This window comes from Sipha flava, unplaced genomic scaffold, assembly GCF_003268045.1.
Source record: "Sipha flava isolate LNK unplaced genomic scaffold, YSA_version1 48_pilon_pilon, whole genome shotgun sequence".
NCBI lineage: Eukaryota > Metazoa > Arthropoda > Insecta > Hemiptera > Aphididae > Sipha > Sipha flava.
The window spans coordinates 1,933,712-2,005,800 of NW_020273306.1; the positions used below are offsets into that span (position 1 = coordinate 1,933,712).

Below are 72,089 nucleotides of genomic sequence, written 5' to 3' on the forward strand. Positions count from 1 at the left end.
TTAATTTCAAAATACACATAAGTAGTTGTTGAAAATTGTGTTTCGCGCACAGCAAATGAACTGCGAGGGTCTCTGAAACGTTTGTCGAGATCTTTAGAAATATATTTTCCGGTACTGGATTTTAATTTCAAATGCCAAACCGTGACGGGGGTCGAGGAGTTCCACTACAGGTACACGACAATGGGAGGGGGTGTTCAACCAGTTTCCGGTATTTACCCTCGCCTAGCGATGGGATAATTATCGCGCAACCATTGCACGCTAAACCGCTCGAAAGTTTATTCATTACTTCGCACGAAGTACGTAAAAGTACGATTCTCTCCCTCGTTGCCTTCCACCGCCACTAGTTTGATCATTTTGTTGATACGGAACCGTGCAGCATAACAATAAACAGTGGCGCGTGCATTCGCGTCGCTCTAGCACAGCGGTTCTTAATCTTTTGTACATCACGGACCCCTGATTTTTATAAATTGCCAACCCCCTAACCAATATTTTTTTCGAATAAATATCTTTTGCAAAACATCTCATGTTATTAAAACCACATTTATTATAGTTCTTTTATGTAATAAATTATATTAATACAGTAACAAAACATACATATTTATAATTATTTTTGTAACACTTAACTGTTTTCAGTTAATTTTAATTTAATTATTTTAGTTTTCATTTTTTTTTTTTTAATATTTTTAAAATTTAATCTTTATTAACTTAATTTGATTGTTGGTGTTATACTTGAGCCAGACATTTCTAAACATCGTATAAAGAAAATATCTATCTATTATATAATAAGAAATTATGTGAAAAAAAAAATAATAATAATCCAACGTTAGGTATGTAGTAGTTTTCAATAGTGCACTCATGTCACGTATTGACATATGTTATGAGTTGGGGCTGCCGCGGACCCTCGACATGAGTAATACCGACCACAGGTAAAGAACCGCTGCTATAGCAAACTACCGTTATTTTTATTACCACCAGAAAAATACTTACTAGACCTCTTTCGGTGGAACTTGTGCGAAGGCCCAGGGTTACCTTGGCTTGCAAATATTCTTAACGTCATCGCCTTGATGTACCTTACATACAATACCATATATATCTAAATGTTGACCGTAACAACGATTCAATGCTTTCCCCGCACTACTATTGTAATTGCCTCTTACTTTTGTAAAAGGTTGTCCACTTCAACGGTATTTTTCTCGTACAATAAAACCCTCCACTGGCGTTATCGTTAATTTTTGGATTTATTTTTTTTCCATCCGCACCACGACAGATCTCAAGTCCTTTTATACAACAATATATCAAATACAAACAAACCAATATTACGGATTCCACTCCAAGTTGTATATGTATATGTATATGTATATGCATCATTATAAAATATTATGCAAAAGTCGGAGGTATTCTATACGAATTCGAAACCCTGGCGAGTTTTCATGAACTTTGAATCGAAAACAAAAAAAATAAATAAAAATATGCAATAAAATAATGCGATTTAATTACTTATTAGTTTTATAAAACAATAAATGTATATTTTTATAGTATTGGTTTTTTTTTAATGTATATTCTAAACGAAAATCAAAAGACAGCAGAATTTATATATTGATTTTATTTCAATCAAGTCCAAATTTATGAGTACGTGAAATGAGTATAATTATATTACTAGCAATATGGATATCGCTGAATTATACAAAATGCTTTTAATTACTAGGCAGTGTAAATATTTCTTACATTTTCTAGACGTTATAAATTAACACATAATACAAAAAAAAGTAGCAGGCAATATATTATAAGTTGTTAAGTAAATAAGTAAATTTCATAATTGTTTAAAATTATAATTTACATCTCAACTCATTATGTGATATAATAAAATATTTTATAATGGATACAAAGTAAAAATATTACAAACAATAGTCAAAGTTTGATAGAAAAATACTCGAAGTTTAATTATAACTATACTAGATTTTTATTTAATGAAAAATATGACAAGTAATAGAAACTATTTTAAAAGATCTAGCAAGAAATCGATAGAAATATTATTATATTATGTTATATCATTATAGAATTCAGAAATACCTGAAACATTTTCGGTCGGTCAAAAAGTAATTATTTTAAAAATGATTTTTTTTTAGTAATTTTTCACATAATATAAAAATTTTACATTTTGCTAATGTATATATGATCATATATACAATTCGTGAAATGAAAAAGTAATAAAATAAGAACTCATGTATTATTAATTTCATATTAAATAAATTATCTTTAGTGCGAAAAAAATAGTTAAAATATATATCTATGTAAGGCGACAACAACTTGGCTTAAAAAAGGGAAATACGTAGGTTGTTATTTGCAAATAATTCATTTTGTTCAATATAACCAAGAAATATTAGGCAGGAATAATAAACACTAAATTAAATGTTATAATATGAAATGTATGTTATATCATAATTGAGATAGTACTTATTGCTTAATGAAATAAGAACGGTTTAGTATTTAGTATAATATTTAAAACAATAATTAAACAACTTAAGACTGATTATAAACAACTTTTTAAAAAAAAAAAAGAATGGAAAAGTAACTTTATTTACGAAGAAATACCGTGGATGGTTCAAAAATAAATTGATTATAAAATCATAACTTATATAAATTATCAATATCAGTAAGGCCTACGTTTTTAGCATTTTAACAAGCAATAACGGTTAGAAAGTTTTGATTTAATTAAATTAATTTGGGTTATACGCCCATTCGCATTATGACCGAAACGAACGTAAATTATTCAAACTCGTTTTAATTAAAAACATATCACACCAAGTTTAGAAAAGAATACGTGTAAAATTTATAGTTGAATTAGTTTTTATTTAAGGCCACATACATCGTAACGTGCAGCTATGTATCGAAAGAAATACTAATAAATGGAAACACTTTTCAAATTAAACTCAATGGTTTGAACAAACACTAGCAATATTGTATTATTATTATTATTATTATTTGTAATATTTCATTATTAAAAACCAAATTAATTTTTAATATTACGAATAGCTTAATTTTAAATAAAATCTAGTGCTGTTTTTTCATGTAATAGGTACTCTTATTTTATTTTTTTTTTCATACTTGAATGCATTTTATTTTTTTGAATTTTTAGTGTTTTTCAACAAATGTAAAAATTTTACTGCTTAAACAAAAAATTGTAAATAAAATATAAATTACCTGTGATTACAGTAAAAAGATTAATTTATGATCCTCTTTCATTCTCGTACCATAATTGCGTTGGTGTTTTCTTCTTTGTCCCTATTCGTTTGTGCTATGATTGAAAATAAAATAAAAATAAAAACAATGAACGTTAACAATATTTTATTTATAAATCTTTGAATAATATGGGACATTTCAGTGTATACATATCATTGTCATATTGCTTTTGAGCATTTCCACGTTTAGTTAGTTCCGATTTTATCGCTAAATTATAAGTGCTTTTAACTAAATTAATTAAAAAAAAAAAAAAAAAAAAAAAAATGGTAGTTTAGTTTAATTTGAAATAAAAATTTTGTTTAGGAAATAATAATAAGCTTATAACTGTCGAGTTTAAAATAAAAATTATAGCATGGGAAAATTAATGTAGTGAAATAATAAAGTTGTAATAGTTAAATGATTTTCTTTTAAACTCTTTTGAGAACATAAGTCGTGCGAATCGGCTGTTTTAAACTTCAAATTTTAGATTTTGTCAACAGTATAAACGAGAAATTGAAGCTGTGCACTAATTCCGTTAGTAATAAAAAACTACGTGTTCAATAACTATTAATTGAATGGTTGTAGAGAGAAAAAAAATCAAATGGCTTCAAGTATACTAATTTGTCGTGGAAACATTAAGGATGTTGCAAGACCAATGGGTGACACGCATTATACCTACGTTATTATTTTTCACTCGCAAATCCCCACGATCATTGTTTACGAGCATAAGGACCGAAAGCCGCGCTATAAATCCCAAACGGGTAATCACGTGGAATGTTTAAGAGTCATATGTTAAGGGTGTAATGGGCGTGAGTAAAAAGTTCCTACGGCGAAATATAGCGAATAAATATACCTGTGAAAGACTTAAGTGCACCCGGCAACCGAAACGGTTGTATTCAAAATACTGGCAAAGGGAAGCGGCGCGTTCCACGAACGTTCTCCATTCTATTTGTATCGTACTAGCCGTACCCGCCGTCGTATGTAATCCATACGGATTTGGAACGTTGCGCGATCGTTTGCTTATAACAATGCAATACGTTAATGCAATACGTTTCGGGATTGTCCTAGTAACGTTGTTCAACCCAGATCATATTTGTAATAACCCGTTAACTAGTTGAACTCGATCGATCGGATATCGAGGAAAATACGATGGCACGCATTTCAAGGTCAGGAATAACACATTTAACGTCATCGCAACATTTCAATACGCAGACCAGTGGCGGATTTAAGGAAAAAATCCCAGGCGACATACGATTTAAATGACCCAAGAATTAATTATAATTATCGTCGTATATACTAACTCGTGACTTCCCTCTTAAAATACAGTTAAAATAGATAGGTATTGAAACAAAAAAAAATATATACATATATTTAAATTGTCCCAACTGAATATATTTCTAAATAACCTTATCAAAATTATCATTAAATTTAAACAAAAAAAATTATATTGTTAATCACATAGTATATTACTAATGTAAATCGGTAATTCAAGTAAAATTGTAAATTGTCATCTGGCTTAAGCAAATATTTTAATAGTTGTATCTAGATTTATTTTACTTGCCACCGATCTTTTGATAAAAATATACTGAATTCATTGAAAGTTTTTTCACTTAAAGTGGCACAACGATGTTTTTTTTAATTTTTTTTTTTTTTTTAAGAACTCATTACTCATTCAGCGCTTGCTGTACTTACAGGGAGTGTAAAAAATAATCCAAAAAGACTGCTAAACTTTGGAAAACTGTCTATCAAATGTTTATCAATGATAAATTTTAAGTTATTCAGTGGACTGTTGTTAATAAAATCGTTATTTTAAGAAAAATATAAATCAATAAAACTAATTAACTCATATTTCAGATCAGTCGTAAATAAATTAGCGTATTTCTCAATCAAAATACCAACACTGATATCTAAATCACCTTCTATCAGCTTTTGTAAATTTTCAGGCATCAAAAAACCAAAAAATTCTTATTACTGCATATTGTATCGAAAACTTCATTGTTTATGTTTATCAAACGTTTCCAAAGAAGAATCAGTAGCTTTTTCACCAGCCATTTTCTTAATTAGCCGATTTCTCACTGTTGGAAAGTCCACATGATCCAAACCCATTTTTTCCCAATTTGTTTTTGCTTTTGTTATGAAATGATTGTAAAATTTTTCATTTCTAGGATTTTTTAATTTTATTAATGCTGTTGAAATACAATTTTTAGCCATTATCAAATAAATTTCTTTTTTTTTTTTTGTAGTTGTAGTTGCCTAGAATTGATATATCAAAATAAATTATATAAATTTTTTAAATTATTAATCGTTTGATATATCAAGCATTGAATGCCACTATAACAAATTAAAAAAAAGTAATCAATTATTTGATAATATTAATGTCTGAGCAGCCATAATATCATCTCCAGATGCTCCAACTCATAATATCTCATTTTCTAGGCAGTCTAAAATGCACTCGACATTTTGAATTAAGGCTTTCACAGCTTTAAAACGTGCCGCCCCACGAGTTTTACTCAAACTTTTGAACATTTACGATGGGAAATCAATTTAATGATAGTCAAGTAAATTCCAGGATATTCATAATTTTTTAAATTCCCTCGGTGACCACGCTTAAACCGGACAACGTTTTTACAGTATCGAAAAGAATATTCAAAATTGTGGTCCATTTCTGTTCAATTTTAATTTTTTCGTTGAAATGAAAATTAGTGAATTGAAGACTGGGTCTGTGGCCCGAGGGTCTTTACGGGTAGGGGCCCAGGCGGCAAATGTCCATTTTTTTCCCGTTAAATCCACCACTGACGCAGACCTAGGACACGTTTATGCTTTTTTTTTTCCATCCGTTATTAACAATTCAACCAGTTATAATATAACTGATATATATTATATCATCACTTACTATAATTACTTAATACCTTTTTTTATAAAACGCTTTTGATTTTAAAACTCACGCATTCCGAATGGTCATTACGAACGAAATAACTAAAAGAACAAAATCTGTTTTGAGTTCAGGAACAACGGTGATTACGTTGAAGTAACACGCACTTTTACTATTATTCTTAATACTTGAGAATAGTAAAATATTCATGACTTTTGCCAAAAGTCACTCCGTATACTAGTACGTGGTGTGGTGTGAAAATTAGTTGGCAATGAAAAATATAACATTGAAGAAAGAACAATGTTTCACACGCATAACATGTTATGGGAAAAGCTTAAACAACGCTGCATTTTTTTTTTTTTTATAGTATTATAATAATCGAAAAATGTATAATCTTATAATTAACTTTTGTATATTATCTACCATTCCAATTGTTTTGAATTTGTAAGCGACTGTGTAATGTCATAGAAAAAATTAATATTATTCTGATTCAAAATTTGTTTAACCAAAAACAACCTATATTTTAATGGGAAATTAAAACGATTGCATTCATGTACGTTTCTTATTTTCATCGTTTTCATCATACGATCACCTAAAAAAGTACTAAAATGTTTTATTTGTATTCTTTATTACAAAATTAATAAATATTCTATATTCGACTTTCAACCTATAACACTTTCATCATTCAGAATAGTCTAAATTATAATATTAACAAAACTCTGGGCATTATATTATAATAAAAATCGTAGGACAGGCATATAAATCCCTTGCGCCATTTTAATATTTCATGTCAAAACTTATAAAGTTCACACGATGAAGATTAGTAGTTCTTTATGTTATAAATAAACTAGTTGAATTACCCGTCGTTGGCAGGTTTATTTTTATTGTTATCTGGCAAGATAAAATATTGTCTATTAAATAAAATTTAAATAAGATTGTTTAAAAAATATTTTTTATATATTAAATAGGTATTACGCTGCACATGAATTGCGTCCTGAAATACATTTTTCGCATGAATTCTTCTGAACCATATTAACGACTACACGAATTGTGTCCTGACAAGGTTTAATGAAAACACGAATTGCATCTCAACGTAAAAACAATATTTTTCTTCCTTTTTCACACAGACTTACAACTGTCGATAACATTATGATAGGGTGACCATATTTACGGAAAAAAAAAATTAAACAAATATGTTCTCTAAAAAAAAAAAGAACACGTTTTTAAAAAATAACTTCTATATTATATTCAATAAAAATAATTATTAATTAGTTTAATATTATAATAAAACATCGTTTTGCATTCATTTTTTGCTATGAAACTGAAAAAAATTACTTAAAATATTTTTTATTTTTATTGAGTTGATGTCGATTGTTCATAATTTTCTTCGTTACATCTTTTGATATTATATTTTTTTGATGAACTGATGGTATTAATATTTTTGGTTGTGTTAACAAAAAATCATAAAAATCATTACAGTAATTTTTTTAAAATTTATTTTACAAATTGTTATTGCTTTGACAGTTGGTACGAGAAAACAAGTTTTTTCGTTTGTCCATAAAGTATTTGTGATTAAAAATGTATTTCTATTACTGCGTTAGTTAATCTTCAAAGGAACAGCAAAGGTTCAGTGAACGTATATTTCCTTTTAGGCATTTAAAAAAAACAATAAAAGTAATAACATTAACGACTCACAACAATTTAAATAGAAATAATTAATACACAGTGACTATAACATTAATAACAAAGATCGTGGCAATGTACACATGTTAATACACGAGTATATTCGATTTTTCGATTAATATACCTAATATACCCATTACTCGGTAGAGTATCGTTGATTATAAATAGTACTGTATATTAGTTAGCTATTCGTATTTAATATCGATTTCGTCAGAAGTCTCGCAAATGAGTTCGTAGTACATATATATATATATATATATATACTATATTATATTTCTTATTTTTTTTTCTTTTACTCTCGGTTTACAATTTTTATAAAAGTAAAAGAGTTAAAACCGGATCCTATTCTAAAAACAATACAAAATGCGTCCCGTTCAAAGTTTGTTGGGACAACGGGACACAATGATATAAAAGGCACAATCCCATTTTAAACGAATGTATGGTTACCCTAATAATTATGACCATCAGTAGGTTAAATATATTTATTTTTATCGTTGGTATGCTATTAGAAATGAGTAAAATTAAAATTTTTAGGTTTAAATTATAGGAATATAATATAATAATTAAAATTAAAAAAATATAAATATAATATTAAAAAAAACTGGTAAAAACTTATTTGAAATCAAGACGGATTAATTCCCCAATTTTATATTTTGTCATATATAGCCTAAAATAATCTTCTTTTTCACATTCCATCATCCATCTGTTTTTAGTTACATGAATACTTTGATATTATATATAAGTTTCTTTATGAACATTTTTTAAAGCATCTATAAATTGGAATATATTCAGGTGTGCTGATTAAAACATACTATTAAGCTTGGAGTGAAAATATTCACAATTATTCGTAGTTCGAATTATAAAACATGAATACATTGCCCACGCAGAAAGTAGATGGTCACAATCAGACTTAATGTATTTAATATATATTATATATTTAATCAGAAAATGGCTGTACTTTTTCATCTTCGGGTAAAATTAATACAATAATGTCAATAAAATAATTCTCTACTTTATCTGAGTATGTACGCTTCAACCATGTGCCGTTTATTATTTTTTTTTTTGATATTCTATTACAGCTATTAAATTTAATATACATAAATTACAAAATAATAACTTATGACAGCAATTTAACTTTAAAACTTCTCTCTAAACTACATTTAATATATTTCCTGTAGGTGCCAAAATAACTAAACTTGTGGGCGTATTAACTCTGGTACATGTCACATAAAATTGCCCAAAAATAATCTTCACTTATATAGATCCCTGTAATTTTCAATGTTTGTCCTTATGATTTATTTATTGTCATATCAAAATATACTTCGACCAGAAACTGCATAATCATGAATTGGAATGGATAATCTGATGGTATCATTAATGTGCGAAGAATAAATACTGATTCAATTTTTTCAGATCCAATCATAATTTTAGCTCCTGTCAGATTTTCTTGAAAACCAATAGTACGTAGACGTGTTCTATTGCATAATTTTGGTGGGCTAAAATTTCTTAGGAGATTATCAAGAGTACCAATTTTTAACGTTAATAAATGTTGTGGAAATCCAGAATGGTTGAGAGAATTGAAGAGTTCAACTGGATAATTAACTGCATGATCTACTTGCAGTACAGAATTCATTGATCTGTATTCTATATTCTTTGATTGCAAAAAGTCAAATAGAATTTTCTTTATTTCTCCTACTATATCATTTGATTATGTCAAATTGGTCCTTTCACATCACCAGTCTATTGTTATTTATTTAAGGTTTTTTATACTAGGATATATTTTGTCTATACTTAAGTTATTTTAATGTTTTTACATCAGTATCTAATCCTGTCGGAAAAGTAATTTAGTAAATTACTAATTTTTTAAATTAATAAGTAAATCCTTTCTTATAAGTTATTGGACTTTTATCCCAAATTATGAGCTTCAATTTTTTTAGGACTTTCGCTAAATTAGATTGTTTGTTAATATTGCATATTGATGTCTCAATGGTGTAACACACATTGTTATTTATGGTATTGTCACTGAATATCGTCTGCAAATTGTCCTAATACTTATAGTAAAATTGAAAAAAAATTGTAAAAATTGTAAAAAGTTTAAGGATCTGAAAGATGGTAAAATATTAATATTACACTAAAAAGTTCTCGCATGTTATATACTCTTCATTTAAAAATGTATTTTTGCCGATTTCAACTCCTTAAAATCAATATTTTGAATAATCCTTTCTTAGTGCAAGGTGAAATTATAACATAAATCTATCCTCAAAATGTCATGTCAATAACTTTAATAGATTCGGCTCTGCGTTGATTATGAATCAGGGGGACACTTTCGTTTACTATATTTATAGTGAATCGAAAACTACATAAATATGTGTGCGTTTAAAATTGTTTTCAGTTTAAAAATTCACTAATAAATAATAATGTACAAAAACCACTGCAGCAATGTCAAACAAGACGATAAATATTCTTATGGCAAAACAACTTTGAAACACTTATTTATTTATTTTTATTTTTAAAGTTTTAAAACAAAACGGTGTGCCGAAGTTCCGGAAAATTGCTGAAAATCGATAATAAAAGATATCAGCAATAATAAACCACACCTTTGTAATGTCGGTATAGTTGCAGGGAAATGTATATTAAAAATTATAATACAATATACAGTAGACACCGTTTATTATAATAAACCAGATTATTGTATGTACAGATTTCTATCGGATATTATGATGTATTTTGTATAATGACTACGGATGTTATAATGATTATTCTTGGTTATCTTGGAAAAACAATTTTTACAACAACTATCTTTTTTTTTTTTTTTTTTTTTATTATAAAGAACAAGGCCTCGACAACATAGGTCATTGGCCGCGAATGATGATTACACATTAATTAATACATTATAAGTAAATAATTATAAATATATAGTAGGTAACAAAACAATATGAATTAGAAGCGAAAGAACAAAAATACAGAGAATAAAAGTTAAATGGTTTTGTATAAATTGGTGTCTCTTATAAAACTTAGTGTACTGTTGATATTTTGAGGTTCATTGTTGGGACATACGGCAATGCTACTTGGAATGTTGTGTTTAATTCTTTCTTCATTAAATTGGCGGCATTCTAAAAGTAGATGTTTGTTGGAGATATTGGATCCGCAGGTGATGCATGGTTCTGAGTCTGTTTTGTCCATGAGGTGTTTGTGGGTATGCCAGGAGTGTCCAATCCTTAAGCGGGTTAGAATTACTTCTTGTTGTCTAGTTATGTTTGATGGGTTAATCCATCTATCGGTGGTGGGTTTAATCTCTCTTAATTTGTTGTCCGTCAGAAAATGCCATTCCTTACGCCATAAGTTTGATATGATATTTTTGGCTTCTCTTTTAAGATCATTTTTAGAAAGCAAGTTCAATATTTCGATGGTTTGATCACTGGTTGCTTGTTTTGCCATCATGTCTGCTCTTTCGTTACCTTCAATTCCGGTGTGGCTAGGAATCCATGTTAGTGTTATAAGTTTATTAGTATTGTTGAGAAGATTAATAATATTATTGGTAATTTCGTTATTTTTTTGGGGGTTTTGGATACTTAAAAGTGTACTCAGAGAGTCAGTTAGTATGTTAAAGGTGTTGTTAGGCATTTCCTTGATTATATGGATTACTTTTTGGATCGTTAAGGCTTCTGCGGTGAAAATGCTGTTTAGGGTAGGTAATCTAAATTTGTATTCTGAACCATTGATTATTATTGCGAATGCAATATTGTTTTCAGTTTTGGATGCGTCAGTAAAAACTAATACCTGATCTCTGTTTTGTGTTTTTTCTTTAAAAAGATTTCTAAATAACTGGGGGGCGGTGTTTCCTTTGTTGTTTACAGCAAAGCTAAAATCAATTTCAAAATTATTTGGTCTCCAAGGTGGTTTAGTCAGAATTTCGGATTTTATTATATGTTTTGGGTTTATATTATGGGCATTAAAAAAGTTTTCAATCCGTCTGCCAATTGGTTTGTTTATGTTGGTCTGTAGATAATATGCATTATTGTATCTTTTGTTGAATAAGGAATTATATGTCGGGTTGTTTAGATATGAGGCTATTTTGAATGCGTATTGTAATTCGAGTAATTTGCGTCTTTTTTCTAGGGATATCTCCCCAGTAATGCATAGAAGACTTTTGATCGGGCTGCTTTTAAATGCACCTGTTATTAGGCGTAGATTGTTGTTTTGAATTGTTTCGAGTTTTTCTAGACTTGTTGATTTTGCACTGCCGTATATGATAGCACCGTATTCTATTTTAGATCTATTTAGTGTTTTGTAAACATTGTGAAGAATTTTACTTTGAGCACCCCATTTGTTATTCGCTAGTATTTTTATTATGTTGGTGGTTTTGGAAGTGTTTGTTTTTAAGACTGAAAAGTGCTTGTTCCAGTTCAGTTTGTTATCGAAGGTCATTCCAAGGATTTTGATGTTATTGACTAAGGGAATAACTACATTGTTGAGTTTTATTTCTGGTTTAAGTGCTTTTTTTGTTTTCTTAGAAAAAACTATGCATTTGGATTTAGTTGATGAAAATCTGAAACCATTTTTTTTGCTCCAATCATTTATGATATTTACACTAAGCTGGATGTTTTCTAAAATGGATTTATTATTTTTGCCTTTGCAGTGTAAATTTATGTCATCGGCAAAAATGTTGATATGTGTGAGCAGTTTTATTATTTTGGTGACTTCGTTGATTGCAATTAAGAAAAGTGTAACACTAATGGGGGAGCCTTGTACCACTCCATTGACTAGAGTGAATTTTTCAGAGAACGTGTTGTTAACTTTTACAATGAATGATCTATCTGATAAGAAATGTTGTAGATAAGCATGAATGTTGCCGTGGATCCCCCAGTTGTATAAAGTTGTGAGCACCTTGTACCGCCATACGGTATCATAAGCTTTGCATATGTCCAGACATATAAGTATCATACTTTGTTTTGTAGCGAATGTGTCGCGAATTTCAGTTTCAATGTTGGTTAGACAATCGTAGGTACTTCTTTGTTTCCGGAAACCAAATTGTTTTTCATCAAGTAGGTTTTTTTTTTCCAGGTACCAACTGAGTCTGTTATTTATTATTCTTTCTAATAATTTACTTAATGCACATAGGAGCGATATAGGCCGATAACCTTCAGTGGTATGTTGATTATTTGACGATTTTAGGATGGGGATTATTGTTGCTTTTTTCCATTGTTTAGGGAATTTGTTGGTCAGATAGAGCTTGTTGAATATTTTTAATATTAAGTTAATTCCTTGGGTAGGTAAGTGTCGTATAAAGTCTATAGGAATATTGTCAGGACCACAACTCTTGCTTTTGGATTTATTGAGGCTTAACATTATTTCGCTAATAGTAATTTCATCATTTAATGCTCTTAGGTCTTCATCTATGAGTGAGAACGCTTGCGGTGTTTTAAATATATTGTAATCCTCATTATCTTTTTTTGTGTACTAGGAAAAGTGGGTCTAGTGATGAGTTATTGCTATTTTCTTCAAACTTACGACCAAGTTCATTTGCTATGTCTATAGATGCCGTTAAGTTTAGGGTATTAGTTTGTAAAAATTTGATGTTTTTGTGTACTGGTATATTTTTCATTGCTTTAATTTTTCCCCAAACTTCGGATGGGGGAGTAGAGGTTGTTAATGTTTTAGTAAAGTGCTGCCAAGCTAGTTTTTTGCTATCAATAATGGTTCGTTTGGCTATAGCTCTGAGTCTTTTAAAATCAATTAAGTTGAATATATTTTTGGTTTTTTTGGTATTTGTTATAGGCTTTTTTTTTTGTTCCTAATAGATATATCACAAGCTTTGTTCCACCAGGTGACCGAGGGTTTTTTTCCTTTGTATCGTGTAATTCCTATTGATTTGGAGGCTGAGGTTAAAATAATATTTTCGAGGGTTGCAAAAGTTACTTCGGCATCTTCATTTTCTGGTATAAACAATTTATCTAATTCATAGTTGGTTAATTGTGTATACAATTCCCAATTTGGGTTTTTTAGATTCCATTTAAGGGGGAGTTCGTAGAGTTCCACGTTATTACGATACTTAATGTTAATAATGATGGGCCAGTGGTCACTACTATATGTTGCTGGTATTACTTTCCATTCGGAATTGCAACCTATTGAGGTAGACGATAGAGTTAGGTCGATTGAAGATGTATTGCCTGAAGCTGTTGTAAAGTGTGTGTCATTTCCATCATTTAATAACATAATATTAGGGTTATCCAGAATTGTTTAAATGATACGACCTCTGTCGTCAGTGTGTTGAGAACCCCACAGACTGTTATGGCTATTAAAGTCACCAAGTAAAAAAAAAGGTGTTGGAAGTTGATTTATTATATCTTGAATATCATTTAGGTTGAAATTAGTGAGGTTAGGTAAATAGATGTTACATATTGTTAAGTTTTCTTTGGCTTTTAATCTGATTGCAATTACTTCCAGATGGGATATTATTGGTATTTCTTGTGCTGGGTACGAAGTGTCCGTAAAAATGGCAACTCCTCCACTGGCCCTGCTGCAGCTAATTCTATTTTTGGTGAAAACTTGGAAACCTTTAATGTTGGGCAATGACTTGTGTGTAAAGTTGGTTTCTTGTAAGCAAATAATATTGGGGTCTTGTGTGTTGATTAAAATTTTGATTTCGTTGAGTCTATTGAAGAAACCATTTACATTCCATTGGAGGAAATTAATATTTGAGTTGTTTGTTGAAATTGTATTAATTGTATTTTTACTATTCATTTTTTGGTTTTGTTTTTTTTTTTTTTTTTTTTAACTAATGCGGTAGGAAAGTGGTTTGTTTTATTTTTATGTGTCTGAATTTAACTGTTTGTCTAGATATATTTTGAATAATTCGTTATGCAGACGCGTAAAACGTATTTTACTACTATTTGATTGAAGTTTAGGTCTGACTTTTTCAATTATATCTATCATAGCTTTTATAGAAATGTTATACTGTTCGAGTATAAGTTCTGGATCTGGGTCACATTGTATTTTTTCGATTATATCTCTGAACTGTATGTAATTGATTGGTAATTCCTTATTATTGTCAACAAAACTTATAATTGGTAATAAATGTGTATCAATGTTTTCTATGAAATTTTCAGTCGCGGGAGTTAATTTTGTTTTTTTTTAGGGTTGGTTTTATGTGTTTTGATTTGGTTTGGTGATGGAGTCACCTTGTTTAGTATTGTTGAAGCCAACAATGTGGGCGATTGTGTTGAAGCTGATCTTTTGGTATTTGGAGGTGGTTCTGTTTCAATTGGTTGGTCTTTATTGTCGGTTTGAGAGTGGTCCATTGGTTCGTAAAAATCAAATTTCCGAATCTGGATGTACAGGTGTTTTAGGTTCGTCTAATTTTAACTGCGTTTGGGTATTTGACACAGGGCTAATATTAATTGTCTCAGTGGGTTTAAGTTCATCTGCTTTGGGACAATTGTTTGAAGTATGTCCGATTTTTTTGCAAAGAAAACAGGTTAATTCGTCATTAGAAAGAAATATCCGATAGTTTGCGTTTTCGAAATTGATCAGTATGGAGCTAGGCATTTTGTTTTCGTCATCAGGTGATATATACATTTGACGTCTAAAACTGAGTATGTGTGTAAGACCTTCAATGTGAAGACCTGCGCGTAAAAATGATATAGGACTGGTGGGTGTTATGTTGTTTTCTTTAAGTGCTTCTATTATTGTTTCATGTGGTATATTGGGGTATACATTTGCAAGGATAATTCTTTTGTCCGGATTGTATAGCTTTCTTAATTTAATATTTTGACCTTGCACTACTATATTTTCGTTGTCTTGAATTAATTTATTAGTTAGGTCTTTTGTCGATAAGAAGATACACATTCGTTTTTTTGATATTTTGGACACGAAAATAATGTTTTCTGGTTTGATTATTTTTCCTATTTCAATAATATAATCTTTTAATTGTATTTCTTCGTTTTCTATGTCAAATATAATAGCCTGATCTTTTATTGGAAACGGATTTGGATTTAGTGTTTCTGCGAAGGTTTTATTTTTGGTTACAATATTTTGATGTGTTAAATTGTTTTCCATGTTTTTTGGGGTGTCAGGAACGAGATTTTCAGTTAATTGTTTTGGTGAAGAAGGTGGCATGTTTGATTTAGATGTTTGGTGTTTGGTCTGGTTTAGTGTAGACATTTTATGTTGGGTTGAATTGGAGTTAAATCACCGCACTACGGCGGTAATTTAATTGGTTTGTTCTATTATTTAGTAAGATATAGGTATATGTGTATATTAAATTACATATTACCTGTGATAAGTGTCGATCTTGATATTATATAACGTGCTAACGACAGCTATAAAGCGATAACGGACACAAAGGTAACACACGTGCTGCTTGTACGATAGCGGGACACGAACTGAACAACTATCTTTATTATCTTTATTATCTTTATTAATTAAATTGATACGAATGATATAAATTCAAAAAATTATTTTTAAAAACTATAAAATAAAAAAATATGATTTGATTTTTATACAAACTAAAACAACGGATTTTTTACTATAATTTATAATTAATTCAAAATACATGTATACTTTTAATCGATTACCATATACCAGGGGCGTATTTAGATATAATTTTGGGGGGGGGGCTGTGGTATTTTCTCCAACTGAAATTCCCTAATTTAGCCTATTAAAAATAAGAGTTAGAAAATTAGTACACAATTTTAATTTTTTGTCATGATTTTTAATGTTTTCAAAAAATTAATAATGAAATAATATATAATAATAATAATAATACAATATTAATATAACAAATTAAATCAAATTTAAATTTCTTTCTTTGCCACTGTTAGCAAATTTATCTAATAAAATGTTATCTGGTATGTCAATGTCTCTGTGAATAGCTAAAAGGGCAAGTCCCACTAGTCTGGATTCTGAAGTTGTATTTCTTGAATACGTTTTGAGTCTTCTCAACGTTGAAAAGCTGCGCTCAGCTGTAGCGGTGGATACTGGTATTATAGCTAGAATTTTTAGTAATTCATACATGTTTGGATACATTAAATTATCACAGACACTCAAAGCCTCTATAGCAGTTTTGGGCCTTAAGTTGTCTTCAATATTCTTCCACTTAGCTTGCCAAATTTCGTACTCTGCTTCTATAACGTCGTTTAGCCCCGGTAAATCATTTTCATAAAATTCAACAGCTTTTTTTAAATAAGAAAATGGTTTTTCAACAACAATACTTGGTAAGACATATTGTAATGAAGTTATAGTTTCATTGTGAAGTATAAATCTTTCATTTAATGCCATCATCAAATCGTCCAAGTACAGTATAAAAATAGATTTTTTGTAATATTCTTCAATGTTGTTAGATAGTACATTGCTTCTATTTCTTTGACTGCTACAAATACGAGGCATTTTTGGTTCAATATTTAACTTTTCAGCAACATCTTTGGCTTCTTTATAAATATTGTTAAATTTTAAATCAACGTTTTCTCTTATGGATTGAAACACAGAAATTACACCGGAAACTTGATTAAGAGCATTAAATAAATCAATATTTTTGCTTTGTAAATATTTCGATAAATTATAAGTATAACTTAATAGTTTACTGGACACACAAATAGATATTAAAAAATTAAAGTTACAAATACAATGTAAAAGGCTATTAGCTCTTTTTGAAGAATCGGTCCCAGAACATTCACTTTGCACTTCTTCTAATGCAGCTACAACGGGCTCTACAAATTCTTTAAAAAGCATAACTGCTTCATGGCGTAACACCCAGCGAGTTTCACATAAAGATTTCAATTTTGTAGATTGTGAATTTGGTTTAATTTCTTTTATTTTATTTTTGAGGACTGTAGTTCGTTTTACCGAACTGTTAAAAAAAGAACAGCATTCACTTATTATACCAAAAGCATTTCGAATATCTTGAGATTTTGTAGCATCCGATAAACAAAGATTTAGTGAGTGTGATACACAATGTGTGTATAATGCTTTTGGGTACATATCTTTAATAATTGCTTGAACACCTCTAAAACGACCACGCATTGCTGCAGCCCCGTCGTAACCCTGACCTCGCATTTTATTCAAATCAAAACCAATTTTTTTTAATGTTTCTTTAATCGTGTTAGCCAAACCTTCACCAGATATATCATATACCGGAACGAATGTAAGAAAATCTTCTCGAATTGAAAAAACCTGCTCGTCAACATAACGAATACATAATGAGAACTGTTCAATTTGAGAAATATCAGTCGTTTCGTCTGCAAGTATTGTATAAAAATTAGTTTTTAAAACTCTTTCAAGAATTTTTGACTGAATTAAATCACCAAACAAATTTATTATTTCGTTTTGTATAAGTGGACTTGTATACATAGATTTACAACCACTAGTTTCCAAATGTTCTTTTAACACGTTGTCACCATTTTTCGAGCGATATCGAAGCAAACAACGAAAATTGCCATCGTTATTTTTTGGTTCTTCTAAAGAAATTCTACCAGAATCTTCGTGCCTCCGTAACGCTATTTGCTGTCTACCACATAATCGAATTGTTTGAATAATTGGCTTAAGTTTTGCGCGATTTTTTATAACTTCATCTTTTCGTTTACTATTTAATTGTACTAATATATTATCTTGTTTTTTTTCTAAAATTGCTTTTATGTTGTCAGCAGTAAGTAACGAATTTTTATGGTAATCATTTTTTTCGTGATTTTTAAAGTCTTCCAATGCGTCTTTTAACTTTGTCAAGGGTTTTAAAACAAGTTTACCTAACTTCTCATGTGATCCCTTACCAACCTGATTTAAATTTAAGAACAGTACACAGAATTTACAAAATAAACCCTCTCTTAATTTTGAATATGCTAACCATTTGAAAGTTTCAAGCCATTTAATTTGAAATTTACGTTTATATTTTCCACTATTGTCATATGGGAAATTAAACTTTAAATCGGGTGTCCATACGTTTTGCAAAATTGAAACTTTCTCTTCGTCACTTAAATTATTCTTGCATTCAACATAACCTCCTATATCAAGCATAGAATCTAAACATTTTAAACTAGGTTCAATTACCGGAGAAATAACTGGTGGACTTGGAGCTTTTTTTTCTGTTTCAAGTGTTGCCATAATGTTATTATCTTGTAAAACATTCGATGTAGATGGAACTGTATCATCGATGGATTCGGTGGACTGTTTAGATTTTTTATAAAAATGCAACAATGATTGTTGAGTTCTTTTCATTATGCTTAGGTGTATTATTATTATTTTATTTAACCAACAAATAAAAACACTCGTTACAATCCACTGTCTTAGTAGTTAGTAGGTACGTACTACGTGCGATACTAAACGTCGTATATATCAGACAACAAATATTTATCTATAATAGCGATTAAAATATAACAGCGTTATCGGCCGTCGTCGTCACAACTTCTCGGAAATATTTTTAGCTCATATAGGCTCGTAATACTCGTATAATTATTGTACGGTGATTGAAACGCGACAACGCGTGTATATCAGTAAATCAATTCTAGATAAAAGAAATCGAAATTACGATAATGCAGCAGTACCGCATGTCAAAATTAAGCATTATGTACCTTAGTGAACTTTTACGATTTTACATCTAGTAGGACATAATACGTAGACTTAATAAACAATTCCTGGATTTCGGGGGGGGCTGAAGCCCCCTCAGCCACCCCCATAAATACGCCCCTGCCATATACGTATGCATGTGCATGTTATATCTGATATGTATATGATTTTATGTATTCATAGGTTTTATATTTTTTTTCTTTATATATTTGTTTATAATGGCTATTACATATTGAGACCAAATTTTACTTATCTTTTGGACGTCATTTTCAATATGTTTCTACTGTTGTTTCACTTTTTAGACCATTCTTCGTAAGCCATACACCTCGTTGTGGCGGGTAGAAATGTCGCTTTAGCAAGTTTATTCTAAAACAAAAATTAAACTTTGATATAGATTTTAAAGACAGCTAAAGATTTAACTTAATAGTAAAATTATTATTTGCTTAACCTTTATAATATACATAGTTATTCTATATGATGACTGTATTATTACGTCTGCATCGACCTTAAAAATAATATTCGTATTCATCGTGTTTCCCTTTTTCACAGATAACTCATACGAACACTCGTACGCTGTAGGTGTGGTAATGGTACTTGAATGGTGTACGGATATGGCGTGTACCCACATAATGTAATTAAGTGTAGCGATAATGCAATATAAATACAAAACGACCAGCATGCATGTTTAATTGGATGTTATTAACGGGCTCACACATTAACCAATTAGAATTTTGCAAACGAATTTCGTGTACAAGAAGCAATATAAAACATTAATGGTCCATTGTTATGTTGTAATTTTATTTTATTATTTTTTTTTTTTTTTACCGTCGAGATCTACAACAAGTGGTTATCAACTATTAGTTGCCTCGAACGGATTTTTGAAAATCCAAAAAAGGTCTGGTGTGCTACGCAGTACCAAGTAAAATATAAATGTGTACATTATTATATTTATTTGCTACGATGGATTTCGTTTTACTACTCGTGAAACATATGAATTATATATGTGTTATGTACGCGAATAAACGCAACTCATGTGAGGAGTCTGTTCTGTAAGAAAAAAATTTCGAAAACCGAATTCCTGTACAAAAATTATAACGAATGCGATTGTTTAAAGTCATAATATATTAAAAACACCCTACGGCATGTAAAAATAAAATTTTATATATTTTTTAATAATTTTCAGCCCTACATACTTGGTATTATGAATAAATATACAATAAATATACAAATATACAAATATACAAATATACAAATAATCACGTGCAAAATAATGTTTATTCACAATAGCGTTTTATACGGTTCGATATCGGATGAAATGAGTTCCATGTCTCCGGCATCCTCCCATGATTCTAATGATTTTTTTGATTTTTGAAAATTCGTCATATTATAACGATTCAAGCACCCCCAAATTAACACTATTTTACATTTAACCTAAGTAAAACACATATAGATAAGAAAATTCTTTATTTTTTTTGAAATTTAAAAAAATCAAAAAAATCATTAGGATCATGATAAGTGTTATGTCACATGAACGTTGACTGAGTCATGAAAGAGCCATCTTTTGCCCGGTTTTTTTTATTCTAACGCTCAAAATGGAGATGCCAGCATGTCTCCAGCACTCCAATTTAAAACGTTTGTAACTTTTTAAATCTTTTGATACGAATTACGATTTTTGCGGTACAAACAGATACAATCAGAGTTCAAACGATCGCCCAGGTTTTTTTTACGAAAGCTCAAAGTGGGGATGCCGGTGACATAGACCTTACAAAATGACCGTCGTGAATTTCGAATGTTTTACTATGATAATTTTAGTTGTTCAACTTACATTGGAATACGTAAATCTAAATCGCTGTGAGTTATAATTGAACATTTCTTTTTAACAATATATGATTTGGTGTCATGTAATAATATGTATAAACATAATGCAAAATAGTTTTTTATAGAAATTAAATCAAGTTTTAAAATGATCAGCTTGACAGCAAAAAAACCGTTCGATAAATATATATAATAATAATAGAAATGTTAGTTCTATACGAAAAAAGTAAATCATAGTAAAAGACTAAAAAAGTTTTCAACCATTGTTTCAAATGTTATGTTATTGAATCTAACTGCAACAAAAGTTCAAGAACATATCACCTAACCGTCATTAATCATAAAAAATAAACCAATATCAAAAATTATTATTTCTAAATTGTTAATGGCTTGTATGTGATAAAGTAGAAAGTATTATGTATGTTAAAATAAAACATTTTAAGTATACATGTATAAACTACCTAAAATTTGTTTTAAAATATATATTGCATGTATGGAGTTTTGAGCGTGTTTAGTTAGTTTTTAGTTTCTATGTAACTAAAAAATTAATTAGTCCTGAGTCATTCCGCTATAACAGTTTTACAGGTGGTTATATTTTAAAATTGGTTTTAAACTTCCCGTAAGATCGATTTGGTGTAACACTGGTTGAAGGTAAATGGATTTATGAGTTAGATCTGAGGTTTAGATCGTCATGGTTCACGAAATTTCATAGCGCCAAAATTATATTATATAAATCACGCACGTGTAATGATCAAAGTAACTTAAATATCGTTCGATCTAATGATTGTAGATTGTTTGTTTATAGTGGACAAGATGAGAGAAAATAGACTGAAATGGTTTGGGCATGTGATGAGATAAGATGAAACAAATGCAATAAGAGTTGTTATAAATATTAACGTTGAAGAGAAAAGAGGAAGAGTAAGACTAAAAAAGGGATGGTAGTTACGATTGAGAATGTTATGATGACCGTTGGTATGTGCGTAGGAGATGTGGAAAATCAAAACGAGTGGTGGTACCCCAAATAGTTAGGAAAAAGCCAAGGAGAAGAATAAAAAGTAGAATAACCATAAATTGTTTTAATGTATAAATATATTTATTTCTGGTAAAAATTTGTAGTAAACATCGTGGATAGCAGTTGATGGTTGAAAAAATGTATTTTCAGGACGATTTAATAATTACGAATTCTTAATGCTTTCAGTGACCAACGTACAGATGATTATAGAATAATATACACGGTTTTCAAGAAATTATGAACATTATTAATATAGCTATATAACATAATAATGTTCGTATCTCTACAAAAGTCAAATTGTTTCCAACGAAATTTTACAAATCTTTCAGAAGAATGAATAAAATAAAATAAAATATATTTAAATGTATTTATTGATTTCAATTAAAAACAAAATCGTGTTGACATCCTTTGAATATCAAGTCCAAATCAGAAAATCGTAACGTTTATAAAAAAAAAAAAAAAAATGAAAAATAAACGCGATTTTGAAAACATTTCGCTTTGTAACAATTACGTTGTTGTTGTGTAATCTTTTTAATACAATTTATCAATTTTAATTTTTTCTTCCACAAAATTTCTTTACTGTCATATTGTACAGCTCTGATAACAAATGATCGAGAATAATTGCAAATTGTTTGTGTTTCTCCCCATCCATTCCCGTAGTATTGTTGGGGTAACAGTGTTTCCATAGTTTCCGGTGCTGGACAGCTCGTAACAACAGAAGGCATTCCGTACGATAATAATAATAATAACAACAATAATTTTAATATATATTATGCACGTGTACTATATGTACACAATGGACAGGTAACCACACGTCAAGTTGATCGATATTAAAAAGATTTTTAGTTGATATCATGTACAAAACGAACGAGTATAAAAATATCACAAAGTGATAATAATTAACTATTCAATACATTTTTTTAGACTAAAAGTAAAATTATCAATGTATACCATATGTTTACCAATGTTTACCATAATGTTTTTTTTTTTTTATTCTGTGTGTTTGCTTTGTACACGGTTTTGAACAGAAGAATTGCTCCGATCATCATAGTCATCAAAGATTTCAAGAAAATATTGTTGTTGTTGATACTTTGAAGATGGTAATTTAACGAATTTCCCAAAGATTAACTATGAAAAACTAACGAAAAGTTATAAAATTACTGCAAAATGAACGATATACCGGTTTTCAACTAAATCAACTTTATATTTCATCGTACTTAACTGAAAAAATAATAATCATAGAAACGTGAAATGTTTACTGAATACTTATAATACTGTTCACTATAAATGATACATTTCTCAAATAGTTTTTATAACTATTTATAGTTATTTTAAAATGTCATTTTTTAGATTTTTCTTTTATAAAATGTTGATAAAATATTATAAATAAAATACGTAACTCTAAATACGAATTTTTTTATAAATATATTATTGATAATAATAAAAAAAAAATGAATATCCATTACATTTTTGTAGGAATAAATTTTAAATATTTGTACTCAAGACGGAATACAAAATTCGCAAAAGATTTTTGTGCTGACTAAAAAAAAAAAAAAATAAATATTAGAAAGTCACAAAAATATTTTATGTGCATTATAAAATAAAATGTTAATGAAATCGGATGTTTTTTTTTTTTTAATATATAGAATTTATGCATAACATTTAAAGTATAAAATCGAATTCAGATAGCAACAGATTCTAATTGCGTTTCAAGGTTTTATTTCCAGAAAAATGTTACATTTTGATAAACAATTTAAACACCTTTTTTTTAAAAAAAAAATATTCTTTGTTGTAGGCTTAAATATTTTGAAATTAAGTGAATAGTAATACAATAAAATACTAAACGCAAATGTCCTTCCAGATTTCAGTCGACTTCGTTATAACTATTATTTTTTTACTAATGAAATTTCATATTACATCGATATAACAATATAATTTGAACTTATTATTTACCACCCGATAATTATTGTCATGTATACTTATGCTTTTAGTATTTTAAATTTAAAATGACTTAAGTAAATTGTATTGGAAATCATAAACGTTTTAACAATGCATTTATTGAAGTGTATATGCTTTAACGCTCTAACACCCAAACGATAAACATTCTCATTCGCACACCAATTATAGTATATTATATGAATTAATCATAGTACTATACACTTGGCAGCATTTTCCACGAGTCGAAATAATTATTAAATTTCAACACTGTGAGTCCGTTCGTCGAAAAAGTGTTTCCAATCGAAACAATGACCATGCGAATCACACTTCGTATTCGAAAACAATATGGATGTTCAAAACAATAACAAGTCTCAAGGAGACATCCATGCGACTCGTGAACCAAAAGAATATAAGAGCATATTGTTTTTATTTTTCTCGTGACGGATTAACGATTTGTAAAGCGGCAACTTTTTGAATATATGACACAAAGAGTAATAAACGTTAGGCGTGATAAATGATCGTGCTTGTTTCGCGAATTGAATCAAAAGATGAATACGTTCGGCCAGTAAGCGCGATGAATTCCTTAAAATTCACCACGTCGTATATATCTGTCGACGGAGCACATCGTTGTCACGATCGCCGGCACAAATTAAAATACTACTATTAAACCGTGGACGACGTTGTGACCGTGTTATCGTGACTTCTCCGTCTACACCGAATGGCCGCGATCGCCGTGGTCCGGTGCCTCAAATAAAACTATCATTCTTCGTCTTCTTAACTAACCTTCTTCTACCTCACCATTCTCCCCGACAAATTTGGTCACCTTCATCCTGATCCTCTACTCGTCTCGAATTTCTACATCCCCTACGCACACACCAACTGTCCTCATATAATTCATTGTAACTATCACTTTTTTAGTCTTTGCGAATAAAACTCTCAATAAAATGTGATTATTCACGGACAACGTCAGCCACAGCTCACAGGTCCAGTATGAATTACAACGTGTTTGAAGTACGCAAATTACAGTGTTAGGGTAAAGTGTATAGTTATTGGCACCGCAAAATTAAGGCATTGTTATTTTTAGGAGTTTTTTTTTTTTTTTATTTAACAACATTTGAATAGTACATAAATGTTATTAAATACGTATTACGTAGTTTAGTTGTTAATGATTGATATAGAATTTATTTTCTTTGATAATACAAATATTTCGCCACAACAATTTATTTTTTGTGAACATAAAATTCCGTTAAGATACTAAAATATTCTATTAGTAATTGTATATATTTAAATAGACTTAAATGAATTTGGTAGTTATTTAAATAGTTTGATCTTAAGATATTCTTATTTCTTAAAATATTTCAAATGGATTTATTTGTTAAAAATCACATTTAATGTTTATTCATTTTATTTATTAGAAATGCCAATAACTGTTGAAAATATTTTTAATTTTTCAATTATTGGCATTGGGTGCCAAAAATTTAACAACGAGTAATCAATAATATTTTTATTATTGTACTATTATATATATATTTTATTGTTGTACATTTTATTCATATCCACCAAAATAAAAATATCTCTCTTTTTTAGAATTAATGGTAAATTAATATGTTACCTATATCAGGGATGGGCAACTCGAAGTTACTAGAGCGCCAATTTTTAAAAAATATAAATCTAGCGGGCTAGAGCATAGAAAAAAAAAGTCATTCAAAATATGAATTTTATTAGTATTATATACTGAAATAATAAATTCAACACACACGATAGCATAATCTGACTGGTACGAAGTAACTGATATAGTTAAATAGTTTGGTAACAGCTATGATTGAAGGCTATACTTATACATACATATAACATTTATACATTTAACGATGTTTAATACTAGATAACAATTATTATATTGATAAGTTAAAGCATTGACGATAAACTTTAAAATTGTATGAGGTAATTTTAAAATAAATTACGGGCCAGATAAAAAAGGCTCACGGGCCACCAGTTGCCCACCCTTGATCTATATTATAGGAATGCTGAAAAAAGAGGAAGATTTTTTGAAAATAATTTAAAAAACGCTTCATGCAGTTTTAAATGATGGAATGATGTAACTACCAAACAATTTAATGTATCTAAATCAACCTTAAAATTAAACTGTAGTTAAATTTACTTATGGTCTTTGTACTGTTCTTACTGTAAAAGAAGAAACACTGTTAGAGCCTAGATACACGAATGTTGTCCTAAGAGTTTTTTGGATGATAACAAAAGACTCAATCCTATTGAAAATAATTTACCAGACTAGTAATAATATATTACCAACTGTAATTTTATTTTAAAATAAAATTAATAATAATGTACATTTTGTACAAAATCTTTAATTTAATTTAATATTTATAATTGAAGAATAAATGTTAATTCACCTCTTCCAAATTTTATAAAAAATTACTTATGTAACTTAACAAATCTATGGAGTACGAAATAATATGTAAAAAAAAAATTACACTTATATAAATAACGACCACCCTAATATACAAGGTTATAAAATAGACAGTATAATTAGAATGACGTTAAAAATTGATTTGCGATACTGTAAAAAATCGTTTAAGTCTAACAATAAAAAGCATTTGAAAAATGCTATTGATCTATTTTTTCCTGGCATAAAAAAAAACTATTTCATCATAATATGATTTCGTCTGATAATATGGAAGTGATTAATATCAAACCACTATACTCTACATAATTATATAAGTGCATAATATTATCTCGTAATGAAATAAAAATATTATCGTGTGTTCACTGCAACAATAGTGATTATAAGCAATCGGTATTACTATACAAAACCGATCAAACACCAATGACCAAGCACATGTATTATAAAACAGTGCACAACGTGAAGGATCAACTGAATAATGAACTTTCACATAGCGAGTCCGTGGTAGAGTATATTATTTCCCCTTACCACGGCACACTAATTCACGAAAGTAGATTTTTGATGGGATTACGTTTTTATAGCTCGAGATTTTGCAAATCTCCGCAAAAATGTGTAAGCAAAATTTATTTATAAACTTCATTAATTATGTCGTCCTATTTTCAATATTGTATGATACACTGCACCACTAGGCAATACTTATACCATAATTATTTTTTCATGATCGAGGTGAATATCGTCGTGAAACTATAATAATGATAATAATAATAATAATAATAATAAAATCAAAACCATGACCGCGCGTCGATTTATACGCTTTATAGAATAATAACGTGTGGTCTACAGGTATAATGTGATACATGTTGGTGCCTAGGATATAAAATATTTAAGGACGTGATGTTACCGTATATTATGTATACTACAACTAGCAATGGCCTATGTTAATGGATCATTGGAGCATAATGATATAATATTAATATCTATGACACGTCGACGTCGTCCGCCGTAAACGAGGTGCGCTGTCGTAAAAACTTTTAAGACCACCGAACGTAATCGCAACGATGATCTCGGAATCGCACTTAACGGTGCTGCAAAAGATTCTACGTAGGCGGAAAGTGAATTAAAACTGTTTATCGGTTTATACCTTTCGGGCTCGTCAAAACGAACGTTATTGTTCCGAGGGTTAACTGGAGTTTACCCTCGTCAAAGCGATCCCAGAAAACCGTATCGTCGCGATCGTTTACGGTCGGAATACAATACAAACTGTTTACCCAAGATCCCTGTATGGGTACGGTACTCTTGGACGCAGAGGGATTGAATGGCGAGGACCAATCGTAACAAATATCAAGACTCAATTACAATATTCGACACGATACAAAAAATAAATAAATAACCCTGACGTAACAAAATATACCATAGTAATAAAGTAATATTAAGAACGCGCAAGTACAAACGGTCTATTATAGAAAACCCATACAGTAACTAAGGCTTAAATCAAAATGATATATATTATTTACCGATATGGAACATTTAAACGTTATAGGCAATTGAGCGTTTAACGTTATAAATAATTTAAACGTTATTCAATTTCAGAGTTTAAACGTTATACAAATTTAAACGTTTATATTATTTTCCGTTTACTGTTATTGACAATTAAAACGTTATGAACAGTTTAGCGTTTTACGTTTAGCGTTTTGTGTTATTTAAATTAATGTAAAATTTTAAACGTTTTCAAATGTAGTAGTTAGCAATCAATACTATGTAAAATGACATTACATATTTTAAATATTATATTATATATATTACCTTAAACGATAATTTCTTTTTGTAATTTTCATAATTCATAACTTATAAATGAAGCAATCATATTTGTTGTACAGCAATAATAAAATGCACATACCACGTTTTTTTTTTTTTTTTTTGTATTTTAAAGTGTTCCTGGCAGAGTCATCTAACTTATTAGTAATATTAATTAACATTTTAGCAGATTAACAAGTATTTATAATAAATATAATAAAAGTATTTGTAATTTAACAGTGTAATGCATAATTATTTACAAATCATTTCATACTACGTGAAATATGTATTTATTGTCAATTTATAACTTATGTATGGAGTATTACTAATGTTTCATTGGTGTTCACCGAAATCATTTTTGATGATGCCATACGGGTTCTGCACTGACAATATCCGACGTAATTTCAGAAAGCATATTTATAAATTATAATTGGGAATGTTTATTTATATTTTATTAGTTGATAAATTTATTGCTGTTTTAAACTTCCTTTTATATTTATCTTATTTGGATTACCTAGGTAGTAATTTAAGTCAGTTTTACAAAAATAACTATGTTTCAAATCTATTTTGTTGATAGTTATAAATATTTTTCCATGACCATTTTTTTTGTTTCAATCGTTTATCGTTTACCAATATATTATCAGTTATTGATTTCAATCGTTTTTTCAATAGTTTAATGTTATATCCATAACGTTATAAAAACGTTTTGGTGCCCTGATTGTAACAAATGTAAGACCTTTAAAAACTATTTGACGCTCAATATTAATCAATAAAACCAAAACCAATGCGCATCGTTATAAGAAATGAAACATTTGTGTATTTATTATGTAATAAAAGTGGGCATTAGCACCATGTTTTTACCGATGCACGTAAACAAATTATGCTAAGCGACGTGAAAAACTGATAAACGTCAATGCACCTTACAAAACGATAGAACTAAGTGTTCAGTTTTCGATCACCGTTAAGAACCAGAATTTAATAATTTCATCAAAATGTTATATGATATCAGTTAGCTATTTTATTCGTTTGAAATGCATCGTTAATTGTACGCAACGTGGTTTTTATTTTTAAATCACGTTTTCAATTAACAAGTTATTGAAAATAATGTGGATCAGATGTCTCAAGATGATTGCCAAAATGTTCACAAAAAACGTACATACTTGACTATTTTTCTACTTTAAAACACTCACAAGTTGTAATGAAAAGTTAAAATCATGCACAAGGTTTTGATGCAAAACGTTCAATGTAAAAATTTCCGTCGGTTATAATGATCAACTTTTGCAATACCGGTCGTCGCCTACCGTTGAATACTTTATTTTTATTTTAAGTACGAGTGGAATTCGGGAGGAGCGTAGCAGCAGAGGATATAGGTACCTATAGGTACGAAATTTATGTGGATTTCTTGACGACAAAACTGAGAGATACGAGGAGGTGACGACTGCAACAACGTAAGTTATCTACGAGCACAATGTCACGAGGTAATCTAACACAGAATAAATAATAATAATAATAATAATAAGAATAATAAATTATTCTGCAGTAATAATGACGAATGTGCAACGCGGGACCATGCGAGCTTGTACATTTCAATCCACCAAACCTAATCAAGTGTGATGTACTGTGCGTCGCGCGAAGAAAAGTTTTCGCATACGCTGCGGTTTTTCTTTTTCGTGTTCGGTCAAATCGACGTAATAGAAATTTATCGGCGCCGTATGAGTGCCTCGGTTTGAATAAATCGCCATAATGTCGTATCGTCCGCGTGTGTATTTCGCGTGGATAGTCATAAAATTAAATTTAGAACCGCTCGGGCGACCATAAGCGTGTCCGCCCGAGAACGTATAACGGCGAATTATTATTCCACGGGGACGTTTTTAAACATAAGTGTATTATTATTATTATTATAATTATTATTATTATTATTATTATTATTATTATTATTATTATTATTATTCACTCGCTACTATGGTATGTTTATGCGTACACGTTTTATAGAGATGAGAATAACGAACGATTCGCATAGAGAACGTATCGTCATAGCATGTGATGCGAAAAAATATAAGCACACCGGATAAACGCTGGACAGACTAGTGGACTGTAAAGACTGTTCCTTGGTTATTCGATTTTTTCGTTTTTTTACTCTCTTTTTTCTACCCTTCGAATAATAATTTAAGCAATTGAACTTTTCCCGATAAAAAATCCATCCGAGTAGAAAAAGATTTTCATTCAATCAACTCATCCAATGCTGTAATTGATAGTCATTATAGTTTAAAAATTATAGTAGTTAATTACATTTTCACTCTTAGCGATTCTTGCACGTTTTACAAGTTCAATTAAATTTTATTTAACTTTCGATACCATGTAATTTTTTCTCTAATAAATGCTCGTAAGTATTCATTGTCACTGTACACTATAACTTTATTATACAAATGCAAATTAAAAGTTATTCTAAAAATAAAAATTTTCAAATCCTTCATATTTTTAAACAGTTTATTGAAAGTGAATTAAATATTGAGAATAGTGTATAACATTTAAAGAGCTCTTAACTCAGAGTCTTCTACAGTGGTTTCTGTTGATTGGATGTATAAATGTGTGTTTATGTGTGAGAGAGAGGTATTTGTTACGTTTTAAAATACTAGATGGGTACATAGATAATTACAAGTTCAGATATTGTGTAATCGTATAATAATTTTTTCAAATACGAACGACGTAAAAACGTTTTCCCGCTGAGATCTACTCGTACTTTTCCTGCGAAAATACCGCAGACTAAAATATCATGCAATACGACTATGGCGTTTTCTGGATCCTCATACACATATTTTCATGCCTCAACAATTTTATTCGTGGTTCTGACTTATTTTCCAAATAAAATGTTAATCCCTCGCAACTATTTCAATACCTCCCTTCGGAGACAATAAGACATATCAATTTTCCGGCAAATAAATTCTTCACGTAACAGCAGTCGACCAACAATACATACACCGAGGTGATGCCCAGAATTGAACATACGACCGTGATAGTGTATCTATGACGTGTGTCCATCGTCTTATCTCCCTCTCATTTTTTTTCTCGCTATTATAATATGAAATATGCGTTGTTAAGCTCAAAAAGGCTCGGCATATGTGTCGGACAAGTGTTCCCTATTCGCATATATTATAACTTATAATACATGATACTCTCATATTTTCAACAATGATATTATTCCGTGCTTTTACGTTAGACGGTGGTCGAGTTGAGTACTATTCGTACGACGTGATTGTGGTGACAATGGGTTTTGGCGGGTGTACGATAAATTCGCCGATGGAAAGTTCAGAACTGGTTCTTCCCGTGTATATTGGAATGAAATAAGCGTGTATGTACTATGATTATATTATAGTACACACGTGTGTGCAAAGAGTTATCAGACTTGGAGAGTCTCGATATTATCTCATCGTCGGTCAGCGAGCAAAACCGAAAAGATTATAAGCGACACGAGAGACTCTAAAAAATTGCTCAAATGTTGTTCGGTGGTCATTGGACTGAAATTATTTTATTGGCTTGCTTGATTCGTGCCTCACCGGTTAGCACACTTTGTTGACGGACAGATAAAACGAATTATTACTACGCGGTTCGACGTGAACAATTTAACCTATTCGTATTTCACAGCACGAAAATAGTTCGCATAAATCTTACAATGACTTTAATGTTTCTGCAATTAGTACCAAACTTTTATCTTAATAATCCAATGACAACTGCTCGATACTTTTATGTTGACTGTTGTAGTTTCCAGCGAACACTCGTTGCTTACGTCTAATTAATTTATTGTTCTTGTAGTTTATTCGAAATAATATTATCCAAATGTCCAAATGCTAAAGTATTAAGATTCTACTGCTATTATATAAAGCCGTTTATAATACTTTACCATACTAAAATTATTCATAAATACTTTTGAAAATGTATTTACCAAACCAATAATTGTTTTGGGTAAATATATTTTCGAAATTATAGTGAATCTTCAGTAATGTTAATTGAATAACTCAAGATATAATAACTACGTTATGTTTTATTATATTTTTATTAACAATTGATATTATACCATATCTTTACTATTAAATGGTTTATAATAAATATTTTTTATTATTATACCGTTATTGTTCCGTTCAAATATAACAATTATTGACGTGTAAAATTATCATGTAATATGTTAATCATATACATCATATCAAGCGTTTTATTGGTGAATATTCTTGGACCATTGAGTAAATGTTAGACTAAGGGTTCTGGTTATCTCATTAATGACAACATTCAGTATGACTTTAATGGTTACTTTAAGTGTACTAATTGCAATTACGAATTGGCACGTAATGTTAATAAAGAGAAAACATACGTGAAAATATTATAAATTATTATAATAATTATCAGCGGATTTGAAACTAACGTTTTTCTTTCTAACAATTACAGATGTAGCGTACGATTCTGTGATGTTTGAATATTTAAACACGATTATACTGATTAATGTAGCCGAATACTGGCAAACGATGACGTCAGTGTGCACCTTTTGCAATATTAATTCTCGCACGCCCATTCCGGTGCGAATATTACATTTCGATTTACCGTCGCCGTAAACACCTCATCTGAGCGCACGTCCAAAAACCGTTTTGGATTTTAATACGCGCGAAATAGCTAATATCCTTCGGGGGATTTGCGGAAATAATAACGCGCAGCACCTACGCGTGCGGCGAGTGTATACTCGTTCCGGGCCGGAAATTAGCGTAAATTATCAATAGCGCGGCGAACGGCGTCATCCGATTACATGGGCGTTGGATTGCACCGATGCCGCCACACTGCAATTCCGTTTTTCTGTTAATCACGCTTCGCGAGGAATAAAAACTCGGAGGCAGAAAAAAATCGACGTGTACCGTCCGCATTCGATTGCAACGAGTAAAAATCCGTATTCGAAATACGGTAGAATTAAAACGAGAGTTAAGTCCCGTGACTTCACCAATGAAGTGCTTAAAACAAATATTCCGAGTGAATAAATGATCGAATCATTACGGAATAGATATTCGAATGATCCACGAACGCATATTATACACGGTAAAAGTATTCACTAACATAAATTTCGAATACGAATAATTTGCCATTTTTGCCCGATCTTGGTAATACGTACATCGTTGAACGTTTTTATTGTACTATAAATTATTTCGAATACTGAAAAACAATTTACAATATTTTCGCTATAGAATGACTGGAAAATTTTTATATCAAAAATTAGAAAAACTTGTAATAAATATTACAAACCAGACAGTAATTAATATGTAAAAAGGATTTCTCGCGAATCATTTGGCATTTTCAGTAATTATTTTTCACGATTATACCAGTTATATAATTTTTTTTATTGAACATATCAGATGGCAAAATAAAATTAACAAGCAGTGGAACGTTCATAGAATCATACTAGGTTACAACTTATGTAAGAATATCCATTATCATCGAAAACGTCTTAACAACTGAAAATAGTACTATTTCAAAAGCGAATCGATTCGATATTATTCAAGAACATGTTAAATTATCATTTGTTTTCAGACCAGGAAAGAGCGTTGGAAAAATCGCAAGTAGCAACGCAACGTGTTGTTGCAAACACAACTTGTAATTTATTATGATTTACATCAACGTGCACTAAATATGACAAGGAATCGGTAGGATCGCTATGACCAAATCGGTACAGAAAAATGATTTCATCCGTAGCGTATTGTTTATAATCAAATCGTCCATTTGGTATTCAATTTAAAGTAGTTATGCAACAATATTCTCATTTGAAATATTGTGGTTTTTACATAATATGTAAATTAAATATGTATATTAAATATGGTTTTTACACGTTGTTGAAGACATTCATATCTAAAAAAAACAATATCATATAATTTAACTAAATTATTATTATTTTATTATAATTTTTCTATAGACAAATGTAACCTTCCTACATGGTGTCCAACACCCGGTCCCACAATTCACTTTTGATGCGCAACATGGACTCCGACACATTACACTCCCCCAGAGTCAGTTCTACTTTCAAACAAACCACCGTCGTGGGACCCTTGTTCCAGATCCATCTCACTTCAGCCGTCAACACTACGTCTGATCCTTGGACACCTGCCTCTCGCACTTCGAAGTATTCGGTGCCGAATACCGTTCGGCAGTCATGGTTCGCAATGTCCAAAGCGGTATTTTCTTAGCCGAACCGTTCGTTTACCGCTGTGCAATAGGATGGTGCACGCACTGACCGATCATCGGCCGACGCCAAACACCTCTTGTGCATCACGCACTTGCACGCTGTCAAACATGGACATTTTGAGTAGTTTTGGTCAGGTGAAAGATTAACCGCCACGAGTACGTCAAAATTAGAGCGAAGGGTTCGATGATAAAATTATATTCTTTAGAAATCTTTCTTTTTTTATATCAAAATCTTATTTTTAGTCATACATGTCTGGCTTACCGATGCATTCAACCATTTTGCGAATTCTATACAGACATCTTTTTTTGCATAGTGAACACTTTTTCATCGAATACGTAACGTCACCTCCTTTACTTGCTGGTGGCCGACTTGTCTCCGTATTGTTCATCGTTTTGTAATTTATTAATTACAATAAATTAAATATATAAACAATAATATATTCTCCAGATGTGTTTGAAATTAATATATTATACAAACGATTCGTAATACGAAATATAGAATGAATGAGGTTGCCGTAAAAAATAGAGGATTAATTCTTTTATCGAGGTATCAACAACGGTAATCCAATAGTAACAGTAAAAGTTAGTTGATTTTTCAAGAATGCCTATGGCAACAACTAAGTAGTATTACTTTTATAAAACACCGAAATCACATTACTTTGATTTTTATGAGATTTGAAAATTAACTCTTCGTATTATGTCAAAATTGAAATTGAAATTAGTTGTATGTGTTATCAAATAAAACATTAATAAAAGTAGATATTTAATATAAAAAATTCTTTCTGTGTTTTTTTATTTATTGATTTGAAACATTTAATTATTATTTTTTTAATAAAATTATAAAATAAATCAAAAATAAGTAAATACTATATACTCGTTAATGGATATATAAATGAATAGTTTTTATATAGAAATAAACAAATAAATTAAATCTGAGGATTAAATATTATTATACGAGTATGTGTAATTTACAAACGATTTCGGATTAAAAATGTATCATTAGGTAAATACAAATTTAATGAAGTCGGGACAGAATATGAAAAAATAAATGAAAGATATGATATTATTATATTTATAAACTATACATTTATCTTTTTTTTTTTCTAAAATGTGTCAATATTTTATTCATAAAATTTTTTATCATTTGGTCTGCACAAGCGTAGTAAAAATGTTTTTTTTTTTTTTATATATGAACACATATTTTCACACCACATTTGGATAGGGCTATTTTTAATTAATGTTGATGAATTAACAATGGTTCTAAATTTAAAATTGATCAAATGAGGGCCACTCAAATTCTAAATTTAAAGTGACTCTTATCAAGAACCTGAAATAACTTCAAATAAAAATAAAAAAATAAGCAGTGTTGAGTCCAGATAAATACTTTTTATCTAGATAAAGATAAAGATAAAAAACTTCAAATCTATCCAGATAAAGATAAAAATGAACAAATCCTAAATTATCTATTTAATAGATAAAAGATAAACATAATTTATCTACATAAAAAGCAGATACATTTTTAAGTAACAATGATTTTAAGTTAAAATTGTACTAGAAGTCTAGTAAAATTTAACAGACTTATTACACATAAAACATTTATGGCATTTGTTTAAGGCAAACGCCTAATTGTAGTGTAGGTTCTATAATATAAAAATTATTTTTTTGTTTAGAATAAAAAAAACATAGGTACAATTTGCTAACCATTATCTTTATGTTTGAATCTCATAAAAGTTTTTAATTTTTTAACTAAAATTGTATATATTCAATTTTAACTATGTTTGATCTCTTTTAACAAGACAATATAAGGTGCACAAAAAAAATGTATATATTGTTATATAACCTTTATTGTTCAAATTAATAATCATAAAAACATAGAATAATTATTTTATAATATATTACAAAATAATTAACTATGTATAATGTTTTTCTTACAAGTTTCTTATTTTCTATACAGCATACTTGAAAGCCAATTAAACTGTAATTTACTGAAAAATAATAAATGGACAGTTAATTGTCATAATAATAATACACAATAGGTACCTTATATCAAGGAACACTTCAATAGGTACTTTTTAAAGTACTTTATCTTTTTAAATTAAAAGGTTTCGTTTAGGTCATTATTTTCAATTATACAATATACAAATATTACAAGCATGCATGTTATACTGATGTGTTATTCGTTGCACCTGTAGTAACCTGACCGCTCTCACCGCTTGATTACTGCACACTTCTTTAACGATGAATGCACGTTTCCAAGTGTTGACTAGTTGGAAGGAGTTGAGAGTTTTTAGTGTAGAAGTTTGTTTTGACACGTTGAAATTAAGTTAAACTTTTTTTATTAAATAGCAAAATAATTATACAATTACAAATTTGTCGACAGAATCTAAGTATTCTGCCGGAGAGTAGCTATTTACATTAAGGTTTATAATTGAATATTCAACTACCTCTAAAAACCTCTGTAATAACGAATCATATTTATATGGGACATGCAGTAATTAGGGAGAGGATGATTGACGTTATAGGAATGGCGTGATGTACCGAAACTCGACCTTAGCGAATCGGGTGGCAACATCAATGTTCCGATCCGGTGGCGTGATGTTGTTCTGACCGACTATACTTTGGAACGACGTTTTTTATGTAAAACTTCGGTTTACTACACACCCAGTCTATGGGCTGTACATAATCGAGGGATTTATTTTCAATGTAATAATAATTATTTATCGTTATTAATTTCTATGGAGTTCAAGTCGGAATTTGAACCTTTCCAAGTATCGACCTGACATGCTTGTTGCCGGACATCTGCGTTTATAAAAATAATATTTTATAATAAGTTTTATTTTATTTATATTATGTGATTAGACTATATCATCATGAACATATTTTATATTGGATAGTATAATATACTATAATATTGTGTCCATCGTTAGTAATTGAAATATTATTGTTTCCGTATTTGTTGTTCTTGTAATCTTAGTGGCTCAGACACAATGTTCGGCAACTAGAAGGGAAAATTGCATCGTTTGAAAGCACTCTTGATAAAACTCGTGGTAGACAAAATTATTTATAGAATCACAATATAATAATTTATAAAATATAAATCGTTACCGACTAATTGCCGTCGACGCGATCGAAAATAGTACAATATGGTAATAAGTAATTATCAGGAACAAAAATAAAATAATTTAAAAATAATTTCTTCAACATAAAATATTTAGATAAATTTTAGCAGATAACTGAAATTTTTATATTAGATAAATAAATAGATAACATTTAGATTTTTATCTAGATAAGAAAATAGATAATTAATATTTTTATCTAGATAAGTCTCAATACTGAAAATAAGAGCCTATCCCTAAAATAGGATTTATAATTAAAGAAAAAATACATTTTTACTTCATTTGTAAAGACCGAAATGATAAAAATTTTAAAATTTATCTATAAATGTGTATTTATATACCACCAGCTTGTAAAAAAAAAATATATTCCAATATAATCCAGCCCAGAAATGCAGTATTCCCTAAATTTGTGAACACACTGTATATTTATATAAAATTCATATTCGAAATATGATTTTTGAATTTTAAGTACCAGTAAAATATTGAAAAATGCTTAAAACAATCGAATGAATTCGGTAGAATACAAAATCTCCACCGGGTCTATAAAATTAATATTGCAGCTAAGGTAATCAATTGAAAATTCTAAAAACATTATTGCAAATTAATTGTGATATATCGCGATGCGTCGGTCCATAGATTAAGAGTCAATAAGATTAGGAGATGAACGCCTTTGGCCTAAATATAATAGATATTTCATAGATTAGTAGTATTTTTCTCTAACGTATATTAAAAAAAAAAAAAGTAATAAATAAATACTCACAGTTCCAAATTTCAGAATTATTTTGAACCGGAAATGTGTGCAAGATAATGATGTTAGATACAAAATGAAAATTTCCTTTTGAAAATTTTTTTTAAACTCACAACACTATTTAATATCGATATCGTCTAAATTTTAAACTAAAAATTGAACATTCAACTGCGAATGATTACTGGATTCCACGTAATTGATTAAATTAAATATGTTTATTTTATTATTATTATCATTCCTACCTCTATTCATGGTAGCTTTTTATATTATATAAATTTATAAAATTTCGTATCTAAATGGCTAAATAAAACTAAAACCTTTTTATGGTTTAGGAAAAAGATACAATGATATACCAATAATAATGAGAATATTTTAACAAAATGAGCATTTAATTTATTATTTTTAAAACCATTTATAGATATTGAATATTTTCAAATAATTTAAATATAAATTTTTATTTATACAATTGTATGTGGTGTAATATATTTTTTGTATAATTAATCCACATTTTCTAGACCATAAAATCATCTAGTTTATATCTCTCTCTCTCTAGATACGTAGACTTATATGGTCATATTATGTAAAAAGCTGTCATGTACAGATGTAGGAATGACAATATAATTAAAATAAACAGCCATAACCATCGAATCTAAATTCTATTGAATTTAATTAATGATGAAAAAAAATATATATAACAGTAAATGAACCAAAAACATAAAATAGCAATGATAAAATATTCCGAAAAAATTACGAATAATCTTATAAAAATTTTTAATGATGTATTTTACAGAAATTTGTATTCAAATTTTTAAATTCTTAATAAAATTGTTATCATAATTTAAATATAAGGCTGTAATATTTCTTATTGAATAAATTAATGACGGATTTTTAAACACACATTCAGGGAATATTATTAAAATAATAATTTTCTAGTCGTAATCAAGACACAGATATAAGAATAAAAATTGTATTACACTGCGATATTCATCACTTTTCATGTTACCAAAAGAAGTCTAGCATAGATACTTTGTATTTAAAAAAAGATTTAATCTAATTTCACTTGAAAAATACATAAAAATACAAGCACGTAAACAATATAAATGTGTGTTTTCCATTGTTGGGATGTTATAAAAAATTTAGATGTTGAAATATTATTTATAAAGATATAATACGTACATTATAATCGTATAAAAAAATTTCACTCAACTTCGTAATTTATTTCTTTATTTATGAAAGAACACATAAAAATAGAGAAACGTTAAAATAATTTATAAATTATTACATCACGAGTACGAATAATTCCTAAATCTATCTGAAGATTAATTACAAAACAGATAAAATAGTTTTCAAATTATTTGTTACCCTATGCCGGTGATTTCCGGTGAATATATCCAAGGCAGAAAAATTCGCCTGTTAAATCGGTCATTTATTAAGAGAACAAATTATTGGCAGCCCGATGCAGACGTCGTGTATGTGCGAGCTTAAATGATCAATAGTATAAGCGAACTCCTCTACTTTACATCGTAAAAGCACTAGCATACAAATGTGATTGAATAACTGGTAGGTAACTAAATATTTAGTTGTCCGATCGACAAAAGAAAGCTACTTAATGTAAATAATGATCAACCCAGAGGCTTATCTATTTACGAGCGTGTCAAAGATTGGATGTTATTTTAATTACATTATTACATTATTTTATTTAATTACACGTGATGACGAATTTGGTTCAAGCGATAAATAAAAATTGTAAAATATTAATTCATTATTTCATTGTACAATGATAACATATTGTGATGGAGTATTAGAATTTTATAACAACAAGACTCCATGATATTAAATTAATAGAAAATCATATTATATGTAGTACCTGTGTTAACAGTCCTACAAATGTTCTACTTTTGTAGACATCGGATATGAGAAAAATTCGTTAGTAGCATATTATTTTTTCAACAACGGTAACCGTGATCCATATTATACGAATGCGTTTCACGAGAAAATTGTGTAACAGCAGTACGTTAAAAAAATAAACGGTTTGATGCAGTCCACGAGAGAAATGTTAAAATCATCAGTACATAATTTGCTTTGATTAGCTCTAATCTGATAAACTACTACACATTTGTACACAATCCACGATGTATCGAAGCAAAGTAATTTACCACATCGACGTGCATTGGATTACCGGGAAGGTCGTTCGGTTGATATGCGTGACAAAAGGATGTGCGGTTGAAAATAAAAAATAATAAAAAAAAACCCCAAAAGTTGCTCGAAAGATGGCAACGTTCAAGAGGAAACCGATAGGGATGAGGGTGCAGTGAGATTAATAAGAAGGATGACTTCGAGGACAAGGGTCCTATGTATGTATAGGTACGTGTATGTGTGCGTGTATATGCGCGCGCATGTGAGTGTGCAGGAATGATGCGTGGGACTGTGAGAACAATGAAAAAATCCTCTTTACTTTCTTTGCGTCAGCGGTGGGTACGCTACTGCTATTTAACAATGCGCTCTTGCAATCACGAGTTCTATTCACCATATTTCATGTACACAAAAAAAAAAGAAAAAATAAAAAGCGTCGGCAAAAGCAGAGCGAAAGAGAGAGAGAGAAAGCCTAATAAATATCCGACCGGAAAGGAGATCTTTTTGTTCGCGTTGTAATTTTTTTTTTTTTTTTTTTTTGATCTTTAATATATACATACAGCAAGTATGGCTAAGCTCCGGTGCCGCCAACGGTGCTGATGGCAGCGACGGCGGTACACGTCGAAACGTTTCGAGTTGAAAATAATTTCCGTATCCGTTTTGTAGAGCACAGCGACCCTCGACGGTGATACGTGCGCATAAAAAGCGGAACCCCGTCAACGCAAATCGACATGAGTCGTACATAATACATGCATAATTGGTATCTATTAACGTATATATTTTTGAGGTCCGGAAAAAACGTTGGGCGAAGCGTTCAAATATGTGAGCACTATACTTATGTAACGAAGTCTTCGAAGACATATTCAATAATAAACCACACATGCACAGTATACTATCGAGTGCAACGTGTTATTATGATACGCGAAAATGATACACTATAGTCGGACTACGTCTACTTCTTTACTTCTCCGTGATCGTTGTCTTCTCCGCACGTCTCGCGTCATCGCCAATACGATCTAAGTTGACTGTCATAACACCGTTAAACGCGCGCGCCGGTTATTCACAATCGCTTTGTAATTCGCCCGTACGCTGCGGCATATTAGCTATGATTAATAACGGTTGGCTGCTACGATTGGAAAAGCTTCCGACCCGACGATATTGGCTAAGTTTTAAAGCCGCGTCCACACTAGAGTAACAAAACGACGAACGTGTGTTCGTGAACAAGATTCGTGTGTAACAAATGGGCGAACTTGTAACATTCTATCGAACAAATCGGCAATCCGTCAGTTGTCGGTATTTCGATGTAACATCAAAGGATGTTAAGCGAACATGTTACGACAGGTATAGACACGTCTTCGAACATTTTCGCGAACACACAAAATTAAACTATTATTATTTATATTTAGTTTTTGAGTTTAGTTAACTGCTTACAGCCCTTACAGCATAGTCATTATATATAACATTTAGAATATTTAATTACAATAATTAAAGTATTTAATAATTAAGTATTACCTATTCAACTCATATACGTCTATACTAAACGATAAATTGAACTACTATGAAATCTATATTTATATTTGTCAATCGTTAAAATAATGAATTTATTCGACGTATTCAAGGTATTTCAAAATTAATTATAGAATCATTTGAGTATGCATACAATTAACAATTCGTTCAATAAATAATGACGTAATATTAATGATTTTAAATGCATAATAACGATGTGATGAATAATCAAAAATTAACACGATCGAATTTTCAATAAATATCAATGAAATACGGATACCTGATAAATATTATATGAATAATAAATAATAATAATTATAGTACATGGTTTAAGGAATATATTTAGGCAAACAACATTAAAAAAAAAATAATAAGGTTTTACCTTGTGACAAATTATATATAATATTAAATAAATTATAAAACAATTTTCAACTTTAAGTAGGCGACGAATAGGTAGCACATGAGTGTGGAAGAATTTACCGGTGTTTAGAAAACATCGTTACTAAGGAGCACCGCGTAGAGATTTCTTTCTTGCTCCCCAAGGAAACAATTTAAATCCATCAATAACATTCAGAATCACTCAATATTACTATATTATCACATTTTATTTTATTTATTTTACTTAGTGTTATACTATTTTACCTAATTTATTATTATTGTGTTATGTTTGTTTGATGATATTTTTATTTGTTTATTTTATTATACTACTATTATCATTATTATTATTACTGTTATACTATGCGCCTCACATGAGTAAAAATAAAGAAAAAGTAGGCGGAAAATATTGATTACATATTTATAGTTATAATTACATATTATATTATTATTGTATATTTATATTTATATTATATATTTTATATTTTATATCTTGGTATTTTAAGGCAAATGTAACCTTCCTACATGGTGTCCAACACCCGGTCCCACAATTCACTTTTGATGCGCAACATGGACTCCGACACGTTACACTCCCCCAGAGTCAGTTCTACTTTCAAACAAACCACCGTCGTGGGACCCTTGTTCCAGATCCATCTCACTTCAGCCGTCAACACTACATCTGATCCTTGGACACCTGCCTCTCGCACTTCGAAGTATTCGGTGCCGAATACCGTTCGGCAGCCATGGTTCGCAATGTCTAAAGCGGTATTTTCTTAGCCGAACCGTTCATTTACCGCTGTGCAATAGGATGGTGCACGCACTGACCGATCATCGGCCGACGCCAAACACCTCTTGTGCATCACGCACTTGCACGCTGTCAAACATGGACATTTTGAGTAGTTTTGGTCAGGTGAAAGATTAACCGCCACGAGTACGTCAAAATTAGAGCGAAGGGTTCGATGATAAAATTATATTCTTTAGAAATCTTTCTTTTTTTATATCAAAATCTTATTTTTAGTCATACATGTCTGGCTTACCGATGCATTCAACCATTTTGCGAATTCTATACAGACATCTTTTTTTGCATAGTGAACACTTTTTCATCGAATACGTCACCTCCTTTACTTGCTGGTGGCCGACTTGTCTCCGTATTGTTCATCGTTTTGTAATTTATTAATTTAATAAATTAAATATATAAACAATAATATATTCTCCAGATGTGTTTGAAATTAATATATTATACAAACGATTCGTAATACGAAATCTAGAATGAATGAGATTGCCGTAAAAAATAGAGGATTAATTCTTTTATCGAAGTATCAACAACGGTAATCCAATAGTAACAGTAAAAGTTAGTTGATTTTTCAAGGATGCCTATGGCAACAACTAAGTAGTATTACTTTTATAAAACACCGAAATCACATTACTTTGATTTTCATGAGATTTAAAAATAAACTATTCGTATTTATTTGTATCATGTCAAAATTTAAATTTAAAATATAGCTTAGCAAGTACACGGGAGAGTATACTAAAATTATCTTCATTGTTCGTTAGTCAATATCATAACACAACAATATTAATGGAATCGGAAAATCGAATACTTTATGATTTTGCTTTGGAAAAAGTACAACGGGTGGGTTTTGCATTGTTGCTTGCCCTTGGTAATTCTCCGTGTCACCAAACTCTGTTTACGACCACGCGGAAAGGCTTGCGTTTTCCATATATGAATATAATTTTATTTTTATTTTTGCTTAATCTTCGCTGAATCAACATTCATGAAAATGTTCATTTATCTAAACATTCGATGGTAATTATTTGCTTTGACAACTTTACTTCGAGGGTAGACAGGCGGAGAGAGTTAAAAAAAAAAAATAATAAAAGCAATAAAATGTTTGCAAAAGTTTTGGGACCGATCTTCCACTTTAAAACAGTGGCAATGTCGTGACATATCTGTATATTACATGTTATACATGATAATATCATATTTTTTATATTATATATGAGAACGGATTATTCTTATTTATTTTTTGAAACCGTGTCTTAACGAAAATCTACGCTAAATCAATTTTGTAATTTTGTGATTTTGAAATTGATTAAAATCATCAGATTCGTCCATAAAATTCTAATAAATTAAATTCCAAAAATACTATTGATTTTTGGTAAAATTATAAAAATAATCCTTTTAACAATATTTATTAATAATGTAAAATAATAGATCTCTCCATAGAGATGCGCATTATGTTTTCGAAATACGTAATGGAACGAAAATTATTTCCTATATACATGCGCCATGTTGAATAAAATAATATTATTTGTTTTGGTTGGAATACAAGTTTCTATGTACAATGTACATTGTTCATACATGTTTAAATTTACAATAATATATTCTACACTGAATATATTAGATACATTTACTTGTTTCACCTATATGTTAACCGGTATATGAACGAATGATAAACTTCAATACCTGGGACATTTTATGGGACATCTAGAAAAATATAATCTACTATAATTAATAATACAAGGCAAAATAGCTGGAAGAAAGAGTCATGGAAGACCACAAATTTCTTGAATGGACAACCTCCGAAAGTGATTCAATACATCAACGATTTCTTTATTCTGAACAGCCGTTAATAGAAATCAAATATTATGATTGTCAACGTTCGATAACGAATACGGCACTCGAAGAAGACCGGTATGTTACAAATCGGTACGAATTTTTTCTCAATACTTTTAAATTATACATTTTTGTAGAACGTTAAACAAAATAGTAATCAATAAAGTTATTGATTTTATAAGGCTATGAAAAAAAAGAAAACATTTTATATTTATATCTGTCAATCGTTAAAAATAATGAGTTATAGTGAAATGTAAATTTTTTATTTTTTATTGAAGCAAAGGTAATATATTGGTTTTAAATAAATTATTTCTTCCTTTTTTTTATTTTATTGAAAAACTAAACTAAATGCAACATGAGTTTTCGAGTTAAAACTAACACTGTACTTTGATTTTTCAATAATTTCCTCGAACGTTACAATTTTGTCATTGAGCATGCTTTTATTTATTCCTATAGAATAAATGTTTTATTTAAATTATCGATACAACTTGATAAATTTAAATTAAGTTTAAAACTTATCTCAAATTCTTTCAACTGTCATATTTTTAAATGTTTTATGCTATTTTGAAATTGATTGCATCGCAATTATTAATAACTGCGCGCTCGGACACCGGTTTCTTCAACTTTACACACCATCGACCAACCAAATGTTTTGGTGTGTAGTGTTGTGATAGCTTAACTAATAGAGTTTAGGTTCAACAACTATAAGTGGGCTATGTGGTGTTAAAATGTGTCATGTATATATGTTTGTACTCGTATATGTATTATGTGTCTAACTTAAAACTATGGAAAAAATTTAACTCAAATTAAATACAGTGAAACCTCGTTATCTCGCAAGGATCCAAAAAAAAAAAAAAAATTTAATAAAAAATTTGACATATCGAAACTTCGAATAACTGAGGGAATTTAAGATATAAATAAAATTTGAAATAAAATGTTTAATTAATGGGAAACATTTGTATCTATAATATAGAATGTATTTATATACTGTATACATACTATTAGTATTCTTTAGTTGGGTAATTATACATTATTTTCTATTAAAGTAGAAAATCTGTTGTTTTTGTGTTTAGTATTAGAAGTATTTACAATGAAACTACCTTAAACATTAGGTGCAAAAAAAATATTGTCAGAAACTCTTGACGGTTATTGGACGTATCTTCGAAGTTCATGAATTTAAATCCGTGTAACTTTATCGCCGTTATAGGTCACTAGCTGAACTATAATTAAATAACAACGTTATTACAACGTTGTGTGTACAAGCTCTATCACTTATCTTATATTTTATAGTCTGGAAATTTTATACTTTATCTAATCTGTCATATATTAAGGTTAGTGAATAGACGGTGGGTACCGGATAATGACTGACTTACTGAAAAGTTCGACATATAGAAATTTGATATACCCAAAAAATTTACACGTAAGTCTAATATTGTATGATCAGGACTCAAAAAAAAATTCGACGTACAGAAACTTCGAGATAGCGAGGTTCTACTGTAGTAAAAAATGTGTGGTATTTCAACGCTTCTGTATTTTTTATGCTCGTAGGCGTATAAATTCATAAAATAGAATAAATATAATTTGCCTGTTTGGCACAACCAACAATACGTAAATCATATTTTACCATCATAATTTTTCGAAGATCATCGTTTTGCTCATCAGTGACCACTATTCTGTCATAGGATCTGGATGACTGCGAACAAAACTCCCGACTTCAATATAGTACCTGTTTCTATTTGTTGTTTCAAAAACTGTTGTTATGCAAACCATCCCAAAATCTCAAAGTCCTAAATTGGAGTTCGCGCTGATCACTGATATTTTCAAACGGAACCATTCAGACATAATCTGATTGCAGGTGTTTAACGTGAACTTCATCACGACGATTAACGATATCAATAACAATGATCACAATGTTAATCATAACGATAATGATGGTGATCGAACGGGTAACAATTAATTCATAATCGAGTCGACACCACGAATACCGGCAGATGTACTTGTAATACCGCCTCGTACGTATATGGGGGGAAACGACATATTACATTTGAGTATACCTACAAGTACGTGGCCTTACCGTTAAGACCCGCGGGGCGAACAAGTCGGATCTCATTAAAGATTCTGCGATGCATATTGACCTCACAGTGTGCCAACCCCTATCGGGAGGTGCAAATACGGAGACGAATGCGCGTGGTAAGAATTGTACATGGTCACTTTTATATTGCTTTGCCGTACGGAGTGAACGATTAAATATTTTCAACATTAACAGTCAAACGATTACACTAAAGAAGCGCGATCAATAGTTTTTAGCGTCTGGGAGACTTGAACGAAAATAGTTTTAGAACCGCCGGTCCATAGTAAATCGTAATACATACATATTTATAAATACATATGTAAATACGTATGTGTGTACTTATGCTCGCGAACATACACGCGTAAAACGATAATTACATTATTTAAATGTAAACATACCGATTTCGCGTACGCTGCACTATGATGATGTAAACATATGTATATTACACGTTTAATACCATAGCCGTAATTTCTCTCCATCACTAATTATTATTAATTGATGTGGTAATAATAATATATATATATATATATATATATATGTACATGTATATACGTGTGTACGTGTGTGTGTGTGTGTGTGTGTGTATAAACATACGCTAACACTCGAGATAACTTCAGTCGGAGAACGATAACGCGCGTGCGCGGTCGACCGTTAAAACACACTGAGTACACACGAAAACAAACATTGTGCGGCGATGTTAATCATCATTCACTGCAACGAACCGTACTCGATGTTATTGGGCAGGGTGTTCCGGTAGGGTGGCAAAACTTGAAATCACTCTAAACGAGAGAGAGAGAGAGAGAGAGAAAAATAACACATATATGCGTGATATATTATTGAAAATGGAATCAAAAATATAACGATATGCAGCCGTTGCAAGGGACTGAAAGTCAAAAATAATTTCCGTAAGACGGTGTTCTTGTGCTATACCGTTCGTGAAATCGATATGTGTCTAGCACACACATCGTAACGACTCGTCAATGAAAATTCCCGGTTAGGTCGTCGGTTATCCGTCGTTGTTTTCCACTAAACCGCTGACATTTTTGAAACTTTTTAAAAAAATTATACATGCACACAAAACATACGTCCGGAATCGATAATTCGGGAAGTGTACAATATGTTCGTTGTGCAAATCACGATATTTAAAAACATATTATACGAATCACATTTTAGCCGCCATCATACAGTTAATAAAAACTAATATCTAAAAATATTTTATTATTACTAATATAAACTTTATATTACACATCGTGTTATTAAAACACGATAATTTAAATACAAGTAGTTTGTCGCATTTTTAAAATAAAACTAAACCATTAACATATCTTACGATTCCCATTTTGTGTAGCACCTAACACACATATATATTGGTACAATGCATTAAAAATGATGATTATGACTATCAAATCAATTTTGTTATTATTAAAATTGCAGAAACTGAAACTAATATACTGTACTTTATAAAAACAACATTGATATGGTCTAGTGCACTGCAGTATTTAAAACGTGTATAAGTTAAATTAAAAAAAAATGCAGTAAAAAATAATTTTAATTTTAAAAACGTTTTCGTCGGAAAAATTAAAAGTATCGATTTAATTCTACATTCAATGTCCACAGTTAGTAAAGAGAAAATAAAAAAAATAATAATAATAAATGGTGTATTTGAAGCTAAACGTTGAAAAAATAAGACTTCATTAGACTACAGACGTTTAAATTGCTAATATATGCGTCGTATACGAGTAAGAAGAGCATTGGTACCTACGGTTAAACAATACAAGATACTGATATTTTCCCCGCTGGACAGTAGACGCAAAAACACGCTATTCACGAGAATAATTCTCTATTCATATAATGTAGTATTTATAATATTATTACTAAATGAATAAAATAAAACATACATTAATCATTATCCAACTCCACTTCCAACGTATTATGTTGTAGATGAATAGTCGATTCATGCATTTTACTAAAAATGACGGTCAGTCAAAGAATTAAATTTTTTATGTAAATGTACTCTTCACTAGGTATTAAGTTAAACGTCTTGTCATTTGACTTGATGACCATTATATGAGCTTGGAAAAAACAACAAAAAAAATAAATAAATTAAAGACATTTTTATAATATTTTAAATTCAATGTTTTCTTATTGTTCATTTATTGCTATTCTATACATATAAAGTCATTGACCGTCATTAAATGACAGTCAATTTTACAGAAACATTTTGCGCAGTGTATTAAATAATGGTAATGTATTCATACAACAAAAACTGTTTTTACTTTTCAACGAAGACAACCCATAAATGATACATTTTAATACTGTTAATAATACAGTATTATGAGTATATTATTGGACAAGTATTTACATTCACTTCAGAATATCAATATAGATAACAAAAGATATAATTAACAAGAATATCTAGTTTCAAATATTACAAACATTTGGGTAAAACACAATTGCATACGTTAGTTATCAGCGATACCTTTTTAAGCTACTCGATTCCGTACGATTTTACGTGATTTTTTACTACACGACTGCGTACGAAGTTTTAAACAATGATGCCAATTTTCATAATCAGTAGGTGGGTAGGTGGGTGGGTATTGACCATTGGATATCGAGTGGGTATATAGCATGTATAACGAATAGTGAGGGATCTCTTTTTACAAGCTACCCTTAAATTTCTTTTTAGGTGGGTGGGTGGGTGGTCAAAATCCTAACGAACTCATGAAGTAAAACATTTCGGGCCGCCACTGTATATCACATGCCTATACGAGAACGAGAGAGAACTATTCAAGAATAACTTTGTATTTTATTGCTTTTATTACCTATGTTTATTGTAAATGATATGAAATATATCAGATATAACGAAATTTCGTTATTTCCGTTATATTATACGGTATTTTTTGAGTTTCAGTAAAAGTAGTAGGTTATAGATGTCAAGAAATCCAAATTTTAGCATTTTCAAATAATTTATTAACAATAGTTTCATTCAAATAAAAATTGTCAATTTTATTTATTTTTTAATTACTTTTATTTTATTTAGTTATTCCTTATTTTATTTATTATTTTATTATTAATTTTTCTTATGAACTATTATAGAACTGTTATTATATATATTTTATATTTATTAGATAAAATATGGTGTAATTAGTAAATTAGAAAACGTAGCATACAATTTCATATGCAATCATGTTTATTTAATTTTCTTATCTACCTTTTTGTTACCCATCTACAAACGTACTACACAAGCTTTTGTTTACTGGAAGGAGCAAAATGATTATGTTATATAATTCATGTTCTTGTTTGTTTGTGAAAAAAAAATATATTGCTATAGTATAGTAACTATACTAACGTATCATAAATTGACCATTTTTCCAAACATTTAGTAAAATGTCTGAAACGTACCGAAAACTATATATTTATACAAAATAAATGTGATATAATACTTTGGTATTATATAAAGCTTAATCGACGAATGAATATTAAAGTATTATTTCGTAGTTCAGTTATATAATAAGAGTATTCACAGATCGAATTGCGGTATTCCAGCAGACATGTTCCACATGAAGCATAATATTCCTTTATAAATTTTCGTTTGTATACATTGTTCGTACATTATTTTCTTTGAAATAAATAAATTAATAAGGAAATCGATTTGGCATTATATTATTATTTACATTATTGTTATATATAAATACATGTATACTCGTACGAGTACACAGATATATATATATATATATAGACAGTAGTTTACTTTAGAGACCGCGGGCTTGTTATCGGCATCGATCTTTATTACGTACGTTCGAACACATTCAATTCACTTTTTATTTTTTTATAAATATATGCGCGCACTGAATCGAGTTTTTTATTATTATTATTCCTAAATCGCAATGAATATTTTATGAAGCCGTCAATCATACGGACCGGGTTTTTACACCTGAATTCTCTTAGCAACGGCCAACCAAACACACACACTGTGCTTATTATCTTAATGGTGTGTGTATTTAATGTTTTTTTCGGACCATATGTTTCGTATTGTATCACGTCTGAAGGGATCACCGTCACTGTGCATTCGTTTTTTAAGCGAATTATTAATAGATAAAAAAAGTGCATCGATGAGGAAATATTCAAAACTAAATGTTCACTGTTTCCCGCGCACATGATTGTAACAAGATACTGTTAACGGTTAATTTATTTATTCTTATGGTTTTATCCAAGTAATAACAAAACATTTATCAAATATAAACATAAATAAACAAAAAATGTAGGATGAATATAATTATAAAATATATCTATTATAGCTAACAATAAATAAATGTATATTGTAAATTTAATAAGAATAAGGATCATACTTATTTTTCCAATTCGGTCAGCCATCGGTTAGCAATCCCTTCCAATGCATGTAGATTTTTTGTGCCTCTTGGGAAATAGTATGCTGAACATTTATCAACGAGATGTTTCATTGTCTGGATCATTTCGTCAACCTCGCATAGTTCTGAATCTGTCAAATTTCACTTGTTCATTAGTTAGTTTGACCTCCCTTGCCCGCAAAAAAATGCGATTGAGTCCCGGCCACTCTCTCTTTTGAAAGTTAAATCCTGGAAGTTTCGGTTCCTCAACAAGATCGTAGTTATAAGGCCTTTTCATAATCAATTTATTTTCGATTGCTCTTTAATGGTATGAGATGTACTGGTATTGTCCGATCATCCAAGATTTTATGATTTCAGTCTTATTGGTAGCAAAGATGATGAGAGTTTGCACGTAGCCTATCCTGCATACGACGTAATCTCTATTCTTTAAGCCGTATCAATGTCTTCGGCCTGGTGCTGTATAGGTCCTCGATCATCACAGCTTTTCCAAGGAAGTAACTATTAACGGTATAGCTTATAAGCACATTGGTTATACCAGCTTTATCTCGACAATGGTGTCAACTGACATTTTATCATTTGTATTTAAATATTAAGTATACATATTTAAAACGTATACAATATGTAACACAATATATCATTCGTTTCGGTGATGAATCAAATGTTTCTTTTTAAATTTGGTTATTTTTACACAAACAATTTCAGTTATTTTGTATACTATTATTATTAATTCATATTCATAATTTCATTTTAGATATTTTCAATAAATTGACTGGTTAAAATCCAGTGGAAATATTTTTTTTTCATAAGAGATTAAGGTACTGAGAATAGTCGTATGACGTTATCGCAGTCCGTGTTCGTCGTAATTACATATTATGTAAGATAAAGTTGCACGCTCTTTATACAATAATTTACAAACCAACAATATTTAATTTTTTTTGTTTAATTTATGGATAAATGTGCGATTTTATGTGGTACTGGCTTGTTATAGGCCCGCCGCTGCGAGTGAAAACTTTATAGCTCCTCCACTCAGATTAATTATCTCCTCGCCACGCATAATAATAATAATAATAAATTAATCATATAAATACAAAATAATGAGTTCCTTTATTGATATTTATTACGAGAATATGGATTTAAACTTTATCAAGTTAATCATTGATACAATTTCGTGGACCCTAATTTAAGAGCCCACACACAAAATGTTGATAGAATGTGGAATTCGGCCAAATGGGGCAGCCAAAAACGTAAAGGAACATATTTTTTAGACTCGTACATGGCGGAATTTATATGGTGATCAAAAAATAATAATAGTGATCCGTTTAAAACGATTTTATAAGATGTAGCAGAATTTTGAGAATCACGGAAAGCATAAACATTTTTTACGTTTCTTAACATTATTTCATTTTTATTATTCCAATGTTTTAATTTTATTTTTTTTTTATTTTAATATTACATCAATATAACGTTGAACTATTGAATTAATAAACATCAATAAATAAAACCCATTATTTTATATTTATACGATGTATTTCTTATTATTATGGATGACGGGGAGATGACAAACCTCGGGACTTTAAATTTTTCACTCGCCGCGACTGGGCTATAACAAACCAATACATTTTATTTATTAAAAACAGATGTATCACTACAATTATTTAAATTTAACGTTTAGATTTTTAATTATAGATTAATAAAAAGTTAAATATTTTCAGCAACATAATGTTTGTTCACTACAATACAAGCCGTTAGTTAGAGCATTCGAATTGCCCAACCACAATTATTCCTCTGACCATTTAGTAATGAGAAATTTAATTTTTCCTATAAGATAAATTTTTTGATTAGTTTTATTAGTTAAAAATTCTATGGTCTCAAGAAACACGTTGATATAGAACTTCGTGGTAGTTAATTTTTCCATTTTTAATAATATAATTTAGATTATTTCTCTAACTCTAATGGTATTTAATTAAATTATTGTTTTTTTTTTTTTTGCTTTTAAAATAACTAATAATAATAATTATTTATTATTTCATATATATATATATATATATATATATTTTTTTTTTTGAACTAAGCATAATAATTTCTGATGACATCCAATTTTTTTAAACTATCATATTTACCATAAAATTAACTATTTTATGACTCTAACTAATTATAGCAATAAAAATACATACATATATTATATCTATAATACATAATATATATATACATTGTACATAGTATATGACACGAGTATATAATGCACGTGTTTTGTGTAAAACACTTTTCGTGAGAATAAAATAGTGTTTTGCTGATCTGAAATCTGATATATCCCAAGTCACACATAAATGGTTATACAGTAGAATCCGCTTCTAGGGAACATGGTTAATTGATACAATCGTGTTATTGAAACAAAATATCTAGGGGCCAGCAGTATATTAAAACATTGAAAATTAATGGGATTATTGAAACAATTAGGGCCAAGGTCAATAATAAAATCCAGTTATTTGGCTATAACCAATACACTGTAATTAAAATTATATATAATGTACATCATTCTGTATCTTTGCGATCGATAATGAATTTCACTGGTCCAACTTTAATATCTTTATTATTTTTTTTTTTTACTGTTCTTTGTCGTAAATATGGTACCTATACTTTATAGTTCTACTTGGTGTGTATTGTGACTTTCGAGGTAACGATATAACAAAAAAAGTAATCATTCTTGATGGTCTTCATCTAGCAAAGGAAACATGGAGCAAGGTAAATCTGGAGGCAATTCGAAATTGTTTTCGTCACAGTGGATTCAAAACAGGTGACGAAAACGAACACAGTCTCCTTGAAAAACCAGTCAAACTCACGGAAGAAGTGTATGTAGATTGTATTGATGTTACAAATCCTTAAAATATTGAACAGACTGCCACTTATGATAAAGAAGAAAACAGCGAAAGCAAAGAAATTATGGAAGCTTTCAGTGTCTTCAAAATATCAATGCAGTATCGTGCGGATGAAAAAAACTTTGAAAAACATAATTTTTACGAAACCATGGTTAAGTTACTCGGCGCAAAAAAAGACATCGATAATTAAATATTTTACATAGTAGAGAAAAATGTTTTTCGTAGAAGATACTTTTAAAACTATAGAATTTTTTTTTTCATAATAAGCAAAACCAATAATGTTCTTGATAAACGATTTTTACTGTATTTACGGTACAATAATATTTATCAAATACGCAGAGGGATTCGTTTTGGTGGAAGCGTGAACGTGGACTTTACAATCTCGGATCGCAAATCGTGAATGTATTCAACACGGATACTCGTGCAAACCATTTGGTTTTTTACGTATATTTTATTATATGGTACATATGTGTGCCCATAAGTTGAAGACTTGCGACGGCTTTATGGACAAATAAAACAACCAAAAAGTAATTTCAGCGTCGCATTGTTTATTTTTTACCGACAACGACATAAACGCTCTGTATATTCATAACACTGCACAAGCACACTACTACTACTATACACTGGGTGCCATGTAATATATTATTTTATACGTATACGCAACGACGGGGTCGAGCGAATCTACGTAAAATGAAACATCTTCGTCGACGGCGAGATTTCATTAAGCTCTGTCAAACAACGCTTTTACGACATTATTGTTGCCCGTCAAATCCTGTCGTCGTCGTCTAATGAAACTCTTGGCCCGCCGTCGTGATGGCATCGCTGTGCAAATTATATAGAAAAGAAAAATCATTTCACCCCAAAGAGGGGTACTTTTGCCACGACGGTGGACGGCTGTAAAACAACGACCAAACTACCCTTGACGTTAAAACCCACTAACACACGTGTATAAATACGCAATTTTAGAGTTATGCAACGTAGGTACTCGGCGCACAATATATATTTATGGTTTTGATGAAACCCTCGTTCTAGGCATATCGAAAAAAAATGTAATTAAATAAATTTTTTACGATTTACACACACTATAAAGTTACATCATGTTTTTAAAACTATATTTAAAATTATGTAAAACCATTACTGGTTTACCGTTACCGCTCGAATGTTTTCCACGTGCACATTTTTCTTTTTTGTCAGTCACCATAATTTTCCAATTCGAAACATATTACAACAACATACAACCGTGAATCATATCATTATTTTGCATAAACGTGAAACACCTAAGTTTATTCTAATATAATAAGTTTACCTTTGCTACGGAAAGAACCTTGACAAAAAATGTATTCATAATATTATTTGATGGATCGTTAATATTATTCGCTCCACTCATATTCAATTGATTTAATTGAAGTATTTGATTCATTAGGCTCCTTAAGTTCTAACTCTAGTCCTGGTCCCGATTTTATTCCTAACATTTTCCTAAGGAACTGTAAATTTGTGATTTCCTTTCCGTTACATTACTTTTTCAATTTATCACTCTCTCTCGGCATTTTTCCTGATTATTGGAAAACTAGTTTTATTCGACCAATTCCTAAGTCTTCTTCTGATTTATCAAATATTGCAAACTACCGTCCAATATCCTTGCTTTCTCTTATACCTAAATTATTTGAATCTATAGTAGCAAATAAGATTTTGCCTGTTTTAAATCATGTAATAATTGATGATTAACATGATTTTCAACGAAATAAAAGTACAATTACTAACTTACTTAACTTTCAAAATTTTTTTATCTGACGCCCTTTATCGTGGATCAAATGTTGACGTCATATACACCAACTTTGCTAAGGTATTCGATAAAATTAACCATCAAATCCTGTTTTCAAAATTGAAATAAATTGGTATTTGCGGCTCTTTTTTATCCTAGATAATCTCCTTTATTGAAAATCGTCAGCAAATCGTAGTTTACAAAGAATTCTTGTCTATTCCAGTACGTGTTACATCGGGAGTTCCACAAGGGTCCCATTTAGCGCCAATACTATTCCTTATTTTTATTAATGACATTCTATTTCAAACTTGCTCTGAATTAATGTTTGCAGATGATATAAAGATTTTCCGTACAGTTAATAATCAAAATGAAGCTGATTTACTTCAGCTTGATTTAAATTATCTCTATGAGTGGTGTACTTACAATAATTTTACTCTTAATATTAATAAATGCCAATTAATGACATTTTCCAGAGCTCGAGTAGTTTCTTTTTTTGATTATAATCTCAATGGTGAACCATTACTTCGGACTTTTGGGCCAATTAAAGACTTTGGTATTTATTTTGATCCCAAACCCAAATTTGACTGTCATATTACGAACATAGTTAACAGGTCAAATAAAATCCTTGGTTTTATCTATCGTAATTGTGCTGATTTCGATGATTCACTTGCTTTGAAGTCAGTATATTGCAGCTTGGTTCGATCTATTTGTGAGTATGGCTCAATAATATGGTCTCCATACCAATCGGGTCATAAACATAAAATTGAAGAAATTCAACACAAGTTCTTACGTTTCCTCTCGCATAAATGTTCCATAATTAGAGAACCCCATTCTTCTTACACTTCACTATTAACGTTTCTTAACATCGAAACACTTGAACAACGTCATTTGCGATTAGAATTGTATTTTACCTATAAACTCCTTACAGGACTTATTGACTGTCCTGAGTTTCTATGTCGTTTCTCCTTCCACACCCCATCTCGCAACTCCTGACCTAAAAACACTTTTTACCTCAACACCGAAGTAACTAATTACGCAAGCAATAATCCTCACAATTGAATTTAAAAACTATAAATAAATTAAATATCGATATGTTCATTTCACCAAACTTTAACTCATTTAAATTGTATTGTAATTTATTTCTTATTAATTCATAGCTTTAAGTATATATATATTAATTTATATTGTACATTCATTGTATTTTTTTTTCTCTCTTTATCTTTCTCCTTATTGCTTTTTGTTTATAATTATTAACCAGTAATGAACGATTGTTATTATTATAATTATGTATGTAATTGGGCTTGGCCCGTTTAAAACTTTAATAAATAAATAAATAAATAAATTAGTATGATAATTAAAAATTGTATTTACGATAAAACCAAAACTTATACTTAAACATAATATACAATTCCTAAAAGAAAAATTATTTTCCAAAAAGACGACTTTTATTCGTCTCATATATGTAAAAAGTTTTTATTGCTTTATTTAGTGATACTAATATAGGTATAACATATCTGTTGGATTACCATATTACGTTTAATTGTATATGAACAGCGATGTGGTCCTAAAAAAAGTCCTGAATATACGCCGATCATTTGTAAAATATATAATTTACGTCAATTCAACAATATTTATCTAGATCAGAGATCCTCAAACTTTTATAAACACTGTACTCCTTTTCATCAATAAACTTCTTCGGGTAGCTCTTCTTAGTTAGAAAAACTAAAATAAATATAAAAAAATTTAAAAACTTAACTATATTTTTATTTCGTTAAAAACTAATACACAAAAAATGTTAAAAACAAAAAGAGCTTACTTTCAAAAAAAAATTAATGAAAAGGGTTAGCTTGTTTTTCTTGGCACAGTTGATAAATTCGGTTCTAATTTAGTTAAATACAATCTTAAATCATCTTCAACATTTAACTTGTTTCTATATTTACTTTTAAACTTGAACAACCTTTTCCACATGAATAATTTAAATTTAAAGGTTTGTTGGCCAGACTCGTACCCCTTAAAAAATCTTGAGTACCCCCAAGGGGTATACGTACCACAGTTTTTGAACCACTGATCTAGATAACCGCGTTCAACACAGTATAAACCAGCGTTTCTTAAACTTTTTTATCCATGGAACCCTTTTTAATGTCCACATTTATCGTGAAACCCCTACTTTTTTATTTAGCTTTTTAGCTTTTTTAAGATTATTTTTAAATACATTATAACGATATAATAATATTGTGTTAAAGGTATATTATGAGTTCGAAAAATATGTTAAAATAAAAATAAAAATAATAATAATTGTATACATATATATTATAATAATTTCATAATAATTACTTTAATTAGACCAAATAAATTTAGTCCAGCGATTTTCAAACTTTTTTTCGCGTACCACAGGAGTATATTATCAATCAGTCACGTACCATTAATAATTAAAAATAGAACCATACAAACTTCACATAATTAAATATATTTTAAATAAAAAGGCAGTAAAATACTAAAATATAATTATTATTTATTTATTATTACAAATTCATTAGTATTTTTAAATTAATATATGAGATAAATATTGAAATTTTAATTTCCGTTCGACCACTATGCGGCCTTTCACGTACCACCATGTAGTCTTTCGTACCATTAATGGTACGCGTATCCCAGTTTAAGAAACGCTGGTATAAACTATGATTGGTGAGATTCAAATATCATCACAAGTCTAATAAATTATTTGGTAACGACGTTTAAAAGCTTTTCACGCAATACAATTGAAAATAAACGTGTTAAGTAATAACAACGACATTTTCTTTGGCAATTATAACTGTAATGCGAGAACCAGCCCGTTTCATATACAAATTGGCTAACCGTTCATTATAAACCGGTTGAATATTTATGAACGTTCAAGTATTTTTACTTTACGTCTAATCGGTATAAAAAATATACCTGGCTGAAATCGATGTTGCTCGTTGGTGAGATGTAGCTGTACAGTTCCAGTAAATAATGGTATTGTGTTGCGGCAGCGTTCTCGAACACCGATGCAGAGTAGAACGTCCATTGTGCCCGGAGTAGCTGTCTTATTACAGCAAGAAGTATTGACAAATCTCGGGTCAATGATATATCGTCAAGTTTCGTAGGACAAAAAACTTTCTTCGTCGAAATACCGAACCGGGATTTCTGTTTTCAGACGAGTTTTTTACGAGTTGCACATTATAATATATTATGGTCATGGCATATCGGTCATGCGTGGTAGCAAAAAAGCACGGGTCGGTATAGTTTTGAGATAGGGGAAGAAAAAATAAATAAAAACTTTCTACGTTTGCCTACTACTATAGTTAGTCTACTTCCGTTTACCGTGCTCGGCTGGACAAATTATTTATACAACGCACTACAAATACAAAATATGTCAAATCGTAATTTAATTTATTTCGTCGATTGGGAAATGGATGGTTTCTTCACTATAAACGAGTTCAGCAGCTTCGCAGTTCAATATATTATTATATTAATTGGTGTTCCGTGATGAATAAAATGTCTATAATACGCCGTCGTACTGATTGTACAAATATAATCAATTGGAGACAGTATTTTTGAATTTTCAATCACCAGTCGTTCGGTAACAAAATGGTGTACATGGTTTTTTAGAAAATAATCGGTTGTAGTGCATTCATCCATAAAACAGTGATAGTTATTAAATTAGCGCTGCGTAGCGTACGTCTGTCAAAAATATTTTTCTGTGTGCAATGCGAAAAAGTAATAATTTTACATTAAATCATTCTATACAAAAATATTAAACGTGTTTTAGAGAGCCGATGTACAGATTGATGTTGAAAGTCATATCTCAAAAAGGGTGGGGAATTAATAATATTATAACAACATTTTATTCCGGTCTAAAAAAATAATGGCTTCATTGTGCGCGCACAATTAAATTGAATGAATATTTATTTAAAACAATATAAGAAACATTATGGAAACAGCGTATAAATGGCTATGAAAACGAAGCGTACAAAATGCAATGAGATTGTCAAGAAGCATTACAAAGTTGCGTAGAGTAAAAGCAAATAAAAAAAAATAAAACAACTGTCAAACTTGTTGAATTATATTCATTTTGCGAACAATATAATATAATTAAGGCAACTTCAAGACCAATTGATATGTGTTGCATTATGTTGAATTTTTAATATCTGCCACAAGGGTGCAAAGAATTTATGTAAAATTTAAGTTCTACGTGCATACAATTAATGGCTGGTTAACAAAATCGTTTTGGGATCTAATGAAATAAAATTTATTTTTTCCTGTCTGTATTTTGAAAAAGCATTTTCTTGAGTTCCTGCTGGTATATTTCAAATTTTTTTTTAACCAAACGAATAATATTCCTATAACACTCATCAATTTGCGTATTTTTTATAGATATACAATGATGTACATTGATGTACAATGATATGGCAAAATTGTTCATTATAAATACAAAGAATGATATGAATAAAAATATTTGAATTATTTTTAAAACATTTAAAGTACACTCAACTACCTATCAATACCGTTAGTACGAAATACTATATATTATTTTTCATGGTTAAAAATGCCTTATATTTTTTGAAAATGTCTTTTATTACAATACATGATTCATATTTAGTTTTCTTCCTGCAAATGTCTTATGTTTGTCTATTTATTATAACTTCTTTCTATTGTTACTATTGAAAATTACTGGTGATCTAGTAGAGAAAATATAAATCATCAAATCTATTAAACTAGATACTAAGTACGATGTTAATATTATTTCGAATAAAAATTGTAAATAATGTGAATTTGGTAAACGTAACCAAAAAAGTGTAGTTATATTCTAAAATATAGAAGCTTCATTTTATTTCCATAACTAACTTATATATGTGTGAAATTTTTTATTTTGCCGCTCCTGCATTTTGTTAAAAATAAATTCACTTAAATCAATCTATAGTTTTCATTTTTTCATTTGACGATTACGTAACTTTCGTTTTAAAACTTTCAGGTTACTTTAATTTAGGTAACAACTGCGTTATAAGGATCACATTATTCTGCACTGAATCACGTTGTACGATGCTCAGTGGTTATGGTGGTGACATAATATAACACAATAAATTATTCAAAGAAATATTTTGGCCTAGAGGACGAAAGTATAATATCTTAAAAATATAATATATATCTGACCTGTATTAAAAGGACAGTCTTACGGATTGGACGAAAAAGAAACTCAAATATTGATTTGTATAAATACAATATAATTATACTATACGTTAATTTCTTTTTTTTTTTTTATATATATCAGAATTTTTACAATCTATACTTTTCATTACAATAATTTCTAGTAAAATGATAAATTTAAATTTAAATTTTTTTGAATTATAATACTTTTCATGTTTTGTAAAACTAAAACAAGTATAACCATAAGGAGCATAGGCTTGCGCATGGGGGTGGCCGGGTGAGCCACGGCCCCCCCTGCGGACTCTGGCTTTTTCTTTAATAAATGTATATCTATACTATTCAAGACAGCGAACATTTTTACATTTTACATGAATAAAGTAAAGCCAGTTTTAATCTTATAGTATAGAATTGATATTTATGAATAAATGTAATCAAGTTATTAGTTATTAATCAGACTAATCAGAATTTGCATATAATATAAAAATTGAAGATGTAATTGATACATTCAAAAACCTTACTCCCGTGAACAGAAGGATGGAGTAAATAGTATAATAATATGTAAATAAGTATTTCTTAGATATAAATTGTGCAAGTTTAAATAGTATTTAATTTTTTATATTTGCATATTGAATTAAATAAATAATTTTTAAATTTAAAATATTTAATTATACTAGTAGTCTTTAGTACAAGAATCTTTGGTCCACTTTTTCAAGGGACCCTCCCTGCGGACAAAGTTTGCGCACACCTATGATGAGGAGGAAAGTCTACAGTTGAAGAAGCATTCAAACTATGAAGAATACGAAATAAATATATGATTCAAAATGCATATTATGACGTATAAGAATACTTATATATTATAATCCGCCAAACCCGACACCAGTATTATTTTAGTTAATGGGGAGAGGTCGATTGTATGGTATAGTATAATAATGGTTTTAACGTTAATCATCCAGTGAATGTAAAAATTAACCAACAACTGGTATATAATATACAACGAGAACAATTAAAATAAAATGTACAAATCAATTTATAAAGTATACGTATACTATTTAACGTGTAAATTTAGTAACAATACGTCGTCATGCTATCGTTTAAAACTCGACGGAGCCATAGAGGAAAAGTTTTTTTTATATTGTATGGACAAGAGAACAGGGAGTACTAGTGGCAGGAAAGTTGCTTCAGGATGGGTTTCTGCGAAAAATGTAAATAATATAATATCCGTCGACCTTTAGGACGAAAGATGTGTTTTGATTATTCAATGAAGCAATTGTTGCGTGAACAATCATAAGACTTGTATGCATACACACACACGCGCACACACATACACCTACACATGTTTATATTGTATATACTATATGTTTGAATCTATATACGTATAGAAGCATATGTGTGTATATGCACGTGGTTGCGTCGGTAGAAGCGGACCCTAGTATAGCTGCGGGGAGGTGGTTAGGAGAGGATGTGTGTACTAGAAACACTGAGAATAAGTAGGTTATAAAGCGGATTTAAAAGCCGCGGGTATTTCAACGGCCGAGTAGTTCTCCGTTGAAACACGATTCTTAGACTTATATAACAGCATTGTTGAGCATTCCGAGAAGTATGCAAATATCTTATGGCAATATGAAAATTTGTGTATAAAATAAGAGAGAAAAAAACGTTTTGCTTGCTTTATTGTAGTTATTATAGTTATGCAGCCGCATGTAATATATTATGATGCAATAATCGTATTGCAGATAAATGGGTAAAACATTTATCCGGAACGCAGTGCTTGCGTTCGTATATTGCGAATGTGTAACCACACTTGTCCTCATCAAGCTGATACATTCTGGTAGACGTACTGAAAAAAAAAATATGAATACCACCAACTCAGATAATTGGATGTAGGAAATTCCGACTCGGAATAGATGAGCAATAATGAATAAAAAAATTTAAAAAAATCTTTCCTTGAACAAAATGTAAAATTTCTCAATGAATAATTGATAGAGTTCTTTTTTCTTAGTGCTTGTCAAATTATAGAAAAACCAAAATGATTTATCAATTATTATTGAATAACAAATAAATTACATTAATTAAGTGGTAATAAATGTCTTGCACTCAATTTCATCGAATTTTAGTTGCTTGAAAAATCAAAACAAAAAAGAACCTATACCCGTGCAATAAGATTCTGGATAAGTGCATCTCTTGAAAAAGCACAACTCTAATAAAATTCTCAACATGTTCAATTTAGTAAGAAATATTTTGGTAAATAAAATAAACGAATCAACAAAACGAATCAATTAAAACGTTTAGTAAATTTTAAATTATAATAAAAAAAAAAAAAAATTGAGTTACAAGAATTAAAGACTGATATTTAACGCCTTTTAGACCCCCGAAATAAAAAGTCACTATCAATAGGAGTGAGATATTACAAGATAATTAATAGCATATTACTTGGAAACATGCTTCTCGATGTACGTCGCTTCGCACGAAGAACAACCGGTCCGCAGACACGTGGCTCGAGATGACCATCAGCACGATTTCGCTACCCACGAACTGTTGATACTCATCTTCGGATCCGTCTAGAAGCGCAGTTTTTACATTTCCCAATGGCACGCTGACTTCCATTTCCGTCAGCGCTTGAATCGTAGTGATCAACACGTTATTCTGTCCAAGTTGGCTAAAACGAGAAAACCAATGAAAACGAGTGTTAACACGAAGTCAGTACATGACTTCAATGTATGGTTTTATAAAGACAAAAAATCATCAGATCTGTACGCTTACAAAAATATTGGTATAAACACGTGTTAAAATATAAACTAATGATTAGTAATCATTTTCAATTTACATTTTTGCCACGGGAATTTTTAACATATTTAAATCCAACCATAAATAAACGACAAACAGAATTCAATTAATGCATTTTAAAATTTTATGAACATGAGCAGTCATCGTCCTCGGGATGTTTAAATTATTCAACCAATAAGTACACTAGATAATTTATAATTTTTTAAACATGAATAAATATTTCAATAAATACACCCAAATTCTTTAGAAAAAGCATATTCATATAAACTATTTTCTAGTTGAACAAAAAAATATTAAATAACAGCTTTTCTCATGAAACAACAGAATTTAAAATTGATAAAATATTGAATTTCACAGATTTTTGTTTAGTTACCACATTCGGCATATTTTTTTCGACCATTTGAAAATATACACTGATGGCCACGTGATTTTATTTTCTTACGCCTCAACACAAGAATATAGCCAATAGCAGTTATTGATTTATTATCGCAGTCTTCGATGATGTTTATTTAGGAAAATGGGGCTTGTTTAGTGTGCTTCATGATTCATGGTGCATTACTACCATATTATAAACATTAGAACTGTGATCGTTTTTCATGTATTATATCGATCTAATGGAAATATAATCCACATTCTGTACTTATTGAGTATGTAATTTTGGTAAAATTGATAATCGAAAAAAAAAATGAGACATAAAATGTCCAACCAGAACCAAACAGCTATTTTGTTATGATATTCTTCTCAGAACCGAATTGCTATTGTTTTTAGAATCTAGATGAAAATTGATTTACTGCCTTCATAAAATATTTATTTCACCACCACCCTGCGTTTATGGATAAACATAATGAATAAATACATTTTTTCCATATCCCATTGAATTTTTACTTTTCATTTTTTTATTCGTTATTGCCCCGTGGTCATGTAACAATATTGTTCATACCAGTGAACAAAAACATTAGCAAATAATATTTTTACATCAACAGATCATCAGTACGCATTAAAATACAGGTACCATAATAGATGTAAGTAATGTTGGCTGACGTTTTTAGATGCAGCTACAATTAAAGCTTCAGGTCCCAAATTGTACGTAGCCTTTGGAATGTTTGATACGAAAATCATCAACGTATTCGGTGGATCCTGTGAAAAATATACCCATTATATTCTGGAGGGAGAAGAAATCGTACTTTCTCCAATCCATGAGCATCAATAAAGCGTACATACCATGCAATAGTCCTTTAGTTCCGGTTTTTTCAAATTCTCCTGGCAGCCTTCAAGTTTACAATGCAATTTAAAATAATTATTCATTTCTTTTTCCAACAAGGTATTGTCCTTCCGAGATGAGTTCTAAAAAAAAAAAAAAAAATTAACGGACAAAAATCTATTATTAATCAGTCATATCGTCAAACACTTATTACAAACTTTACAAACTGTGTTTCAATGCATTATACCTTCAAAATGTCCTCTATTTTCTTTTCGTTTTCCAGCATTTCGATTTTTAACTCTTCGATTTTCGAGGCGAGCATTTCTTTATTTAATACCAGCGACTGCAGGCCATGATATTTTTTATTTGACATGATTGACACTCTGAAACCAAAAAAAAATAACGCTGTCTTAATATTTTATAAAAGTTTTTTTATATATATATACTTGCTATGCGTTTTTACGCGGTAAATCATAAGTTTTAGATACTTAACACTTAAATTCACATCAAGCACATGCAATGTTAAGCACTACGTATTATTATCCTACTAAAACAGGATTGAAAATATAAATTTATTCTTTTCAATTTCAAAAATTCATTTAGTTTCAATAAAAAGATACGAAATGGAGAGACGAAATACATTACACGCACACCCAAAAAATACGTATATACATTATATAGTTTTTGGAAAACGAACGTTATTTTACTCAATAATGATATTCAGAGACCACAACAGTGACGAAATTCTACTGAATAAAACATATTCACACACTTCAAGTAATAAAATGGCCGCAATGGTCGGAGGAATGTTATTTTTCAACCGACATCATACGCATCAAAATTGTTCATACTAAGTGTTGATAACTTTCTTTTTTCTTCATCGTATATATATTACTTACAACAAATCCATTTTTAAATTATATTTAAAACAAGTTCCTTTATTTTATTGTATGTACAAATCCCTCGAAACACAAAAAAAAATTATTAGCCAAAATTAAACTAAAAGCCGTACTATAATAAAAACACTTAACATTTTTCCGTATTAAAAAAGTATAGCATAACAATTCAATATTCAGTGAAATCAATTTTATGTTATAAGTTTAAATATTAGAGTAATCCAACCGATTTTCAAATTCAAAGGGTGGAACATTATCCGTGTTTATATGTAGGGTTTTTGTTTTAATTTTCAAATAATTTAGGAGTATGCAAAATATTAAAATCTAAAAATAACTCTTTTAGAATTTATAATATCAAAAAATACTAATGTACAAAAACAAATAATATTTTGATACAAATTTGATAAATGGTCAGTAAGGTCAGTTTACTTGAATATTAAAACTAAAAATATAAAATTAGTTATACTAAAAGCAGATTCATTATGCCTTAAGTGTGTAGAAGGTAGTCAACACATACAGATGTGGCGTGTTCTTAATTTATATGTATTCGTGGTTGAAATAAATATCGATCGATATTAATATTTAATTGTACCGCAAAACATATAGAATTATTTGATTTCCAGTGATTTCATAAACATATACTGTTGTAATATCAAATAGTCACTTAATTTTGATAATGATATTATATTAAGGATGCAAAAATTTCATAGAATGTAAAATAAAATACCTTATATTATTTGATATGATATTTGAAATTGTCCGAAAGTATGTATATGACGAAATATTTTATTATTATTATTATTTTTTTTTTTTTGTGACCACGATTTTTAGCCGAATTCGTTACATAAAGTTTCTAACCGTGCATACACCCACTTACGCACACAATAACGTATAATATCTTATCAACTCGGGATTTCTAAAGGACTGGCACATCAAACATTTTCTTTTAACTGAAAAAAATGAACTCGATGCCGTCGCCACCGCGTGCTTTGCTTCCCGCCTTTAATATAAGCACCGAATTCCAATCCTAACCACACCGAGTTTTTTTCTTTTTTCTATTTTTTCCTTCCCTTAACTTTCTTTATCCGCTTTTTTTTTTCCATTCACTACTACTACCACCATAAAAACGTATTTTTCATTTCACCAACGCATTTTCTCGCAGTGGCAGTGATAGTGATGGTGAAGGAAGGGCGTATGCAATTCATAAAAAATCCGATATTATCCGTACGCGTGTATTATGTTCACGTAAAAACGAACACAAACGAAAGAAAAAATCGAGAAAGGGATAGAGAGAGTGTGAGTGAGAAAAAGAAAGCGAGTGAAGGATAAAGTGTCTGAAAAAAACCACCGGAAAGCAGGGGGAAATAATTTCGATGGCTTTATTCAACGGACTACATAATAACTAGAGTATGTATACGACACGGACTAAATTCTTCAAATCTTTGCCCACCCCTTTCGCCAGTAATCGATTAAAAATGCTAATGTGACACATTAAACATATATTACAGAATATACACGAGTATAAATTTATTCAATGGCGACGATTCCCCCTCTCTTTGAGGCAATGATCACGTTTTACCCCCATGTTGTAATATATAGTCACTTTTTTGGTCAATTCGAGTGCCTGTACAAATATATTATGAAATTTATTCGGAAGTAATTGGACTAATCGCCGCTAGTTACTACGCTTACTAAACGAATAAAAAACACTCGCTTTAATTTTCATATATAGGGTAAACATAGCTTACTTATTACAAAACATAATTTCACTAAATTTCTTATACACATACTTACTATGAAAAATTATAAAAACAATATTAACACGATCACAAATACTTCATTTTTTTAATATTAATTATGTGCCTACCTTGAAAAATCACATAATTAGTATTACATTTTAGTTGTCAACAATTTATAAAATTTCCAATTTACAAACCTTTAAAGCTTGAAAATTAAATACAACATTTTTTTCTTACAAAAAAAAATAAAAACAGAAAAAAGGAAAGTCGTAAAAATTATTTATAAGCATTACAAAGTTAAATGAGATACATATTTTAACAAACTTGCGTGAAACAATATTAGTTACGTATTTAAGAACGTTTCGAATTATTTTAATAAAGTTTTTTCTATTCATAGGTACTTACAATTTTCAATTTCCTCGAATTTAAGATGCTTTTTTTTGCAAAAATTATAACATTTAAATTTCAACGCATCTTATTAAGAAATTAGGTTCTTCTACTATATTAATCATCTTAACTTGACTTCTGTTAATGAGAATCGTGGTTATATTAAGAAAACTATTTCATTGCCATAGCATATAAATTAGGATATAAAAATTGATTCTTAGTTAATGGAACATAGAAGTTTGTTTACGATACACAAATATTTAATTTTGACTTAAATATTCATAATAAACATTAAATTTATTTTTTTCAGAAAATTAAAGGTCATTAAAACGGAAAATATGAGGATTATATACTACTGAACGTTTATGCCAATGTTCACACGTAGTTAAATCAAACATGAGTTTTAACTTATAAACTATTATACAAGTAAAAAATATATACAAATCTGATAGATTGACAATTTAAAATTTAAATAGAAAAATATTGAAATAAAGTATAGCACCATATTTTAATTATATTATATTATTACCAAATATATATATATATAACTAAAAATCAATGATTAATATTAATTTAAAACTTAAATTTTATCAAAATTCTGTATGAATATTTACAAATAATATTATTTAGCTTATAATTTGAAATAAGAGTGTTTTAATTGTATGTACCGTTATGATTAAAAAATAAATATAAGAACCAGATTGGTTACAATTTTTTCAATATGTTGTCTTCTACCTTGAATTGGAATACATTTTATTTTAAAATATTTTAAAATTAATTAAATATTAAAAATTGTCAAAATAAAACTACACATATATATTTTAATAGGACAATAATTTATATTTATACAACTTATATTATTTAGGAAGATATGTTTTTTATTATGTTGACGTGCCGAAATATACAATACCCATAATATAATTAAAAAAAATTGTCAAAAAATGAATGAAACAATAGAATAATAATAATTTCATTCAATTACATAAATTATACACAGATTATGTGAAAAATAAAAATCAAACATTATAATCGAATCAACAAAAAAATAAATGTACTGTATATACTAACCTATATATTATATTCTGGCCCTTCTTATAATACATAATTTTTCTAGAATTTGTGTTATTAAAGTTTGAAAATTTGATGTTTTAATTTTATAATTATGAATAATATATATATATATATATATATATATATATAGAAAACACTCACTAATTAATACATTTTAATTAATAAATTATTGTAATATGTTATAAACAGATGTTATAAACTATAAGCTATACTAAGATTAATTATTTTTAAAATAAAATAAAATAACATGAGTAACTAGTCAATAACACTTAATTAATACTCATTAGTTAACTACATCATTTTCTGATTAGGTTTCTTTAAAAGTTTTCATAATTATAAAACGAAACAACAAATTTATAGAAAAGATAATTTTGGTTAATGGATAAACATTAAAACAAACTTTATAAGAATATAAGGTTGCATGAATAAATTTAAACTTAATGAGTATTTTACTTAAGTGTTCCTTTACATTTATATCTTCTGAAAGTCACAGCTTTAGAAGTCTACGAGTACGTAGTTTTTATTCATACCAAGCTCTAGTGAAAATCTTAACTAAAAACTAGCCAACATAGTTTCAGGTGGTTTTATTTATTTTTTATTCACTTCAGGGTTCCTCAATGAAAAACTATTACTCAACTTTGGAAAGTTTTCACATTTTTATTTAATTTTACATATTTCCAAATAAATTTTTATTCTACAGAATGCACCCAATATAAAGTTATTTGTTGTTTTAAATATTCAAATCCTAGTTAAGGAATTTGCAAAAGTTAGACCAAAAACAATCCATTATATCTATTATTTCTATCAGATAAATGTAAATTGTACTATCAAATAAATATTTATATTTATAGTTATTTATTTGAACATATAAAATTACATTTGGACTAGGCACTAATATTGTACGTGTAAGTACTCGTATTTTATCGTCAGTTAATAACAACAAAATTTAAACTTTTAATGATAAAAACTTATTTTTTCGACCATTAAATGCATGGCATGAAATGCATCATAAAAAATGTAAATTATTGCAGCAATTTCGTATTATATACTTTACTTTTTTATACTCATATATGTATTTAATCACTAAACATTTTCATTTGAAACCAATAATAAACTGTTATAGTATCCCAACTCACAAATTATTTTTGTAAACAATATAATTTTTATTTTTCAATAATTTTAAGGTATTTGAAATCAAGTCCGATGTATTATGCTGATTAGCATAACACATCGGGCTTGATTTTTTTATCGAATCGATTCAATAAAAAATAAAATATTGGAAAAAATACCTATGTATACCCTGACACATAATGGTAGTCACCGACACAAAGTGTAATATGGTTTTATAAATGTAACGATTGCTTATAATGGACGATTTTAAATAAACATTCGCGAAATAATAATGCAATATCAGAAAAATATCATATACTAGGTTTTAAAAATGTTTTTTTTTTTTTCTAAATTTGAGGAATATTCAAAGCTTCATGTTTTACTGGTTATTCTTAATATCATGAACAGAGGAAATAATACGAGTACTTTTGTTGTAGAAAATATAATGTACACAATATTGCATAACTAAATAATAATCCTCCCTTACTCCAGCCAGGATCTAATAATGAGATTAAAAATTTGAGTAGAAAACAAATTATGGTTAGCCATATAAATGATAAACAACAGGAGCGACATATAATGAAATAAATTACGAGTGGTGTGACAAGATTAGACAGGATAAAAATGAGCTTTTTGAAAGGAAATGTGGGAGTGGCTGCTTCTTCGTTTATAGAAAAAACGAATCAAATACATCAAATAAAGAAGTATTCGCATGGCGCACTAGCCTTGATAATATTATTGTTATTATTATTTTTAAAAGTTATTCGAGAGTAACTTTATTTTTAAAAGAAAATATTTGTCGAAAATGATGAGAGTTTTGAAGTGAAGAATTCCTCTCTTTTTTCGTCCCCTCTTAGCGTACGTTGTTTAGGGTATTCTGTAACGACCCGATAAGACGATACTCATATATGTGGCATGACAAAGGGAATTTTCGTGTAGAAATACTGTCATCGTATACATATACTGGTTCACTCAAAATCATCCGAGTCGATATCAATATAAATATATATATATATATATATATAGATGCTTTTCCATGGTGAAATTCAATTTACACATATATTATTACATACACTCTTACTCAACCGATTTCTACAGTAGAACATTTATTTAAAGCTATACACCTCTATATAGCTATAATACAGTATCGTATATAGACATGCATAAAATGTATGTAGCTTATATTATATTTTACCAATAATATTGTTTATACTTTATTATATATAAATATAGATAGACAGAGAGATAGGAAAAAATGTTTTCGAAAATATTTATTTAAATTCTACAGAGTAAATAATATTCCGTAGCCATTATTTTATTCGACGTTTATAACCACACAGTGAAAATTCAATTCAAATCTTCATGATACTAAATATGCCTTGAAAATGAAAAACCGCGTGCCGTAAATAAAATTGATAAATAAAAGATTTTATTGCTGAAAATTACCGTTACACGAAGTGTTTGATTTTTATCTTATATCATTTCAATTGTATTTTTAAATGCTTAACTTTTTCAAAACAATTAAAAATTTGAATTGATTTGATGCGATATGTTACAGTACTTCATAAGATTTGAAAAATTATGATTTAAATATGGACTGAATATTTTGTTTACCGACTTATAATAACTTAAAATTTATTTTAATTTAA

At 29.3% G+C, this 72,089-nt stretch overlaps 4 protein-coding genes across 4 annotated transcripts; 1 reads left to right on the top strand and 3 right to left on the bottom strand.

The window, feature by feature from the left end:
• Positions 1-10,750: 10,750 nt before the first annotated feature.
• LOC112690014 lies at positions 10,751-13,701 on the bottom strand. The gene is made up of 3 exons (XM_025563904.1): positions 13,694-13,701; positions 13,286-13,497; positions 10,751-13,185 (listed from the first exon to the last, which is right to left on the bottom strand). Exons 1-3 carry the CDS (start codon positions 13,699-13,701, stop codon positions 10,751-10,753), a joined length of 2,655 nt encoding a protein of 884 aa, XP_025419689.1.
• A 2,857-nt stretch (positions 13,702-16,558) lies between these two features.
• LOC112690079 (52 kDa repressor of the inhibitor of the protein kinase-like) lies at positions 16,559-19,403 on the bottom strand. The gene has a single exon (XM_025563998.1). It carries the CDS (start codon positions 18,980-18,982, stop codon positions 16,559-16,561), a length of 2,424 nt encoding a protein of 807 aa, XP_025419783.1. The 5' UTR covers positions 18,983-19,403.
• A 36,647-nt stretch (positions 19,404-56,050) lies between these two features.
• Positions 56,051-57,079, top strand: LOC112690015. The gene is made up of 2 exons (XM_025563906.1): positions 56,051-56,167; positions 56,246-57,079. The coding sequence occupies exons 1-2, from the start codon at positions 56,051-56,053 to the stop codon at positions 57,077-57,079; spliced, it is 951 nt and encodes a 316-aa protein (XP_025419691.1).
• A 5,899-nt stretch (positions 57,080-62,978) lies between these two features.
• On the bottom strand, positions 62,979-65,566 carry LOC112690122. The gene is made up of 5 exons (XM_025564049.1): positions 65,485-65,566; positions 65,258-65,380; positions 65,049-65,173; positions 63,683-63,908; positions 62,979-63,089 (listed from the first exon to the last, which is right to left on the bottom strand). The coding sequence occupies exons 1-5, from the start codon at positions 65,557-65,559 to the stop codon at positions 63,063-63,065; spliced, it is 576 nt and encodes a 191-aa protein (XP_025419834.1). The 5' UTR covers positions 65,560-65,566; the 3' UTR covers positions 62,979-63,062.
• Positions 65,567-72,089: the final 6,523 nt, after the last annotated feature.

Bases quoted from the DNA above. Each gene is read 5' to 3' on its own strand.
- LOC112690122 (XM_025564049.1), bottom strand. From the start codon at position 65,559: ATGCTCGCCTCGAAAATCGAAGAGTTAAAAATCGAAATGCTGGAAAAC. The intron at 65,174-65,257 runs GTATGTACGCTT...TATTTTTCACAG, and splicing joins AACTAAAGGACTATTGCATG to GATCCACCGAATACGTTGAT. The intron at 63,090-63,682 runs GTAATATGCTAT...TTTTTTTTTCAG, and splicing joins ATCGAGAAGCATGTTTCCAA to TACGTCTACCAGAATGTATC.
- LOC112690015 (XM_025563906.1), top strand. From the start codon at position 56,051: ATGATTTTCAACGAAATAAAAGTACAATTACTAACTTACTTAACTTTC. The intron at 56,168-56,245 runs GTATTCGATAAA...TTTTTATCCTAG, and splicing joins TATACACCAACTTTGCTAAG to ATAATCTCCTTTATTGAAAA.
- LOC112690014 (XM_025563904.1), bottom strand. The intron at 13,186-13,285 runs GTAAGTTTGAAG...AAACACCGCAAG, and splicing joins CATAGCAAATGAACTTGGTC to CGTTCTCACTCATAGATGAA.
- LOC112690079 (XM_025563998.1), bottom strand. From the start codon at position 18,982: ATGAAAAGAACTCAACAATCATTGTTGCATTTTTATAAAAAATCTAAA.